At 37.2% G+C, this 71,182-nt stretch overlaps 5 protein-coding genes and 2 long non-coding RNA genes across 8 annotated transcripts in view; 4 read left to right on the top strand and 3 right to left on the bottom strand.

The window, feature by feature from the left end:
• LOC116204557 (tubulin-folding cofactor D) overlaps window positions 1-5,224 on the top strand; it is a 12,405-nt gene extending 7,181 nt beyond the window's left edge. Inside the window, exons 9-17 of the mRNA XM_031536703.1 lie at window positions 1-39; window positions 448-646; window positions 1,501-1,706; window positions 1,809-2,030; window positions 3,059-3,565; window positions 3,674-3,943; window positions 4,066-4,110; window positions 4,319-4,504; window positions 4,763-5,224. The exon at window positions 1-39 is cut by the window's left edge and continues 177 nt beyond it. Of these exons, the coding sequence (XP_031392563.1) occupies window positions 1-39; window positions 448-646; window positions 1,501-1,706; window positions 1,809-2,030; window positions 3,059-3,565; window positions 3,674-3,943; window positions 4,066-4,110; window positions 4,319-4,504; window positions 4,763-5,071 (1,983 nt within the window). The 3' untranslated portion in view covers window positions 5,072-5,224. The remainder of the gene's footprint in view (window positions 40-447; window positions 647-1,500; window positions 1,707-1,808; window positions 2,031-3,058; window positions 3,566-3,673; window positions 3,944-4,065; window positions 4,111-4,318; window positions 4,505-4,762) is intronic.
• Window positions 5,225-11,882: 6,658 nt separating this feature from the next.
• On the bottom strand, window positions 11,883-19,356 carry LOC116205207 (methionine aminopeptidase 1A). 2 transcript variants are annotated; one of them, XM_031537721.1, is made up of 17 exons: window positions 19,158-19,356; window positions 18,967-19,081; window positions 18,359-18,409; window positions 16,574-16,741; window positions 15,771-15,846; window positions 15,359-15,406; window positions 15,195-15,239; window positions 14,883-14,982; window positions 14,041-14,092; window positions 13,916-13,957; window positions 13,613-13,674; window positions 13,429-13,527; window positions 12,945-13,018; window positions 12,790-12,859; window positions 12,608-12,673; window positions 12,423-12,511; window positions 11,883-12,325 (listed from the first exon to the last, which is right to left on the bottom strand). In XM_031537721.1, exons 2-17 carry the CDS (start codon window positions 19,035-19,037, stop codon window positions 12,248-12,250), a joined length of 1,191 nt encoding a protein of 396 aa, XP_031393581.1. In that variant the 5' UTR covers window positions 19,038-19,081; window positions 19,158-19,356; the 3' UTR covers window positions 11,883-12,247. The 2 variants fall into 2 exon arrangements, with proteins under 2 accessions (XP_031393581.1, XP_031393582.1); XM_031537722.1 differs by having other exon boundaries at window positions 18,967-19,076.
• Window positions 19,357-21,471: 2,115 nt separating this feature from the next.
• Window positions 21,472-22,847, top strand: LOC116203265. The gene is made up of 2 exons (XR_004156238.1): window positions 21,472-21,718; window positions 22,439-22,847. It is a non-coding gene; the product is annotated as an uncharacterized LOC116203265 (long non-coding RNA).
• Window positions 22,848-29,368: 6,521 nt separating this feature from the next.
• LOC116205637 lies at window positions 29,369-30,512 on the bottom strand. Its single transcript, XR_004156547.1, has 2 exons — window positions 30,240-30,512; window positions 29,369-29,745 (listed from the first exon to the last, which is right to left on the bottom strand). It is a non-coding gene; the product is annotated as an uncharacterized LOC116205637 (long non-coding RNA).
• A 6,938-nt stretch (window positions 30,513-37,450) lies between these two features.
• LOC116202586 (pectinesterase 2-like) lies at window positions 37,451-39,517 on the top strand. Its single transcript, XM_031534182.1, has 2 exons — window positions 37,451-38,419; window positions 38,557-39,517. The coding sequence occupies exons 1-2, from the start codon at window positions 37,552-37,554 to the stop codon at window positions 39,243-39,245; spliced, it is 1,557 nt and encodes a 518-aa protein (XP_031390042.1). The 5' UTR covers window positions 37,451-37,551; the 3' UTR covers window positions 39,246-39,517.
• A 13,674-nt stretch (window positions 39,518-53,191) lies between these two features.
• On the top strand, window positions 53,192-56,431 carry LOC116202600 (pectinesterase 2-like). The gene is made up of 2 exons (XM_031534202.1): window positions 53,192-54,166; window positions 55,478-56,431. Exons 1-2 carry the CDS (start codon window positions 53,311-53,313, stop codon window positions 56,164-56,166), a joined length of 1,545 nt encoding a protein of 514 aa, XP_031390062.1. The 5' UTR covers window positions 53,192-53,310; the 3' UTR covers window positions 56,167-56,431.
• An 11,542-nt stretch (window positions 56,432-67,973) lies between these two features.
• LOC116206190 (auxin-responsive protein SAUR36-like) lies at window positions 67,974-69,393 on the bottom strand. Its single transcript, XM_031538992.1, has one exon. The coding sequence runs from the start codon at window positions 68,831-68,833 to the stop codon at window positions 68,318-68,320; it is 516 nt and encodes a 171-aa protein (XP_031394852.1). The 5' UTR covers window positions 68,834-69,393; the 3' UTR covers window positions 67,974-68,317.
• Window positions 69,394-71,182: the final 1,789 nt, after the last annotated feature.

Below are 71,182 nucleotides of genomic sequence, written 5' to 3'. Positions count from 1 at the left end.
TTTGCTGAGGAACTTCTATCCAGCAAGATATGTCATTGGGTACGGTTATGCTTATTTAATTTCATCTCCTCTTTGCACTCCATATCAAAATTATATATGTACACCCTTGTTCGTTCTATTGGTACACCACCTGTTTCTATTCTTGTTAGTAAGATCCACGCACTTCTAGTTCCTAATTAAAAACTTATTCAATATTAGTTATAGATGCCAAAAGTTTTTTAAATTTCTCTAGGTTTATACTGGTGAAAACTCTTCAATATTATTGTGAGGTTCTCACTTACTCATTCTTTCCACTGTGTTTCTCTTGTTTCTTTTATTTGGAGTTGAATTAAATTTTTCACACAAATCAGAGTTAAATTTGATTGGCTATTAATTTTCAAAATAGTCAGATTTCACTTCTTGTTTTCAAAGTCAATTTGACAACACTGTTTCTCTCAATCACTTCAGGATAAAAGCTTGAGAGAACTTGCTGGAGAAGCCCTTGCTGCTCTTGTGAAATACGATCCTGAGTATTTTGCAGGCTACGTCCTTCAAAAGTTAATTCCGTGTACTCTCTCGTCTGATTTGTGCATGCGCCATGGTGCAACCTTGGCAGTAGCTGAACTTGTCTTGGCACTCCATCAATATGGACACTCTCTCTCCAATGGTTTGTAGCCTATCTATGCTTAATATACTAATTTTGCTTCACTGCATTTAAATGGTGTATAAGGCCATCGGAGGGACTTCACTGTTTTGAACTTTTGCTGCATCATGTTGGTTAGCATGCTAAGGACACTTTTCTCTGTGCAAAGGCTATGACCTGTTTGACTGCTCAAGAGGATTCCTGGACTTGTTTGAATTTTCGATATTTCTTCGGCAGTCGAGCTTTATTTATTTATGTTTCAAAGAAGTTATTATTGAATGTGGGGATCAAGATTTGCCTTTAGAGAGTATCTGTGTTGGGAATTTTGGAGACATGGAGTATTATTAAATCTTATATCCTATTGCAGAAATTTTTTGGTTAAATTTACTTATACAATGATAGCTGGAAACTTGGAGATTGTTCTTTCTCTGAGCTTCAAATTCTTGTTGATTAAAACTTTGTTTTTCTTTGAGAAGTTTCATGGATACTTCGAGTCTACTGGCTAACCTTTCTGTAGGTTTTTAGATGTATCATTAAGCTTCTTAAAATATTCACTTTGAGAATGAGATGTGATGGTCTTGGTGACATTATTTTCTATTTGTTTCTCATATCAATTAGCCATTTCTGTGGATCGCATCCCAGCTCACACAGAGATTGCTATAAACAGGCAGACATTGATTGAAAGAAAGTATATAAAGTGCTTTAGTAAGACTAGATTTGAGCATGGATCTGATTCTCTAAGGAGTTTATTTAACATTGAATGAGGATTTGCCTCGTCCTATCCTGTGCATTCTGAATAAATTCATTGCTTTTGTTTGTGATTTATTTTGAACTACTGGATAAAGTACTAGGAAACTGAATGCAACTGTGACCAACAGATAAGCAGAAACAAGTTGCTGGTATAGTTCCTGCAATAGAGAAAGCACGTCTTTATCGTGGGAAAGGTGGAGAAATAATGCGGTCAGCTGTTTCCCGGTTCATCGAATGCATCTCCTTATCCCATTTGCTAGTCCCAGAAAAAATAAGACGAAGTTTGCTTGACACGATCAATGAGAACTTACGACATCCTAATTCCCAGATACAGGTGTGCTTCATATGCTGAAAGATTTTGCTGTTCTGGCTTCTACTTTACTATGGTTGGTTAATCTCAATTTTTTTTTCCTTCTCTCCTGTCATAAACTGGCAGACTGCTGCTTGTAAAGCTCTGAGACACTTCAGTCTTGTATACCTTGTTGCTCCTGGGAATCATTCGACCGATTTTACATCAAAGAACTTGGGTTTGCTGAGAGATCCAAACGTGGCGGTAAGAAGAGGATCTGCAATGGCACTGGGAGTATTACCCTATGAACTATTGGCTAATAGGTGGAGGGATGTCATAATGCAGCTCTGTACCGCCTGTGCAATTGAGGTGAGTCATCCAAGGGGACTTGATATTGCTACAGTTTATGTGATTGATCTGGTCTTTCACTTTGTAATCAACCTTCTTTATCTGACCTGAAATTACGAGTGACTAAAAATCTGGAACTTTATTGATAGCTTTGTACTAAATTACTATAGTATACATTACCCAATATCATTCCCTTGCTTTGGAACTTGCAACTTTTGTTTCTTTCTTTTTGTGCTTAAACCTCTTCTTAATTCATAGTAATAGGGTGGATGAGATATAATCTTTAGTTCATAGATGATATTATGCAAAATGCTTCTTGTTCTCTGTTTGATAAGACATTTCTCTGTTAAAACAGAAAAAGAAGATAAATTAGAGTTTGTGCCTTTATTATAGAGTCAGCCAGGGGTGGGTTGGGGGCTTAACTGGTTTAAGCAATGGAATCTCCAGTTTGTTGCCCCTTTTTCTTCATTTTTCAGTTTTCAAAGAGCATGTGGTGACTTTGTTAAGTTCCTTATTCTTTTCGTTCTTTTACAAAGTTTCCTTTTCCGAAGCAAGTTGCAGTCTCCAATTTAAAAATTTGGAAACACAAGATTAGTATAAATGGTGAAATTTTGCCTTTAAAAGTTGCTAGATTTTAATGGCAAGTCTAAGCAATTCTTAAATTATAGTATCCTACAACTTTCAGTTGCTTTTTGATGTTAGGACTGGCATCCTCTCAGCTCTCGCTGCTCTTTTTGTGACTGACGAAGTTTCTATCATTCCAAGGAAAAAGATACAGCTATTACTTGATCTTGAAATTCATAATCTGCTTGACTTTTTTATTACTGGTGAAGTGATGTTGGCTAAACCAATGAGACAGCTGTTTCTATGCATCCTTAGCGGTTTAATCCCTATTTGGTTAGTAATGCTTCCAAGAATGAGGAGGGCTGAAAGTACCCAGTTCAACTGTTTGTATTGGCTGCTCTAATCTGGTTTTCAAAAAGCTGGATGCAATCTCATTTTCTGTAGAACTAAGTGTTTGATAATCTTATGATGTGTCAAATTTGCAGGATAACCCTGAAGATCGAGATGCTGAAGCCCGAGTAAATGCTGTCAAAGGACTTGTATCAGTCTGTGAGACATTAACACTAGCAAGAGGGAGCTCAGATACCCTTACTGAGGAGGACTATGCGTCTCTGTACCTCTTGATGAAGGATGAAGTGATGAACAGTCTGTTTAGAGCTCTGAATGACTACTCTGTAGATAACAGGGGCGATGTTGGCTCTTGGGTTCGTGAGGCTGCTATGGATGGCCTTGAGAGATGTTCCTATATTCTTTGCAAAAGGGATTCAACAAGTTTGAGTGAACAACCTAAACCGCTTTTTGATGCCAGTCTTGCTACCACACTAGCTGGTGGCATCATTAAGCAAGCAGTAGAAAAAATGGATAAGCTAAGAGAAGTTGCTGCACGCATCCTTAGAAGGATTTTATACAACGAAGAAATTTGCGTTCCTTTTATTCCTTACCGTGAAAAGCTGGAAGAAATCGTTCCGAATGAAAAGGATTTAAAGTGGGCGGTATGTGTTTATTGGGACAATCATTTATTCAATGCAGCTGCAGAGACTTTCATTGCCGACTTATTTTCCCCCCTTATTTATTGAATCATCCAATGTATGTTCTTGTAGGTGCCCGCCTTTTCATTCCCTCGATTCTTGCAGTTGCTTCAGGTGAGTTGTTACAGTAGGTCTGTGCTGTCAGGGTTAGTTATCTCTGTTGGTGGCTTGCAAGATTCTTTAAGGAAGGCAGCCACCTCGTCATTGTTGGAGTATCTTCATAACGACGAAAGTGAAAATAGAGAAGAGCGGAAGCGTAGAGAACATATGCTGAGCAGTGATCTACTTTGGGTCCTCCAAGAATTCAGGAAATGTGACAGGGTGATCACTCCAACTCTCAAGGTACTGCTGCTCACTGTGTTAAAATCTATGCATTTTTTTTGCCAAAACATCATTCAAACGCAATTCTTCTTATCATTGATGAAATTTTATCAATCTGAAGGAAATTTTATTTTGTTTTCCAGACCATAGAGATTCTTTTCAGCAAGAGAATTTTCATCGACATGGAGGTGAGTTGATTACTCTATTTTTATTTTGATCCCAATATCCCATTGAGTGTAATTTCTGTATTGGAGTATCAGTGCAGAGAAAGTTTAGGGCTAGTCCTTGTTCATTTGCAGCTTCTTTTAAATGGTTCGCCTAATTATTTGATGCTCAAGCTTTCTTTATTTAATGTCCATTCGACTTATTTGGTTTCATATATGCTGCAAAATGCAGGCTGGTACTGCAACGTTTTGCAATGGACTGTTGGATTCTCTTGCAGTGGAGTTGAAGGCCTCGAAGGATTTCTCCAAGTTATATGCAGGGATTGCTATACTCGGATTTGTCGCCTCCCTCTTAGAGCCCGTGAATACTCGAGCCTTTGCCCATCTTCTGACTTTTCTTGCGCACCGGTACCCTAAGGTTGGGTTTTCTAGTCCCTCGTTTGAGGAAATCCTCACATCTTGTTTGCTTGAAAACCATAATAAATAATGCAGTGAACAAAAAATTGCACTTCAGATTGCTATCTCAATGAAAAGGATGAATATGAAGGCAACGAAATTAGACATGTTTTTCTCTTTAGAAAGAAACGAGTAGTTGAGGTACAACTTATGTGGGAAGGATAGTATATAAGAATATTATGGACATCATTCATGATTGTTATAACCTTCTCTCTTGCAGATCCGAAAAGCTTCTGCAGAGCAAGCATACCTTGTCCTCTTGCAGAATGGAGGCCTCGTTCCTGAGGATAAGATCGATAAAGCGCTCGAAATTGTTTCAGAGACTTGCTGGGAGGGTGACATGGAGGCAGCCAAACGACAAAGATCAGAGCTGTTTCAGATGGCCGGTATAGAGACGGGGTCACTTCTCAAGACTGATGTTGCTACTAGCAGTGGCACCTCTGACGGTAAAGGCCAGAAGAAGCTAACTGCAGCTGCCGCTGATGAAAATGCATCATATTCTTCCTTGGTGGGTTCGACTGGATTTTAATGGATTCTACCGATAGCTCTTTGATATTTAAACTACTTGTGTTTCCTTGAATTCGCATATAGCTGGGATTCTTGTATAAATTACTATGCTCCATTTGGTATACGGGAATGGAATGGAATGCATTTCATATGGTGAAATGTGATTATATTGAGAGAAAAATAGTAATTTCTAGGTCAAACTAGAGAATATGAAGGGATGTATTTAATTAGATGAATTTTATTTTAAAGATATCATTCTATATATTATACTTTTAGATATATATTAGATAAAAAGAAAATATATGATGTATATAAAACTTGGTAAAAATGATGGGGGCATTTCTTAAGTTTTCTGATGGAACGCTCATTTCATCGACGTTAAAGGGGAAATTGCATTTTAAAAGGAATGGCATTCTAATTTGGTGAATGCGTCACTATTCTATTCTGTTGAGTAGCCTGGATATTAAAGGTGAACGGCATTTTTCAAATCCTTATTCCGTATTTGGTGATGACATAAAATATTATAAAGGGGAGGATTTGATAGGATTATTCATTGAGGCCCAAATCATATTCAGGGGATGAGTTCGAGCCGATTTACGATATTATTTAGGTTGAAAAGACAGAAAATAGCCCTACTTTAAGATTGAATTTACCAAATATGTCATTGCCATGGGAGAGATCAGCGGACGGTTGGTAGGGCTCTATACAGGCTAGTCGCTTGCGGCATCTGGTATCCTCGGTGAACTCGATGGGGGGCCGGTGGCTGATATCGAGCCCGCCCGTTCGTGAATCAGCCCAATTACTGGATGTCGAGTTCTTGTATGGAGTCGTATCTTGTTGGAGAAGACTTGAGGATGTTGTGAGAGGTGATGACAATACCGCTCCGGAGGATGATACCGAGAAGTGGCATCCGGTGAATGTGAAGGTGAACATATGTTGCAAAGAGTTCTATATCTCCAAACTTGTTCTTTGCACATTTTCCAATGCATCTTGACTAGTTCGATATGGGAGTAGTCCCTTTCGGTTGTTCAATCAGGAAAATAAGGTCGATATGCAGTCGTATGAATTTCTGACAGTTGATTTCTTCGGTTTGGGAAAGTACATGGATTTTCAGGAAGAGGACAGAGAGAATGGGGATGTAGTCCTTCCTCAAGAAGAAATTGTTCAGATGGAATCAAAAGAGGGATAGCGGAGTACGCTCTCGCCTAGTAATTAGCACTGTATTAAATAAAACGAAGTTAAAATGTTTCATGTTTTATATTCAGTGAGACTACTCGTACTTTTTTATTAACTATTAGGATTTTTATTTTATTGTACTAGGCCACGGACCTCCACTGTAACCGGAAAAAAGTTGTCCAGACGAATATCGAAATCCGAGATTTGTCCTAGTTTTTCGAAAATGAAACTAGTGTTTTCGTAAATCTGATTGTTAAGTGTGGTGATTATGATGGGAACCATTTGTGTTTCCGATTCCGTGGAGGGCAATAAGCGGTATGCTCTTTTGGATGAGATTTCTTCCTTTTACGGCCCTGATGCGGTTTTAATTAAATGCAAGGAGATTAGTCACTTTAAAGACGGTTTGCCGCGACAAAGTATATCGAGATTTCGTCGTCCGACACTCCCACTTCATTGGCGGAAGAACAATATGCAAGGAGGAGCACGATTAATAATTTTTGGACATTGGATTGCCCTATTGATAATGGAAACTCATCGTGGTGTGATGAGGTTGGGGAGACTAATCTAATTGTGGCAAAGCCTAATGGTTTTCAGGACAATCAACTTTAAAGTGAAGTGTCGAGCATTAAAGTTGATTTTGGCGAAACTTAATTTTGGCATGTATTTCTTAAGTAGTTGTTGGATTTTTCTTTAATTATCCTTCACTGAAATGAGGGGCTGATATTGAATATCTTTATGCGTGTTATAATTTCCTTGGCTTTTTATGATTAGTATTTTCAAGCGAGGATCAATTGCATTCCATTTGAAACGGGTATGAAATGGAACGGAATGAAATGAATATCCTCTCTTTCCACTTCATTTGTTATATGGTGTTACTTTAAGAGTTAACTAGATCATTCCATTTGGAGGTAAATTTTCCCTTCAATTTCATAGAATGATCTTTCCTTAAAAAAAGAAAAAGAAGATGAAAACATATGCGTTGCGCGGGAAATATTTCTAATTTATTAATTAAAAATATAAAATAATTAGATATATTATGTAGAAAATTATTCATTGAATATGAAAAGAATTATGTTATAATATATAGTAATCATGTTGCATATTTTGTATTTGGGAGTACTGCACTTTGGTGTGCTTCGATTGGGAGTGCGTTTACAAACCCTCCCAAACGGTGTTTCTCTCATAGCTTTTAAAGCCCACCCGCTAAAATGACAATAAATAAATTAAATAGAGGCTGGTTGTCGCTCCGCCAATCTCGTACGGGATTTCACTATTTTGAGCCGGAATCACATAATTTGAAATAATATTTTAGGAAAGTAAAATAATTGAAAAGTATAAATTCAAACTGCAAAATGGAAACACAATTTAAGAAATTATTTTAGGAAATGAAATGTAATTATAATATTTAACTTATTTACCAATATATCATGTTACACATATTCTTAGATATATAAATTAAAAGAACATATATCTTCACAACTAATAGCATGAAATGAGAGAACGATCATTCCCTTTTCTTTTTTAAGGGAATGCTCTTTCCATCCAAATGAAGGAAAAATATAATAATGAGGGAATGTCTTTTCAACTAATACAAGTGATACCATATAAGAAAATGAAGTGAAATTAAGAAATGGCCATTCCATTCCATTCCAATCCATTCATACCTACCAAACGGGACCTAAGAATTCTCAATTCAACTCAGTTCATAATGATGAATAATAGTTGCCATCAATATAGATATCGATATAAGCAGAAAAGCAGTAATTCTATCGTTGAGCATCGGCTAGACCCGGAAAGCAAATACAAGAGGAGAGTGAGTTGGTTGCAAAATCATATAATCTGTCCAATATCTAGGCAGTTACTTTAATTGTTCTTAAATTATCTTAATTCTCATCTCCTATACTTTTATCCACATCTCTCTTGGTATCATTTATATATATACGAAAGTCGGTTTGATGATCAAGAAAGTCGGTTTGCGATCAGTCTATTCATGCAGTTCCAGACAGGTTGCAGTAATTTTTGCAATGATTTTTAGGATTTTGGTAGGTATAAATTTTTTTGCAAAGTTGAGGAATTTGTTATGAGAAAAGTTCAAATATATCAAAAAAGGTGTAGTGCATGGCACATGGCACATGCCTTCGCCTGATAATAAAGAGATTTTAGGCTCAATACTCGTTGGGACCACTCATGTTTTTTTTATTAGCAATTATAATTTATCTTTCATTGTACTAGACTCATGAACCTCCTTATGTAATAAAAAAAGTAAGTTGAAATAATAAGGAAGCTAAATATGATTGACTTATTTTGAGAGCTGGAGGCGGAAATCAACGAAAGTCGTAGGTAAAGTAGGAGTATGCTAACTAATTAAAGGATGTCTCCCACCTAAGTATAGAGTATATGGACAATATCTTCGGAAAGTACATACTGTTGGGATGGTTTCTCTCCTATATGGAGAATGGTTAGTGCGGATGTTGGAGGTAATCCCACATAAAAAAGTTGAGAGGAAATCTATAGGTTTATTAGAGATAATGGTCTAACAACCTCTTGGCTTAAGTTTTTGAGTTGTGGATAGACTCGAGTTCGAAGTAAGCTTGTGGATTTTTCCCAATAAGTGATATCAGAGCCCAATGTAACGATCTTGGGAAAGCGCACACACTATGCATGAAAACCCACACCACACCAAGCCTGATTGTGAAACTCGTGGTTAATGAAGGTCCTAACAATTGGTATCCGAGTTCGGAAGTGGAAGCCCGGCTCGAAGTTAGTTGTGCCTAGTGTGTTGCTTGCCGTCGTATCACGGGAATTACAACGAAGTCCTCCACATAATCAAGAAGGGGGAGAATTATTGGGATTGTCTCTCTCTTATATGGAGAATGGTGAATACGAGTGTTGGAGGTAATTCCACATGGAAAAGTTGAGAGGAAATCCATACATTTATTAGAGATAATGGTATAGTAACCTATTTGCTTAAGCTTTTGAGTTGCGGATAGACCCGAGTTCGAAGTAGGCCTATGGATTTTTCCTAACACATACATTATTTTGATTAAATCATTCACAATAAATACAAGTTAGGACGTATATTAGAATAACACCAATTATGTTGCCGGGTCCATATGACTTTAACTATTTTTTTCGGTAAGCTAACGGGACAGGAGCCCATACGATGTTCACTATTGCATTGAAGTTATTACTTCTGAGGGCAAGCATCACGGTGCAAATAAAGGAAATGCATGTCAAAATGAAACTGTTGAAAATGTACACAGAAAGGAATCGATATCCGAATCAAACGGAAAAAAAACCTCAGAAAATATAAAGTGAACTTTCTCACCAAAAAATCACATATTTTAATATACTTAAATGTGATGCATTATATATTTAACGGGTAAATTACACTGGTGGTCCAAAAAGTTATACTAATGTATCATGTTGGTCCAAAAAGTTTTTTTTTGCTACTTGATAGTACAAAATGTTTCAAAGTTGTATTAGTATGGTACAAACCATCATCTTCCCATTGACGCCGTCACTGAATCCAGTCAAATTGGGTCGGGCAAAAACAAAATCATTCGGGTCGGGTCCGGGTTTCATCTTCCTCACCCGAAATCTGCTACCCCTACCCAAAAACCCTAGTAGCCTCTCCCATCATGCCCGTTGATCACGGCCGCCTTCCAGAACGATGACGATCGCGCCGCCGCTGGCCACTGGCTGCGAGTCACCTAAATCGAAAAGTTGAAGGCAAGTTCTCTATCTCTCTCTTAATCTTAGCAGCAGCAGCAGCCCCCTCCTCTACGCTTGTTGCTCTGTTCTTCTCCCTCGCCTCTTTTGCTTCACAGGGGCCGTTCTCAGCAAGCGGCGGATCAAGTTGAATCCTCATCGGTACGAGCTAGCTCGGCGAGGAGAGCTTTGACCGGGGTGAAGGGCATCGAACACAGTTGTGGTGGAGTCAACAGCCCTCCTCTTGCCCACCAAGACCTTCTTCTCGCAATCCTCCCTAAAATCGAGGAACCCATCGATCGGGAGCAGCTCCCACTCAGCGGCAGCGCTAGGGTTTTCGGGGAGGGGTAGCAGATTTCGAGTGAGGAAGATGAAACCCGGACCCGACCCGGATCATTTTGTTTTCGCTCGACCCAATTCGACTCGATCCAATGATCCGAATGGCCACATCAGTTTACTGTTTCAGCCACGTCAGAAAAGAGCTGACACGTAGTGAGCCACGTCAGCGTCGCTTGACGGCGTTAATGGGAAGCTGATGGTTTGTATCATACTGATACAATTTTGAAATATTTTGTACCATCAAGTAGCAAAAAAAAGCTTTTTGGACCAACCCGATACATTAGTAAAATTTTTTGGATCACCAGTGTAATTTACCATATATTTAACTATAGGATGTGCACGGTGTCACGGGTCTCAAAAAAATTTTTAGTCAATAATAAAATTTTCACATGATCAAAATGTGAAAAAGGACGTTAGTAATATTTAAAAGAAAAATATTAACAAATTAATATAGTATGACATATTAAAATAGATTGAGCAGTCTTGTTTCGTAACTTCTTGATTTAATGATCATATAGATGTGGAGAAAAAAGAAATAAAAACTTAATCAAATGATATATATGATAAATAAGTATAAAAAACCAAAATTTAAAAATAGTAATTATATAACTTCTACGTTATATATATATATATATATATATGCGCAAGAAGTAACTAATTTTATAGAATTGAAAATATTAATTTTTGATATAAAGTTATATCACATCTATTTATATTACACATAAGATTGCTACTACTTACCTATAAATAACATATAATTTTAGCTAATTCCTCTTGAAAAGCATATATGGATATAGGAGAAAAGATCCAAATTTATTTTATTAGTAGATGGGACAAAGAAAAAATGACATAAATGTAGAAATAAATTAATATAAGTTTAGCAGAAAAAAATTAAATGGGATAGGTATAGTGGTCCATGGGTGTGACTTCTTTGGTAAAAATTTAAGTTTGAATCGGTCCAAAACCCATATATAATAATACTTCATATTGAGAATTATATACATATGTATATATATGTGTGTGTCTGTATTATATAAGGTACAAAAAATTTTGAAAGAGAATAAAAGGAAAAAGAGCTTGGCCAAAGAAGAAAGGGAAAAAGTGGGGGTGAAAATATTAGGAAAAAAAGTAGAAAGTGGATCCCAAAGATTGAACCCTGGATCGGAAAATTCAATCACGGATCCAAGAAATTGCTGCATTCATTAAAATGGGCACTGTGCTTACACCAATTCCAATCTATTGTCTTTCACTCTCCCTTGAAAACATTTAGAGAGAAAAAAAAGAAAAGAAAAAAGGATGTAAGATAGAACAATAAAAAAGCGAAATTTGAGGAAGCGATACGTGGATTCCTCGGGAAACGGAGGAACTAATTTTATATGTTTTATTAATAATATCTTTTGGTGTAAGACTTAAGAAATACTTCGAAATATGAGTTTTCAAAAGTTTAATTTTAATATATTTTGATAAGACAGTTACTATCAATGTATATTTTATCCTACCCATGAATTAGATTTGGTTACCATATCGCAAAGAGAAAACATCACTAACAAACTGTGACAAGTCTACCTATTAGGATGCATTGCTACCATAACACGTAAAAAAGTAAGTTCACTCGCACTTTCTTTTTCAGTATGTCACATAATATGTTGAGAAAAGTTACATCTAGTAAAGGATTATAGGCGCATCGAATTCTTTATTTCATACATCCATTTCAATTAAGATTTCGCTAACTCGATGCACCTTTGTCAATGTCCAATATGAGTTCAGCCTACAGCTCTGAAACATTCCAACGAAAGAAGAATTGAATACAGAACACATTGAAGATATCAAAATCCAGAACTTGTCAAAAAAAAAAAAAAGTTATCCTGATTTGCAGTCCTTGCTCAATTGTTCATCTCTTGAAAAATAATTCTACCATGAGATCCGGAACAAAACCATCTTTCCCAACCATTGCCAACATGGCTATGGATCATCACGGCTTTAGCCATGGAAACACGTCCGGAGATGAGGGCAACCTTGCGGTAAGAACCTCAACACCCTTCTCAGTCACCTAAAAAGCACAAAGATAAATATATATGGGACTACATCAGAAGGAAAAATAAATCTGAAGAATAGAATATATAGCAGAATAATAATAGAAGTAATACCAAGAGAGTATGCTCGAATTGTGCGCTATGTTTCCCATCAGTTGTAACTGCAGTCCATCCATCTGGCCACATCCGATCTCTCCAAACGCCTAAAATCATTGTTTATACAACCTCATCAATAAAAGTCAATTGATGGGTAACGAAGAAATTAATTGAAAAACGAAAACTTCACAAACTAGAAGTACCTGCATTAATCATTGGTTCGATGGTAAATGTTTGACCTGCTTTCATCACACCAACTGCTTTATTTCCTGCTCATATTTAAGGATCACAGGAGAAGAAAAGCATTCACCGTCCACTATTCTGACTAAAGTTTGAGTTGGATATGAAGATATATATGAGCCATAATCCTGCTTAGAAAGGATACTTCCGTAGTGCGGAATATTTGGTGCACAATGGAAGAGCTCTCCAATACCATGTCCACAATAAGATTTCACCTATAATTTCACAAACCAATGAATTCCCTGAGGAGCAAAAAAGGACGGGGGCAATATATGCATGGAAGCAGATTTTCCACATTACCACAGAAAACCCGGACATTGAGGCATGCCGATTTATAACTTCCCCAATTTCACGAAATCGAACACCAGGTTTTACTGAGATTCGGTAAACAAAATCATATATCAGGCTCCCATATATCTAATCATTAAAACAAGGAAACAGCATTCTAACCAAAAAAAAAAGAGAGAGAGAGCTATGGGTTCCAAAGAATGGAAAACTAACAGAGTGAAATAATAACACATGCAAAGAAGCTCTACGTAAGTAAACAAGTTACAAATTTCTATCTGAGACTGCTCCTCACAAATGAAGGAAAAAAGTGGAAAGTTTAAGGCAAGAAGCCACATCCAGTATAAGGAAAAAAAAAATTTCAGAGGAAGAGGAAGCAATTTGCAAACTAAAGAGCCAAATCAGGAATCAAGCAAGCACAAAATGAGACAAGTGATCATTTTTAGACCAAATGAGCAAAGGAATAAATCAATCGATAAGTTGCGGATAGAAAGCATACCTATGGCTATTGCTTTCTCTAGGCACTCATAAGTACACTGTACCAATTGCTTAGATGTTTCATCAACATTTCCCACAAAGTATGTTTCATTGAGATCACCTAACAAAAACCCAAACATTCTCAAATATGCTAATATCAATAGTAACTCTGCAGGATCCTCTGAAATGGTATAAAGCTTTCCTACCGTGAACACCATTGTAGTACACTGTGACATCAACATTCACAATATCACCATCTTCTAATTTCCTGAAGCCATAAAATATTGTTGTTTAATTTCTTTTCTTACAAGAAAAGATCAAATAAATGCAGTTGAAGGAACTATTTAAGGATATCAACTTCACAGCCTAAAAGGTAAAAAACTTTCGGATGGAATAAGTCAGGAATCTAACTCGTAGAGAAGCAGAAAATGTTTGTAGATATATCAATCAATTAGCCCCAAGAAATCCAAAGAAGCATAGAATAGAACATTAACCAAAACAGTACACACCTTGCATCAGGAATTCCATGGCAGATTACTTCATTTACTGACCTGAAGTGACAAAGTGATGGAAAAAAATTAACTAACCTGAGCTTAGACAAGGCACTGGAACAAAGCAAGAAACAAGTACCTACGTGCAGCAAGACTTTGGAAAAAAGTGATAATTAAGAGGAGATGGATATCCTCCTGCAATGAGACAAAACTAAACAATTAACACAATTCAAAGGGGGAAAGTACTGTGGTTCATCTGAAGATATCTTGGTTCTAGAATTTGGCATAAAAACATAAATAATGTAAAAAGATGCTTCGACTTTTGTGCTTTGTCCAGGAAGTAAATATTACACTTATTGCCCTGTATGCCATGCTTTCATGAATCTATCCCAATATCAGCACTGATATAAATACCACCACAGAAGTAGCCTAGTTACCGACCCCATTCCCTGCTTACAAAATCAATTTATTAAGATAAACCTATTTTCCTTTATCCCCTAGGTGGGTGGGGGTTGCATGAAATCGAATAGTTCTCCAATTCGTGTAAGAATAAAGCATATGATGAAAACCTATGGTATCAGTTACCACTATGGCAAAACTTATCAGGCACAGATTTTCTTGAGTTTCTTCATCTGCACCAGAACCATTTATGAGTATTACCTTCATTGAAGCAACAAACACTAGTGCCATTCCCAGTGTTCCTAAGATAATATACGCTGCACCCTCACTGTTTCTCCCCTTGATGGTCTAAATTTAGTGTGTGTGACTAGAGGAAGGGTCCAAGGGAAGACAATAGTTTTTAGCTCATTATTATCCATTCTCAAAGCAGAAACAAGCCAGTAAAAGCCCATATTTCACTAGATGTAATCTAGACATCTAATCCCCCGAAATCAATGGTTAACTTTGCACTTGAAGGTGGGTTGGGAACAGGAAACAATGAAAGGAAAAACTTTATATGGCAAAAGAAAATTCTGAATTTGCACACCTGCAGCTATAGTCGCCTCATGCACCGCTTTATCAATTTCATCAGTTGTCACACCGGGTCGAATCATTCGAGCAGCCACATCCAAAACCTCCCGTGCTATCTAATAGAATGATTTCCAAAATGAGGGCATTATATTTTGGTTAAAATTAAAGTATAGCAATTTAACAGGATAATAGGCAATGAAGCAACTTGCAGTAATTGAACTTAAAGTTCTAACTATGTGATGTTGTACATGTTGATGCTAAAGGAGAGAGGCCTAAAATCGCGTTACCCAACCTCGATGGATATAATGCACAATTAGAGTAGACTTACCCGACAACATTCTCTCATCTTCTCAATCTGTTGAGGGCTTTTGATCTGCAAAATATACGGGAACAAGAAATAGGACCAATGCAGCAAGCGATAGGCAGTATTTAAATGAACCTATTCCCATGTTCACCATTATTGCCTCTTACAAGTTTCTTGTAAAAGCTTACCTCGACAACATGCTGCAGATCACTGTTGGGTTCAATTTTTGGAATTCCCTACAAATAAAATGGTAACAGAAGAAAAAGAAAGCTACATCAACATTAGAAACATAAATACATCTGCAAAAGTTCAAGCTGTTTCCAAAGAGAAGAGTGTTCAGGGAAAGTAATTGACAGACACAGAAGAGACCATAGGAAATGGACACAACTATGTAGGTACTCCTCTTTTGTATATCCTACTTTCAAACATAGTCCAATACTGAGATCATAATCAACAGAACCACCTAATCTCTGCAGAAACTATGCCAAAATACTCAGATTGATTCCAACCTGACACCACCCCACTTCCACCCCAGGAAAGATGGTCAACATAAATGATAAACCACGACAGCTAAGAGACATCTTTATATATAAAACTTACATCAAGAGCCCAGTCAGGCTTATCAATATGCGCAGGGACTATGCTGTTAGGAGATATTGGATATGGCCTCAGACTTCTGCAAATAAGACAGAGCTATATTTTCAAGAACCAACAATAGTAACATTCCACTAGCAAATTGTGACAGCATCCAAATGAATTTAAGATATATGAATTCTATTTAGATCCTCAAGGAAGAAAGCAAAAGGAGACCCATGTTGGTCAAGTCAATCAATACTCCAAGGGCAAAGAACTTTGACATATATTGCAGGTTACAACATTGAAATTGATACCTGTCCTTAACATAAGTCTAGTTGACTGCACATATTCTAGCAAGTTGAAGTAGTACTTAAAATAATAATCCTAATTGTGACAGCATCCAAATGAATTTAAGATATATAAATTCTATTTAGATCCTCAAGGAAGAAAGCACAAAGAGACCCATGTTGGTCAAGTCAATCAATACTCCAAGGACAAGGAACTTTGACATATATTGCAGGTTACAGCATTGAAATTGATACCTGTCTTTAACATAAACTGCACATATTCAAGCAAGTTGAAGAAGTACTTAAAATAATAATCCTAATTGACTGAACAATGAATTCCCATGTAAGATCCAAGAATAAATAATTCCAAAAAGGACTAAAAGATTTTACTGCCAAAAAAAAAAGAAAGTAAAATGAACATGATGGAGATGTAATAAGATCTGTGAAGCATGTTCACATCTCCATCATAAGCAAGACAAATTTCTAGTAGAACATACACAAATGTAGATCATTTTGCAAAGGGAATCAATCAAAATATACCCAGTCCAGTCAAACTGAGGAAGTTTAGGCGTCCGCGCCTGTCCTTTCTTCAGGCAGTATTGCCAATCATCACTGACTGATTCAGAATTTTGCCCAAGTGAGGACAACTTTGCCTTCAAATGAACTGATTTATGCGAGCTCCATGATGCTTTGAAACAATCTTGAGTGCTATTACAAGATCATAAGTAAAAATCCTTCAGAAAGGTTGAGAGATTTGGCAAAGACAATTATTAATAGGAAAAATTCATAGCATATCATGTTTATAGATAATCGCACTAAAAATAGTAAATTTATTTATCTGCAATCATACTCATCGAAGTTTACTGTATTTATTGAATCATCAACTAAAAAAGAAAGAGATGCAGCATTATCAAAATGATAAGGCCTAAAGCATGTTAGAAACACCATGGCGTGCCATCTAGCGCAAAGACTCAATGTGCCCACCAAACGTCTCCATGCACTTGAGCATCGTAACCGAACCTCTGATATCACAAACATATTAACCAATTCGAGCACCTGTTTGGTTTGTGATTCACAATCGGAAAGGATTAGTATCGGAAAGACTATTTTCCAGTTGCTGGTTCACAACAGGACTGGAATTTGATCCATTTACTGTTTGGTTGCTTATATTGGTTGAGAATTCCCTTCTAAACTCACTTGCTTCTACCCATATTTGGTGCAGATAATTTTGATTGTTGGAACCAGTCCACATAACAATTGTTGCACCTAACACCATTATATATTCTAAACCATGCTGTTTTTTCCTTTTTGTGATAAGAGAAATATGCTGTCATAGAATTCTAAATATGTTTTCTCATATGAAGGGAATAGGCTCTGGTTTGCCTTGAAGCTAATAAAACAGCATAGAACCATATTGTTAACAAAATCCATCTAGAAATCAGGTGGATTCTAATCTGAAAATTAATCATCACTTCATTCCCTGGGTAAGGATGGGGAATGGCCATTGCCTGATTAGATTAATTTCATTTCCTGAATTAAGAAGGGATTACAGTTTCCCTACACCAGCAATAAGAAACGATAGGTAATTCCCATTCCTTCCCCTGGGACCTTTCTCCATGAACCAAAAAGGCCCTAAATATATATTTTTACTGCCTATCAGTTTTAAATGCTATATATCCAACATTACTCCCTGAAATGTACCATAGGCTCGCACATAAAGTTTTGCAATAAAACTTCAGGGGAAAATGGTTTACTAGAAGAGCAAGAAGACACTGATTTCTTGTTAACCTAAATACTACGATATTAATTAAAGAGCTGGTAAGGGGTCATCACTCTCAAAATTTCCCTTTTGTTTCGGCACTAGAGTGACAGGTGTCTCACGGGATATGACCGGAATCTTCAACCTGGCATATTACATGACAACTACAAGACACCTATTCCAGAAATTTGAGTAAGGATGCTAATATTGTTGAAGAGTGCAATAAATGCAAACTATCATTTCTTCGCGCTATCGTTGGTGCAAGAATCCTAAAAGTTCCCTCAAACACTTCACTGAAAGGGCACAAGGACAGAATCTAAAGCAGATAAACTTTATGGCAGCAGAATGTAACAATATACACACGCATATGCTTCAAACAAGCAGATGGAGCTGAAAAATCATCCCACAATGAGTTTCCTTCTAGACATAAATATCATCGTTATTCTGCAGACTAAAAACAAGATAAACAGATACAAACAAAACATTTTGCTTGTGTTAACTAATCCCAGGTAAAAAATAAGTGAAAATGAAGCACTAAGAATACATCTAGAGCAAAAGATACTCACCAAAAGGCAGCTCCTTCACGAGGAAGCTTTAGCTCCATGCACTTCGGGCACCTAATTAACAGGAAATCACACCAGAGCAGCTGAGGAGAGTATTTACATAAATCAAACCTCTGTAAACAACTAATATGATTCCGTGTTCTTTCTATGATTCTTTGAAATTTCTCCCAATTATTTGAAAAATCTCATATATCTAATCATAGCAAGCAGAGATATTAATCATTGCTGCATAATAGATTACAGTTGCCATTGCCGGAAACGGTACCTGCCCAACACAAAGTAATATACGAGGCAATGATGATTGAATTGCAATTCCATATCATTTCCCGAAGAGTTGCATAAACAACAAACAGAACACATTAGGACAAAATTTGTTACCATAAACCACGTATGACTTCTCCCAGCTGTGTCTTTTTTCTCCCGATCATTTAACCCAATATTTCAGACATTAAATTAAACGGCGAACCCAAACTCATCAAATTCATCGTTTTCTATGTTTTTCCTAAAGTGTTTCAAAGTTCAGCACTTAGCAGAGGCATCGGCCGATTAGAGTAGCTCCAGAAGAAAGAGAAACTAATCGCAAGAACACCGCAGGACCTGATTATACTTACTGAAGTTGTGCAGGTTTGCCGCATTTCACACACGAAAGGGTAGTCTCAGCCACTTCCGATCCACCTGCCATCGAAATCCAAGGTTCCTCTTCCTCTCTCCCTCTATCTCTCTGCACTGCAAGTTTCACAACCAAATGATCAGAACCAGTTAAACCCTAATCGGATAGCATTGACTATGAACAAGTAAGGACCTCAGTTGCAGGAATGGATAGCGAATCACTCCAAAGTTCGACTAGAATGAGCTGCTCGCTAGGGTTATTATGCCACTGACGAAGGAGAAATGAAGCAGCTAATAATCAACAAAAGCGGCAGCGGCGGCGGCGGCGGCGGGAGAATCAAGAGGAAGAAGAGGACTTTCCTCAAATATTAGCAAACTTTAGAATAAAATAATAGAGGAAGAAGAGAGCGTCGCTAAAATATGTAAATATTACTCAAAAAAATAAAATAAAAAACTTTGCTAAAACTTTAGAATACGCCTTTGGTTCTTGTTCTTTGGATTTTATATAATTTCGTCCTAGATAAATTTTTTTCTAATGTAGTCCTCAATATTGATACACTTACGTTGTGTTTGATTACTATTTAATTAAATAAGTACTTAAAACTTAGTTATAATTAGTTACATGAAAAAATGAATAGTAGAAAGTGAGAAAGATAAAAGATGATTGTTACATTTGCTTAATCATTAAGTAAAAAGTCATTAAGCAAAAAATTGACTTAATAAAATAAGTTATTTTTCATACATTAATACTCTTTTTCCCTCGCAAAATTTTTTTCATCCTTATCATCCATCTCCTCTTCTTATGCACACTATAAGAAAAGGAACTTGTGCCAACCCTTTTTTGCTAGTGCTAACCCTTCCGAAAGAGTCGCCAAAAGTAAAGTACAGGCTTACAGCGACCCAATAAAAAGAGACGGCAAGCTATTAGAGCGGGATCCACTTTTTGGGGAATATGAGTCGAAGCAATAACAAGAATATTTTTAGTGGAACATCTTTCACAATCCCTGGAGAGATAGTTCACAAAGGGGTATCTTTGGACCCTTATGAAATGGTCGAAAAAAGAGTTAGGTATAATTTTGGTCCTTAAAAGATATCAAAACCTTGGATTTGGTCCCTCAAAAATTTTTGCCAGTGTTTTCGTCCCTCAATCTCCATTCTGTCTGATATTTTAGTCCTGCCGTTAACTTGCGAGTGCCAACTATGACGGAAATCTTACGTGGCGGATGAGTTGAATCTAACTCCGTTAACCACCCCCAAATTATCAAAAACGACGTCGTTGTCTTTCTCGATCGAATCCAACGGTTAATATCACTTAAAGGAAATGACAAATGCATCCAACGATTGAATTCCATCCATCAAGTCTTGTTCATCATCTCCTTCCTTCTTCCATTTCCAGGGTTGTTCATCAATGGAGTCTGAAGACCACCGCCACTTTCCCAGGTCCCCTCGCACCCCAACCTCCGTTGACGACTGCACCTACACCGCACAAGGCTTCCCCGGTATCTCCCTGCCGCCGACCTACCACCCCATCAGTGCCCCGGCTATCAACCTCTCCCCGGAGTCACTCCAATGGACATCCTTGAGTCTGCTGCTCTCGTCTTGTCTGTGACTATGATTCTACTGAGTTGTTGGCCGGTGTAATCCGAGCCAATCCAAGACAAGGAGGCCCTCCTCGACTTCCTCAACCAGATCCCTCACTACCCTCGCCTCAACTGGACTGTTTCGTCCTCCACCTACAAATGGGTCGGCGTCGGATGCGATTCTAATCGGTCCTCCATCCTCATCCTCTGCCTCCCCGGAGCTGACCTCATGGGCCCCATCCCCCCACCCCCAACACCATCGGTCGACTCACACAGCTTCGGGTCCTCAGTCTTCGCTCTAACTGCCTATCTGGTCAAGTCCCCAACGACTTCTCCAACCTCACTCTGCTCTGCAATTAGGGCTTCGAAATTGGGGGTGCAAAATTGCAATTAGGGCTTGTAATTGGCAGACAACGACGCCGTTTTTGGCATTTTTGGGAGGTGATTAACGGCGTTACGTCCAGCTCATCCATCACGTGAGATTTCTATCGTAGTTGGCACGAGCAAGTTAACGGCATGACTAAAACATCAGACGGAAAGGAGATTGAGGGACGAAAATCATGGCAAAAATTTTTGAGGGACCAAACCCTTGGCACTGATATCTTTCAGGGACCAAAACCATACATGACTCTCGAAAAAATGGTTGGCATAGCCCGACCCTTTTCAAAACGAGTGCAATAGGTCGTGCTTTTGTCAACCCATTTTTTATGATCGGAAACAAGGGTCGGCATAGACCTTCTTCTCTCGACCCTTGAGAAAAAGGTCATCACAAGTTTTGCTTTGGGCAAGCATTTAGAAAAGCGTCGCCATAGGTTAGGTTTTTTGCAACCCAAAAATTAAGGTTGGTATAATTTTCCTAGACCGACTACAAAATGAAGGTCAACATTATAATGGGTCGGCTTAGGTTTACATTTGGCAACCCTTCTTGAACTTTCATTTTTCTGCCCACAGTTTTCAAATTTCAAATTTTTTACCTCTCATTCCCTCTTTTTTTTATCTTCATGCCCGGGCCATCCCTTCTTCTTCTTCTTCTTCTTCTTCTTGTTATGTCTCCACCTCCCTCTTCCTTCTGCACTGCAGACACAAAGATAGAGCCCATATCGAGGCTGAATTGAAGTTCACAATGTTTGGGACGGCATTCCTCGGAATCCTCTCCTTCCCTTTGCTTCGTTAGGTAATGTAACCTCTCCTCTCCTTCCCCTTTAGCTCTTCAAGCGATCAGAAGAGGTTTCGTCGCTTGGTTCATGATAAAAATTGCTGCTTCTCTTATCTGATTGTTGTCTCGTTGGCCATGAGAATTGGAGCTCTGAACGATCGGTCTGTTGTGGTGAATTGAAGCTTTGTTTCCGTGTCACGAGCTATGCTGTGTTCTAATTGCTTTAGTTAGGTCTGCTCTGAGGTCGACGGTGGCCAGATGTTGGCAATTTGGGAACCTAGGGGTTTGACTCGTACATTGCTTCATGTTCCTATGAATCTGCGGGCTTTTTACGAGTCAATTATCAACATTCCTCATTTTATGCCTTTTGATCCCATGGCTTGTCCAATAAATTAGGAGTTGTGATGGGAAAAAGACACTTTTAGCTTTCCTTAATAGATACATTTCTGGAATTTGAATGAAATGAGAAAACGTTTTAAACTCTTTATAGTGCATCTATCTGAAGACACCCATGCTACAAACTAAGCGTCGAATATCTTGGTTACAAGCATGGACTGGTCTTGTTAAATTTCCTTTCTTATTGTCACAATACTGTCGAAAATCCCAAAATCACAAACTTATTTAAAACCAAAAATTACAACTCATGCTTGTAATTCATATTTAAGCTCACTAAATATTATTATATATATATATATATATATATTTTATTTTTAATTTGGAGAATTCTGACTTCTGTAGGACTGAATTGATGATTACTTTGCTGTGATCAAGTGAAGGATCTCGATAGAGACCAAGAAGATGTTCATTATCGAGATTTCGTGGGACACGAATGAGGACCGACTTAGGGAGTGTAAGGAGAGTTTCGGGGAGGTCATCGAGGCTGTGATAATGAAAGATCGAGTCGCCGTCACGCCCGTGGGTTTGGGTTCTTGGTCTTTACCGATCCTTTTATTGCAGAGAGAGCTATCCTCAAGAAGCACATCATAGAGAAATTTGCCTCGGAGCAGTCGGGACTTGGGTAGTGGGTTCATGAACCTTAAGAGGCCATCGGCCTTTCCCGGGGTCGTGTAATATGAATGAATTCTTAAATAATTATGTAATATTACTTTGGGAATATGTAAAATATCGTTGTCGATTATTGATAGTATAACTATATTTATGCATTCGCAACTACTAAATATTGATTTGGCTTCTTGTGGTCTAATAACGAGCTAACAACTAGTTATCAGAAGGTGATAGAAAAAAAAAAAAAAGCGAGCTCCAATTTGCTGCCCTAGATATGTTTGTGCCGACTTCAACAAGGGTCGGGAATGACAGACTTACCCAGACTCTAAAAAAGGCTCGTTATAGGTTGATCTTGTCCCAATCCTTGTGAAGGTCAGCGAACAAATGACTTTTACCGATCCTTTTGTAAGGGTCGAGAAGATTAGGCAATGCCGACTCTCATAAGGGTCGTAATAGGTTATGCTGGGCAGATCCACATGTGGGTCAGCGCAAACCTTCTGTGGCAACCCCTTTTTTTGGGTCACCACAGAGGGGTTTTGGGCCGCCCCACATGTCGGTCAGCACATACAGGCCTTTCCTGACTTCTTTTTTTCGACCCGTAAAATGAGTCAACATAGGTGGGACCTATGGCAACCCTTTTGAAAATGGGTCGTCGGGCCTATCTTGACCCGGTCAGTACCTACCCTTCTAAACGGTTAGGAAATGGGTCGAGAACCTTTCTCGACTACAAAAAAGGGTTGGCACAGGTCTGAAAAGGGTTGGCAAAGGTCCATTTTCTTATAATGACATTTTTTTATCTTAATTAATTAAGTGCTTAATTTTAAAATACTTTCATCATGTTCGTGATGGAATCAAAAAAACCATATCTACAAGAAGTAAGAGCATTGGAGGAGGATCTACAGTCGTCTACTGTTGGTAAGATATGTACATGTATGTGTGTATATATATATAGAACTCATGTGGTGCGGATGTGCATGATGTTTAATAATTTAACCGGTAATTCAATTTTTTAATTTCTAATGCTTCAATGACTGTTAGAGGCAAGTCTTATGCTACAAACGAGAATGACATAAAATCGATAATAGAAAAATAATAATTTTTGAATATTATTCAGATATCGACTTAGTAAATTTGAAAAATTTTCAGGTCATTATTTCTTTCTGAAAGTTTATTATATATAAAAGCAAAAAAAAGTGAAAAAGTACGGATTGAGTTGGAAGTTGGGAGTTGGAAGAAGATAAGAGAAGTGGGGAAGAAGAAAACAAAGGGAGGTTGTAAGTTTTTTGGGTAAAGATGGAGAGGAATAAGGGGAAAAAAGAGAGTAAGAGAGTGGTGTTGTTAATGGTTACTTTCAAATCTATTATTTTATCCTTAATTTAGTAGCTCTTGTAATTTGAAAAATAAATATTAAGCAGTGTTATCAGAACCGGACCGGATGTTGAACCGGTCGAGATATGAGTTCACAGGTTCGATGGGTCTAATCGAGATTTGATGGGTCGGATCGAATATTTAATTAAAAATTATATAATACATAAGTATTGTAAAAAGCATGTTGAATAAAATAAATACACAACAATTTAACTATTCTTAATTAATAAAAGAATATTTTCATCTGAGCCACTCTCTTCTTTGTTACTGCGTAAATCAAATTTATGTTACTCGCTGAGTGTCAAAAAGAAAAATTTTGAACAAAAACAAACAAAAGTGGGTCTAGCATAAATGTTTATGGCGCAAGCATTAAAGGAAGAGGAATCATAGGTCTTGTGTTCGAGTCTCTTCCTACACATTTCATTTTTCTTAATAAAAAAGAACCCATAGAGCTGGTCCGGTTCGTTTGAGTTCGGTGGATTCACGTTAAAACTAGTTGGTTCTGTGGGTTGGCCGGTCCAAATATGCAAATTGGGTCCTCGAGCATTAAAGGAAGAGGAATCATAGGTCTTGTGTTCGAGTCTCTTCCTACACATTTCATTTTTCTTAATAAAAAAGAACCCATAGAGCTGGTCCGGTTCGTTTGAGTTCGGTGGATTCACGTTAAAACTAGTTGGTTCTGTGGGTTGGCCGGTCCAAATATGCAAATTGGGTCCTCAAGCAGAACCGGACAGGTGAAGGTGTCGATTCCCGGTCGAATCGGTGTGATCGGTCGATACGGTCTGATTCTGATAACACTGATATCAAGAGTATTGTCTAAAGAGGAAAGTGAGAGAAAAGATGAGATCTTTGTCTTATAATAGGACATATGTCTTTATATAATCTATCTATAAGACATAATTTAAAGTAGAATTGGTACATTAAATGTGCATTAAGTATAATAATATAAATTATTAGTTTTATTTTTTTTATGAAAACTTAACCAATTCTATTTTTGTTCTCTAGAAAATGATTCATCATAAAGTTTTTTTAAAATTTTTATAAACCGAGTAAATATAATTATTGTTATAGGAGTTCATACTCTAAAACATTTTAAGGAGATCTACCAAAACTAAAATATTTTAAGGAGATGTTTAGTATTGGTTTTTTTGCCCTTCTTAATATTACGATAATTTAAGTATATATATAATTTTTAAATCAATAATGTAATAATGAATAAATTCGTATGTATTACAATAGATTTGAATTCATAAATTATTGCTGAAAATTTAAGATGTTAATAATTTTTAGTATCTAATGCTGCGTTTGGTTTCAAAGTTGGAATTTAAAATCAGATTTTGATTTTGAAAAAGAGTGGTCTAAATGGTTATATATGGGGTCCACCCTTTGACTTTTTATGAGTTATTTTATTTTGTTGTGAGTATAATTAAGTTAAAGTATGATTTTAAAATCACACTATGAAACCAAATAAGTCATAAATTATGGATATGAAAGATTATTTGAATATCGATCGTTATTTTCATTATAATTTTTATTATCCAATGCTCTTATTTGAATATTAACCGTAATTTTCATTATTTTTATTAGGCCTATGGAACTTTAAGGAAATAATGCACAATTAATGCCCTTGGCTTTTCAAATGATGTCGAAATAGTCAGACAGGCGGAGGAAAAGGGGTTTCCACACGTTCACAAACGTGAAGGAGACAAACTCTATATTCTGAAAAATGTCCCACGCAATTGGTTACAAGACTTTAGTAAATTTGAGAAATTTTCAGGTCGTATTATTTCTTTTTGAAAGTTTATTATATATAAAATTTAAAAAGAAAGAAAAAGTGGAAAAAAATGTGAAAAAAGTACTGATTGAGTCGGGAGTCGGAAGTGGGAGAGGAGAGGAGAAGTGGGGAAGAGGAAAACAAAGAGAGGTTGTAAGTTGATTTGGAAAGAGATGGAGAGGAATAAGTTGTTGGTTGCCGGGGGGGGGGGGGGATGGGGGCGGAGGCGGGGCGACGGCGCGGGGGGAGAAGTAAGAGACTGGCGTTGTTAATGGTTACTTTCAAATCTACTATTTTATCCTTAATTTAATAGCTCTTGTAATTTGAAAAATAAATATTAAGAGTTTTTTCGAAAGAGGAAAGTGAAAGGAAAGATGAGATGTCTGTCTATTATGATTATGTCTTTATATAATCTATCTCTAATATATAATGTAAAGTAGAATTAGTACATTAAATGTGCATTAAGTATATTAATATAAATTATTAGTTTTATTTTTTTATGAAAACTTAACCATTTCTATTTGTGCTCTCTAGAAAATGATTCAACATAATTTTTTTTAATTTTTTATAAACCAAATAAATATAATTATTGTTATAGGAGTTTGCACTCTAAAACATTTTAAGGATATCTACCCAAACTAAATATTTAGTATTGTTTTTTTGCCCTTCTTAATATTACTATAATTTAAGTATATGTCTAATTTTTAAATCGATAATGTAATAATAAATAAATTCGTATGTATTATAATAGATTTGATTTCATAAATTATTGCTGAAAATTTAAGATGTTAATAACTTTTAGCATCCAATTTATACATATAAAAGATTATTTGAATATAGACTGTAATTTTCATTATAATATCTATCTATCTATATTTATTTATTTATCATCATGATGATTATTTAAAAACTAGCTTGAATAATTTATATAATATCTAATTTAATTATGTAAATTATCTAATCTTCACTTGAAAATACTATGTGTTTATTAGAAAAACCACTTCATAAAGGAATAAAAAGTATTTTTTCATCACCATATCTTTTTCATTTGTTAATTTCATGATTTTAAGTTCTTACACATATATTTTTCAACTGGAGTATGAACTTATGAAAAAGAAAATATTTCAATTATAATATTCAACTTTTAGAGTGAATTAGTACAAATTTGAATTATAGAAATAGGCCAACAGCCCGTGTATTGCACGGGCAGTAGAGTAGTAGTATAGGTAATCGTATAGATACATTCTTTTTTTCGCTGAATAATGCATAGATTCATAATCAAAACGAGGGAGAAGTTACATAGTTACCAAGGTTCGGATATCCCTGGAAAATACAGAGAGCGTTACAGTTTGACTCGGATATCGTATAGATACATTCATTTTATCCACGACTGGGCTGTCATTTGGTTGGGCTGATCAGGCAAACATTGTAGGGCCCAGGTCTCGACCCATTTGTGAAGTCACTGGCCCTTGTTACTCAGATAGTTCACTACTATTTGTTATAATGGTAATATATATTTATATAAAATATTTTTTTCGGTGAGATTGCAGAGGTAATATTTACGTCATGCGGTGTGACTGATAAACGAAGACTTACATATCTCGCTGAGATGGAATGGTTATCGTGGATACGGTTTTATATTTTTATTTACAACATAGGTCCATGAGGGTGTAGTGATGATATTTATACTCGTCATGAATCAAGAGATTCTAAATTTAATTTATGTCCTTTCGGATTTTTTGCGCATTTGATATATTTTAGTATTATCGATTCCAAATCGATAGGGCTGCCATTTAGTTGTCCATCTTTTCGAGGAGAAGAAAGAACAAAAAGGTCAATCTCGCAAGAAGCAGCTTAATTAGGACGCCTACCCGAACATCAAGTTTTCACCTTGTTGTTTGGATTTGAATTACATGTACTTATATGATCTATCTTAATGAAACCAAACATGTAGTCGTAGACACAGTTCTCATGGAAAAATTATTGATGGTCCCGGTCAAATTCATCATAGATAGACTAATACACATTATTCACATCTTTTACATTCGGTGCAATGCGTGAACCTTGCAAGATTTATGTATTATTCTTGCTCCATTTCCGTTGCATTAGTATATGCAATAAGTTTTTTTCTTTTCTTTTTTCTTTTCCTAGTTAGAAGAGAGGTCCATGCAGGGGCAGCACAAGAGATTTTGGGGCCCAAGGCAATATTTTAATAAAAGGCCTTTTATTTGTATAATAAAATTACCATATACTTCTTTGTAACATTTATTTTTCTGTTTTTTGAGAAGCAAAATTATAAATGAAAATTTTATAATCAATTTCTTCTAAAATTTATTCTTCAGTTTGTACCAATTAAGTATAAATTGAATTTTAAAATTAATATAAATTAAGATAATAAGATCATAGAGCAATAGAACCTGCGTCTTGAAGTCGGTGCGCTTCGCCTGATCAAAAGTGATCGCGTCACGAACTTGTCAGCTTAAGGTGTTTTAAGGTACATTGTTATTTCTGCAATGTCTCTCAACAAAAAGTAGAATAATCTAGAAAGTGAATGTTGTCGCGCTCTCTTAATTTGGTCAAAGAGATTGACGAGGTTGCAAGAAATCATAAGAGAATGTAGTGCAATGACGCACGTTCTTGTTAATTGACATAGATGTCGCATGTTCGATACTTAATGAGACTACATGTGCTTCTTTATTAATTATTTAAAATTTATATTTTGTTGTACTAGGCTTTTGACATTCTTTGTAACCGAAAAAAATTAATTTTGAAATATTAGGAAATTAATTAGACATAGTGGGGAAACGTGATAAATAAATTAGATATGGAAAAGAAAAAAATTATATTATAGCAATAGTATGCTTACCCATGCATTGCGCGGGCCTTTACATTAATATTTTATAATTAAATTTCGATAAATAAATTTCAAACCTACAATCAAATAATTGCTTTCATGATTTTAGTTTTTTTTTCCTTGCACATTACTTGTAACATGCATAGATAACATGTTTGGGTAAGCATTGAGTATAAGGTATGCTTAATAAGTTATGCAGTAAAAAAAGATGCTTAATAAGATATAGAAACCATTAATAACTACTCTGAACTATTGTTTGGAAATATATACATATATATTAGCCCAAGCGGCATTTCCCTCTACTTCAAGTATTCCGAAGTATCTTCCTCCTTTCGTGGTTCTTCAGGTGCATTATTAACCGAGCTCGAGGGCAATGCATCTTCCCCATTGATCACCATGACTTGTCCTATCGCTTCGGAGATTTTTAGATAAGCCCCTCAACGTTGCTTTTTCTTCAACGTGTTTTTCAAACCTTCTGGTGTGGATACTTCGACATTATATGAGGACTTGATATCCTCTTAATTGTATTTTACTCAAGCTTTGTTAATGATGATTTATCCTTGCCCTATTTCCGGTGGATGGCTCCGATAGAATGTCTTCATTTTTCTGATTCTCCAAAATTTGATTGGGCGTGTACTTTGATGTTATGTACATATGGAAGATTCCATCAGAAAAAAACACCCACTTTATTGGAGATTAACCCATAAGGCATAAGCAGAGTTTACTACAAGTTTACGAATTCCTCATGACCAACAATCAGTAGGCTGCTAGTTATTTTTCACTGCATTAACACAAGCCTCGCATCCCATATTTCTTAATTATGTATGAATTGAGCAAATAGAAGGGAAAAGAAGACTATTTCAGAGTTGATCAATGCTTGATTTAAGCTGAATCTCACAATTACGTAAGAATGCATTATAAGGAACTTATCTAAAGTAATATATATATATATATATATATCATTTTCTATCAGGATCACCTCATGAATCTTTCTCCTTCCATTTCCTTTTTTTCCTTCTTCCTCATTGACCAACCTTATTATTCCTGCAAATATAAGACCAAAGTTCCCTTATCTGAATAACATATATGTGTTCACATGTCGCAGTTATACACACTTCACTTTGGTAACCCTGTCCTTTCAAGCGAAGGCAGATTCATTTTATAAGCAACACTCCTTTCCCTAATGAAATTGGCATTAACAGAGCTGATTATGCCTGAGTAAATTCTGATGTCACAAAAGGTATCACTTCTTGGAAGCCTAGCAATTCTGTACCTAGCAGGGCCGCCATTGGCATGGATGTCGGTGAGGAATTTAAATGAAATAAATAAATAAATCAACTAAACTCTGATACCATCTAAAGAAACGAATGAGCTCAGAAAGCAAATTTCATTAATGTATCAAAGGTATATAAATAGACGTGTACGAGATCTCTCTAGAATCGGGAAATAAGGAAAAGATCTCTACGCTAGGATTTATCTATAACTACCCAAAATAAAAGAATCTATACAGCCATGATACATTTGATATACCCTAATACCTTGCTAATCGCCAACGCCCCACCAAGCGAGGTTGCTGAGGGAGCCTGGAACACCAAAATTTTCCAAAGCAAAGAGAGAAGAGAGAGTCGCACATAGTACCCGGAAGGAACGAAGAGCCAAAGATCCCCAACATCAAATGCTCGGGGAAAGGAGGGAGGGACAAAACTCGCCATTGGCAATTATGGTGGACAATCTGATTCTCGGGAAACCTCCTAGGAGAGACAAACAGACAAAGGAAGCAAAGAAGCATTGAAATTGGGAAATTAAGGGGAAAGCGGACAGTGCATCCGTTTCAATTTTTTATTTTTTATTTTTGCCTTTTGTCAGCATTCCGTTTTGGCCTACCGATCCCAGAAGGGCATAATCGTCATTTTGTCATCTATACGAGGGAAGTATTTCCGGTTAATTGCTCGCGTATTCATGACTTCTAAAAATGGGACATTTTCTTAATTTAACACCAATTTTATGATTTTTCAAAAATAATACTATTTGGGACGTCTTTGGATTTCGAGTACATCGATGTCAATTTTCAAAATCCGAGACGAAAACTCGAGGCTGAAAAATATTTCATTGCACGATATTGATTTATAAATTTTTCTGAATACAATGTCGGTCTCGGATCGTTTTTCTGGCATCTAATTGAGAAAACAAGGATTCTACGGTTTACGCGCGTCAATTTCAATTATCAATTCTCGAAAAAAAAAGAGGTCAAAAAGGTCAAATCATCGTCAGACCGGACTGACGCCGATCAGAGTCGTCAGACCGGACTGACGCCGGTCAGATTTTCTGACCGTTTCATTTCGCCCCTGTTCTTTCTTCCTTTCCACTTTCCTCCCCTTTTCTGTTCTTCTTTTTCCTTTTCGCGCCCCCCCGCCTTCTTTTCTTCTCTTCTCTTCTCCCCCTCTTCTTCTCGTCTTCTTTCACCGGCGTCCCTCTGCCACCTCCGACACGCCACGGTTGCCCACCCACCGCGATCGCTTGCCACCGCTGACACGCTCTTCTGTCACGGCATTGCTCGCTTCCCCTTCACGCTCCCTCGCTCGCTTTCCCCCTCTGGCTCTCTCTCTCGGGTTTACTTTGGCCGGGGTGCTCTGTTTTTCTTGAGGAGGAGCCCGACGATTCCAAGCTCGAATCGACGCCCAATCTCTCCCGCTCACTCTCGTTTTTTCTCCTCAATCGACCCGCGACACTCCCCCGCACAAAACCCCTCCATTTTCTCCTCTTCATTCCCCCAATTTCTGGCAATTAAACTCGAGAATCCCTCGCCGGAAAACTCGAAACCTCGCCCTGGAAAAGAAACTCGAAATTCCCCTTGATCCCGACTGTCCCGAGCTTAGTGACGCCCATCCCGAGCACAACGTAACCCATGCGGTGCTCGCCGCCGTCTCCCGCGCCCTTTCAAGCAGTCGCCGCGGCGCCCAGAAGCGGGAACCGCCTTCTGCAGAGTTGGAGTCCTCTCCTCCGCCCATCTTCGTCGTCTCCGTTCGTCCTCTCTCTCACGGGCTTGGCCCATTTTCCTTCGATTTGCGCAGGTCCAGCCCAGCCGATTCAGTCTAGCCCGTTCGGCCCGATCCAGTAGAGCAGAGATGACCCAACCCATCCAGTGTCACCCGGAACTCGACCTGGAACGCGCGGATCCAGACGCGTGGCCCAGTCCGGCCCAGCAGTTCCCTTCCGTGGCCCAGCGCCTTCCCTGCGGCCCAACACCAGCACACCCGGCCCAGTTCGCTGCCCCAGTGCCGTCCAGCCGGTCTGCACTGTTCAGACCGCCTCCAGCCCGGTTCGACCGCCCTATTTCTGGTTTAAACCGAGACTAGGTATATTATTCCAACTTAGTGGCATGCTTAGGACTCAATTTGTGAATAAATTCGATAATTGCAATGATAATTTGTGTTGTGTCAAAAAAAAATTGAATTGAAAAAAAATGATGAAAAGAGGAACCAAAAAAATAATAAATAATTGTTGTTTAAATTAAACCGATAAAAACACGAATTGGAATATTTTTAATTACTCGACATTAAAATCTTTCATTTAAAGCGAGAACGAACCCACATGAATCAATTTCATGTTCACTCGGCTTTAAAGGAACTAAATCGACTAAATACATCAAAACTGGTTTAATTAACTACTCGGACTTAAAAATTGACAAATTAAATTCCATTGTGATTAATTTTGCTTATTCGCGTGCGCATGTGAACAATTGAATATGTTTTGATCGAAACCCCGCACGAACCGGATAAATCACGTAAACTCGGCACTTAATACACAATATGCATGTAGTCCTCTATTTTTATCCGCTTTTATCCGTTTGTGCCAGTTTTGTTCGTTTTGGTCTTTTTTTTTTTGTCTGTTTTTGTCTTTTTTAACGCGGTTCGAGCCCTAGCCCATAAGATGCGATGCACATGGGGTCCAATGCCCCTCATTGTCTATCATGGGTCCAACGCCCATTCACATCGAGTGCGGAATCGGGTCTTACCTCGACTTACCGTTCCGCTCCTAGTAGTGTCTATGTTGAAGACGACTCGGATCGGGGAGGTGAGTCGTGGCTGGACATGACCCGGGAGCTCAACCGGTCCCATGGCTATCACGAGAGTCGAATGACTCTTCTGTTATCCGTTGGTTCGGTTGGACTCGACCTCCGGCTTTTTTGAGCCCGCGTTGCCTTAATTTCGATTTCGATTATTCAAAATCACGCGGTGAGTACGAGTGAAGTATTTGGCTTAATGCAAACTGATCGGGTCCATGTACAATATCGTGTCTGTATTTTGTATTTATTTGAGAGTACATTGTAAGGATACCTGCTGTATTTTCATTCAGACGTTGTAAGGACCCTGGTCGGTGAGCAGACGGTCTGAGTGCTTCATCGAAGTTACGGTGTCAAAACGAGCGAGATGAATGAAACTTAAATCAAGCGGCAAATAAGTAAAAATGGCAAACCCTAGACAAACTAGAGTACCAATAGGGCGTGCGGGATATAGGCCCGCACGTAGCAGAACCCATGAATTCGGAACTTAGGGTTCCGCAAGATCATATGCCTTAGCAATTAGGTGTACTTCGTACCCCTAGACCCAGACAACTCACCGGCCCTCGACTTTCGGGTCGTGAACAAGTAGTGGCGACTCTTTCTCACGTGTGTCCGTCACACGTCCCCACGGGAAGGTGGACACTCCTAATCTGTGCGATGGCGCACGCATGCGGGCCCCGACGAGACGAAATTCGGGTCCGCACACCTTTAATTATTGTTTTCTTTATAAACACACTGTAGACAGGCTGAGATTGTAGACATATGAGGTTGCAACTAATAGCTCGCTAAAGTGATATCAAATGGATTAGGAGAAGCTTGAACCATAGCCATCAACGGTAACCAACACCAGACGATGCTAATCACTGGAGGGTCGGATATTCTGAGTCGCAGTAAAAGAGATACACATAGCGAGAGAGAGTGCGGGGGATCGGTACGCATACATATAGCAAACCTCCCAATCTTTTGAGAAATCCCCTGAATCCCTAGGCAGATCGGATGGGGCTAATGCCGTCGGATCCTGTTGAAATTGGCAAATTATTATTGAGTGAACGAAGGACTCTCATTGCTTGAACCCGAGAAATTAACTTTAATATAATATAAATAAATTGTTGACTACTAATGTAAAGAAGATAGATTGAAATTTACTAGTAATAAGAGGCTTTGATTTTTATGGACAAACATAATTATTCTATAAATAAGATATACGGTTTTCTCTTCTAAATGGTCCTAATATTGTGGGGCATAAGCTGACCACATGTGCAAGAGCCGGCCTAGGTCCATGAATCTAATAAAAGGAAATGAAAACTAATTAAGTGAAAGCATGTTAGAAGTTACATTGATTAGAATCGAAATTCAAAACCTTTTGATCTCTGAACGAAAATGTTTACCACCGCACTATACTTCTTTCTAATAATTTTTTCCTTTTTATTTATTTTTATTAGGCCTATGGAATAATGCACAATTAATGCCCTTGGCTTCTCCAAATGATGTCGAAATAGTCATACAGGCGGATGAAAAGGGGTTTCCACACATTCACAAACGTGAAGGAGACAAACTCTATATCCTGATAAATGTCCCACATAATTGGTTAAAAAGACTTTTTTCTTTCTGGTCAAAGCCCCAAAATAGAAAAAGAAAAGGTCGTGTCATTGGACACGTTTTCAGTGTTGGTGATCCATTGAAACTCCTCCTTCCGCGAGTTTGTTAGAACATTATCGAGGGCCGGAATCGATGTGTCCTTTTGAATTATCGTCGAGGGCTAAGAATAACTGCGTGTTGTTAGAGAAATTAATTAATAATTTCTTGGTGCCGGTGAAAAGCTAGAGATTTAATGATTTCTTTTAGAAAAGGAAACGACATATGGTGATATTATCGTTGCTAGCCTTTTATGTACGTACCCATCCTTTTCTTTTCTCTAGTCAAAAGGCAAGATTATTATGAATTGCACTAATTACATGCAGGTACGTAGCACGGTCCACTGCCTACTTATGCAAAATTATTTAGGATACATTAGAGTGGATTATAAGAGAGAAACCATCCATACCGGAAGATATAGATAAGTAATTACGTGATGTTCAACGTCTTATAATTAGCTGAAGTTATGAGCTAGATATGGTGCACATATATATATATATATTGCTATTTTTAGAAAAGTTAGTAAAATTCATTTTTCTAAATAACCCAGTATAAAACTTATAATCAATCTTTACCTAAAATAAAGTATGTCTCCCACAATTTTAAAACATTTTAAAATTTTACTGCTAGCAAGAAAAAGAAAAGGTATGTTATAGCTATTTTATTAAGCTTTAAATCCTAAATAATTAATAAAGGGACACGGATAGTCGAGTTAAATAACTTGCAACTTCTAGGTCAACAAGCGAGAATGTGACCGTTGCACTACACTTTCTTTTCAAACTTTAAATTTAGGTAGCAACACCATTTAGTTTTGCACTTTTATGTAATAAATCATTGATAGAAGTATAAAAAAAAGAGAGTGTGATCGTTGCGCTACACTTTCTTTTTAAACTTTAAATTTAGGTAGCAACACCATTTAGTTTTGTACTTTTATGTAATAAATCATTGATAGAAGTATCAAAAAAAAACATGAATAGAAATCTTTCACACGAATATACAGTATATACTACTTCGGAAATACTTCTAATGGCTTGCCCCATGCACATGTTATCCAATTAATTTTTTTATTCTTTTCCCTTGATCGATATGTAATCAAACTAGTTATTTATAAGAACTTGAGCATAATTCATAGAGGAATACTGCCTCCCAAATTAATGAATATATATATATATATATATATATATATGGCGCGTACAATACAAATAGTTATGGTCAAGAGTCTTACATAATTTAAGCGGTTTGGTGATTATAATCCAGCTAGCATGCATTATCTAATTTGTTGAATGCATGGTATATAGCATGGACTTGGCTTCTCTTTAAGGTTCCATTGGAGAGACCATAGGCATTTTTCGGTTACATAGGTTTTGAATATCGAGAAGTTCAATTTCTGTAGTATTAGAAAATATTTCCCATATATATATATATGTGTCTATTTATATGTCTTGCAGATGTTGGGCAGAAAAATAAAACGAAAATATACCGAAAAAATAACATATGTAATTTTGCCCCAAAATAGATATTTTATACAACATAACGTTGTCGGAAATTCTGAGATCGTCGCTGGGACACTTTAATGTAAAAAATTAGAATGGAGAAACACCAAAAAAAAAGGAGATTCACCAAAAAAAAATTAGAAAGGAAATTTCATGCATAAGCGCTAGATTCTAGAGTCTGAGAGAGAGGGCACATCATAAATAAATAAATAATATATATATATATATATTCCGTGAAAAATAATAAATTAACATTTTGGATGATAACATATATATATGTATATATTTGTCTGAGACTAATATTTCATATTCCTTTGGACGAACCATGACGTGAAACATGCCTGCAAAGACTTAAGTTTTGAGATATTTTTATATTGAAATTTATAGACAACTTAATCGTTTTCAAAACACGCAATTAGTTTGCCAATGGTTCTCGCGCATTTGATTAATTTCCCGGGCTCATTTTATATATATTGGTCGACTTCAATTCGGAACTATCTATATATTTTTTGGCAAAATGTGAAAATATTTTTGAAACATTATAAATAAATAAACCTTGAAGCAGATTCATCGTCCTTTTTGGGGCGACGAAACAAATTAAATGAAAAATCGCCTCTTTTGTGATCTCCTTGTAAGAAAAAATTACACTCGACTCTTTTTTTTTTCTCCTCAGGATGCACTATTTCGTATCTTAAAATTCGGTGAATCCCGTTCAATCCAGGTTTGAATCGAATTGGCCCACTAAGATGTAAAACTCTTCAAATCGTATAAATTTTTCCTGTTCAAAATACTCGAGATAGAGAACTTATTAAAAAAAAAGGATCGAATTACCTGAAGTAATTTACATTTCTCTAGTCCACTTGATTTTTCATTGGGTTTCTGGGCGCCGGTATACGACCGGCAGGCTTTAAAGATTACCCTTATGGGATAGGGCGAAAACAGTTGACCAATCATAAGCTGCGTCTCCTCTCAACAGCTACAACATAACGCCGTCGTTTTGAGCTGGTTTCCGGTTTTTCCTTTACAATGGACTGTTCGAACTATGCCCAGAACTCGCTTTACCCAGCCAAAGTTTTACTGTAAATAATAATTCAAAATCTCAATAACGCGTTGTTTTTTCCTCTACTACCCCTTTAATTGCCATTCAGTATATAACTTCAAAGTCATATACCACTCATTCACACATTCTTATTCAATTTTACCACAAATTTTTTTCTTAGAACATATTACGATTTCAGTCAAAATGTCGTTAATTCAATTTCATCTTAATTACGAGATACCTCCAGTGAATTCGGACTCCCACTCGCTGAAAATAATTTATCGTTCAATTATATTCTTGTACTTTAACTTAATTATTAGATCCTTTTACCATTTGACAAGTATATGATTAGTTAAGTCTTTGCCCTCGCTAACAATCCGATACTAAAGTAATTGAATTCAATTCCTATCTCATCCCCAAGAAGCTAAGAGGAAAGGGGCCGTAGTCTTTCTATTTCGATGGCTACCTTTGGGCTTTGATCAGTACCTATATAAAGCAACCAATGGAAGTCACATTCCCACATATCAACTCTCATTGAAAATCTCTTCTATTCTCGTGTGTCTCCATTTCCGTTTGTTAAAACATACACAAACAAATCCGTCGTCCTTTGTCAGGCAATCATGGGACTCCAAGCGTTCATGATTTTGCTATCTGTGCCCCTTTTGCTCTCGGTGTCGACTATTCTCGGTTACGATAAGGGGGAGATCACGTCATGGTGTACTCAAACACCCCACCCTAAACCCTGCGAGTACTTCTTGAGCCATAACCCCAAGGGTGCACCTATCAAGGGAAAGCCCGACTTCCTTAAGTTGTCCTTAAAGCTAGCACTTGACAGGGCCGAGCATGGTCGGACCAACACCCACTCGCTAGGCCCCAAGTGCCGTAATGAGATGGAAAAGGCTGCTTGGGCCGACTGCCTTGAGTTGTACGAGTACACTGTAAGCCGTCTAAACCACACCGCCAACCCCAACACTAACTGTAGCCGGGAGGATGCTCAAACCTGGCTTAGCACTGCCTTGACCAACTTGGAGACCTGCAGGGCCGGTTTCATTGAATTGGGTGTCTCCAACAACGTTCTTCCTCTCCTATCAAACAATGTCTCGGAGTTGATCAGCAATACCCTGGCTTTGAACGACGTGCCATACAATCCTCCGAGCACGACCAGTGGGTTTCCAACCTGGGTTAAGCCCGGGGATAGGAAGCTCTTGCAGTCATCCTCATCTCCGTCATCCAAGGCAAACATTGTAGTGGCTCAGGATGGTTCTGGAAACTACAAGACGATCAATGAAGCCATAACTGCTGCCTCTAAACGGTCAGGGACGAGCAGGTACATCATTTACATTAAGGCCGGAACATACAAGGAGAATGTCGAAGTTGGGACGAAATTGAAGAACATCATGTTCGTTGGCGATGGAATTGGAAAGACAATAGTTACTGGAAGTAAGAGCGTTGGAGGAGGATCTACCACATTCAAATCGGCTACCGTTGGTAAGACGTGCATCTATATATTCATATGGAACTTTTGTGTTGTCCCTGCCATTCTGAGATATATCTCTAATTTCAGGAACAAATTTTATTCGATGTTAAGATTCCTTAATTCTCTTTTATTTTTGTGATGTCTCCAGCGGTTGTTGGAGATGGGTTCATCGCCCGCGACATGACGTTTCGTAACACAGCCGGTGCAGCAAACCACCAGGCTGTGGCTCTCCGTTCAGGCTCCGACCTCTCGGTGTTTTATAAATGCAGCTTTGAGGGTTACCAGGATACGCTCTATGTGCACTCAGAGAGGCAGTTCTACAGAGAATGCAACATCTACGGGACTGTAGACTTCATCTTTGGAAACGCGGCCGTTGTCTTCCAGAACTGCAACATCTATGCTCGCAACCCTCCCAACAAGACCAACACCATCACAGCTCAGGGCAGGACAGATCCTAACCAGAACACCGGCATCTCCATCCACAACTGCCGAGTCACGGCAGCTTCCGACCTTAAGGCAGTGCAGAGCTCCGTCAAGACCTACCTTGGGAGGCCGTGGAAGCAGTACTCAAGGACGGTATTCATGAAGACTTATCTCGATAGTCTAATAAACCCTGCAGGGTGGCTGGAGTGGAGTGGGAACTTTGCCCTCAAGACATTGTATTACGGCGAGTACATGAACACCGGTCCTGGATCTTCCACTGCCAAAAGAGTGACCTGGGCTGGGTACCGCGTCATCACCAGCTCAACTGAGGCTTCAAAGTTCACTGCCGGGAACTTCATTGCAGGCGGTTCCTGGTTGCCTGCCACAGGCGTGCCTTACACCTCGGTTCTCTAAATTCTGGCAACCATTCCACAACATTATAGTCAAGTTCTTGATGCTCAAAAGTTGGATAAGCAACATTTGATTCTTTTATTTCTTTAAAGTGTCTTCACAAGTACGAGTTGCATTCTTTTTGTATAGTAGTAAGATGGTCCACATACTTTATTCCATTTCAAATAATTTGTATCTCCCTGAACGTCAATTTGTAATCTTGTCTTGGATATACATCGTGTGTACGAATAAGAGGAAACTTGTTCAGTAATATAGTACAGTTTCCCTTCGCAATATTGACGTATCAATTTACATTCTATAATTATATTGGCTCTTTGAAAATGAAAATCATGCTGGAATTGAAATATATGGATGAAAAGCAAAAGCATTAGAGGGACAAACTGGATATGGCGGATGCGGTTGCAGGGTGCGTAACCTCTTAGTAAACTGGATGTTTTGAATTTGAAATATTGAAAGGAAGAATAATACAACTAATTTTTTTTCGGTGCGTAGTGTACGGCCAACTAAGGGGTAAAACTCTTCTAATCAAGAATTTTCTCTATTAACAAAATTCGAACCGAGACATTAATTAAGAAAAATAAGTGCCGAACTACTTGAATCAATCATTGTTGGTGAATAATACTACTATTTGCATGCATACTTATGCGCTAATTAAGTAGAGTATGACATAATGAGGACTAGCTGATCAGAAAGAGAGTTCAATGTGTTGTCACCCGCTCTCAAACTTGAAGCCAAATTATTACGAGGCTCGATTCTCATCATCAAAGCTTCCCATGTTCTTTTCTTTCTCCATCTCTCTTCCAATCGAATAAGAACAAAGAGGCTTGGATTTGCAGTCTCATTCCACGTAATTTTTTTTTCGTTATAAAAGAGGACAATGACTTAATATAATGAAAGAAAAATTCTAAATAATTAATAGAGGGGTACGGATAGTCTCACTAGGTATTGAACTTGCGAGTTTTAGGTTAACAGGCGATGGCGTATGCCAATATGCTACACTATCTTTTGATCATCTCATTCCACGTAATTCTGCTTTCAGATTATCTTGGTGTCAATTTAACTTACCATCCTGCAGTCGTAAGTGGCAGGATTCCATACATATTATTCATGCGGGGTGATCTCCTAACTGTGTGCCATCTTTTCAGGCTTTTGCTCTTCTTCCACGGAGCTCTTGCGTGATCTTTAATGGACTACATAATTAAAATAGAAGCTTAAATATAAAGGAAGAGATCATAATCGTGAAATGGAGAGCGGTTCTTCTTCTAGTTGTTGCGGGTACACATCGCATATGTCATGGTATTGGCATATGTCCCAACTTGAAGCAGCTGCGATTTGATTAGCAAACGATTTAAATAATTATATGTAGTTATTGTCTTTTTTATGTAGGTTCGCTATCAAGGGTTACGTTGCCATCTTCGTACTTCAATGTTATATTACAATTTAACTTCCTTGAAATATTTTAGACCACAATGTGTTCTCGAATTATAGCTCAAGACTAATTCTCAGTACTTGCAATTCAGTTAGTCTTGTTCACAAAGTATTTTCATTGACGTCAAAGTCTTACACTGCAAATGAAGTTTGCATAAATGAAAAGTAGTTTGTCAACTGATACCATATTCCTCCTTGTGCATGAAAATAACGCTTGACCAAATGTTCAAAGACAAACTACATACCAGTGACTTGCATAGATTGAAGTATCCTGCAAGCAAAAGTTTTGAAAAAAATGAATTATGCTCAATTGATTTTTCAATTGATTAATACTAGATCTTATTGACAAGATTTAACGGTTTCGCGTCATACTTTATGTATGCAGCTGTATTATCTTGGGCGGGTCCAAATGGAGATAAGTGGGGTCAAATGGATCCCACTTGTATTAGGAAAACATTATGATGAAAAACTAAAATTGATTGTGAGTTTATTTTGAAAACCTAGAATTAATATGATATCTAAAACTTGATGTTCAATTTATTTTCTTATTTTCTCTCAATATAAAATTAAGTAAAAATAAATGATCAAATACATATGATCATACCTCTTAATTCTCTTTCAAAAAGGTCAACAATAAAATGTTTTAATATATTTATTATATAATCCATACGGAAAGAGTTTTACCTCTTAATAGACGATTCGGCTCGATCTGGATTGTCGGGATCCATTGAACTTATGGATATCAAGGTGCACACTGAAAAAAAGGCTAAAACTTCCTTCTTGCATATGTGCTCCTCAGGAAGCACACGCTAGAATAAGAGGTAAAAATTGATTGGTAGTATACTCGATCAAGTGAGTAATTTTCTCGCTTATTACGAATCTCATACTAGCCCTGATAGACTGAAATTAAAATATATATGTTATAGAATATTGTAATATATTTAAATTTTGCTAATGTGTAAAGTTTTATGATGACTTTATCATAAAATTATATATTATTTTAATGACATGCATGTCTCTAAAGATGGAAGAGATCATCGTTTCGATCCGCCCTAATTGCACGTAGAAAATGGTGGGGCTGCTAATTAATGTCAACCGTCAGGCTTTTCAAGGTAACCAACCCTCGTCTAGCTGAAGGATCGATTAATTTGTAATCATCTCACCTAATTAATTAGACTGCGTACCCAAATATCAAACTCCACCTAACTCGTTTGATTTCAGCCCATTAATCTCTATCATTATCGATTTCTGAAATAGCTAGCTAGCTAGAGAAAGCAGCATAGACAATTCTAATCGAAAAGTCTATTCATGTACCTATATAGTACAGTACAGATGACAGGCCGTTAACAAATTCTTAAGATATATTCGCAATAATGATAATAGCTTAAATCTTTGTTATATATATATATATATATATCTATATATATATTTTCTGTGAGCTAGACGGAGCCGAGGCTCGAAAGAAGCTAACAGCAACGAAAAGAAAAGAAAAGAAAAGATTACAATAAGCAAAAACAGGGTATCTTGGTCATATAGTTTCACTAGATGAACTGAAATAATGCCGTACGTGTCATATAATGTACTTCTTTCCGTTATGTGTGTTTTTTTAATTTGACTATAGAGATAATGCCTGATTAACGTGCTGGGTTTTACGTATTTGCAATATTCAAATTTCTGGAACATTAATAATCAAAGTCAAACGGAGGGCAGTCCATATTTATATGGCAAGAGAGTTGCGTAGAAGATCAATGGATAACGCAATATTTCTTCTTCAAAATAGCTGAAAACGTGAAGTGAACAAACTCTTCGGATAAGGGGTGAGGGACGTCAAACAAAGCCCCCGGAGCAAAAGTGAACTGAATCAATGTTGGTGATCTACCCAGAAGTAAAACAATCAAACGACTCGTCCTCGACTTTAAATTCTTCAGAGATGTCGTTGGGTCATTTGTCAAGAAATGCACACGGAAAATTTCGTCCATGGATGCATTGACACATTGGTGTTAATGGGACTTCGGAAAATAAACCAAATGGACATGCTGGGCTTATAATATGATTAGGCGCTTCCTTCCTTTGAATGATCATGTCAGGGCGACGAATGTTTCGAGGGGGCGATACGAATTCTGAAGGATTTGAGAAAGTGATGAGAAGTGATGCTCTTGTATTGTCAGCTTTCTCTGCTCAGAGCCATCAATTTTCTGGTCAAAGACAGATTATTTTACGACTTCATGATAGCTAGTTACTGGCATGCATGCACGTGGCATGGCGTGTTTAGCCAATTCAGACCATGATAAATGTCGGATAATATCGTTTAGCCGCATCAGACACATCATCCGTACTTACACACCAAATCAGCTCGCATGACTATATGCATCCGTACTGACCATGTGCTAGGCGAATATCTCGTAATTAATATTACTAAAATTGGGCCTATACATTAATTGTCCAAATAGTCTCTCCCATAATTTTTTAAATTCAATTTTACGGATATAAGCCTTGATTTTACGCTAATTTAACGCATACATACGCACTATTATTCATGATCAAGATGTCCCTAAGTTTTTTTTACCCTAAACTATATGTATAATTTCTCTTTGGACCCGTCAAAGCAGATCATCATGCATTCAAGTCTCCAAGGAGACTTAAACCCCTGCTTTATTGGGACAACAGGTATTACTAACCAAGTTACACCTTATTAGGAGCAAATAAGAGATTAAAGTCCTCCTATTTATTGTCAAACCCATTTGCGGAAGTAATATTCAAACTATAGACTTGCGGATGAGCAGTGTTCCTTTGATACTTTATTGGGATTGCAATGATGAGCCCAGACTCTTGGGTATCGGTGTAGTTATGGCTCAAATCAGATAGCCCGCTGCGGGATTTGGATTCATATGGTTACGTAATGTGGATTTGCTACACTGGTCGTCCCATCATCCCTTTTGCTATAAAAAAAAAAAAGAAAGAAAGAAAGCATCTGATATGGAAACCTGCTTTGTATCTTGTCTACCTGGATTGAAATTAGAGACCATAAGGATGGAAAAAAACGACTCAAACCTCATAATACACGAGCATATTTTATTTTATGCGAGACTATGAGTATCCTCAATCTATCGAATGAAATTATTATACATGAGTGTCGACATGGCCTTGAGCATGAAATAATAAATAAGCATTTTGGATATAGAACTCATTCGATTTTGCAACGAGTGTAATAAAAGGTAATGTCACATGTTGTATAGCAGGGTGCCGCTCTCAATGACATCATGAATTTATATTCTTGTTGGCGTGAGATGGAGAAAGAAACATAAAGAATGTATTGGGAAGAATGTTATTTCAGTTCGGGATATGTTAAAAAAGAAACTATTTTGGGATAATAACCTTATTTTTTCGATTATAGCTAAAACTTATAAACTCGACATTAAGGGTCCTAAATTTTTCATTCAATTTTAGAAGAAAGAAAAACCACCTATTACCGGGATCATGATCAACACAACTATAACTATGTTGGTGACATGGGAGATAAAAATTGTACACGTGTTATATACATAACCCCGGTGCTATCTACACGTATTTGACATTTCCTCTCTAATAGCTTGTATGTTTTTTTTGTTAATTAATAGCTTGTTTGTTTGAATATAAAGAAAGGGAGGGAAGGAAAAGAAATATTAGAATTTGAAAAAAGAAATGTCATATAATTTTCTTTTTTCTCTTCGTTTTTATTAATCAAAATAGAGGGTAAAAGGCACACCTCAAAGTGAGTTCCTTTGTTTCCTATCTCTTCTTTTGGATAATTATCAATGCCATGAGCTTGCCTCTGTTCCATAAATCTGGGTGGGGACCAGCTCTTTTACTATGAATTAGTTTCAGCATATGTGTAATTGAGACTCAGCATAATGATAATTTAATTAATGATTATCTCAATACCTTAAGGTCTAGTGCTAATTTTATTTTAAAGTTTTGGACATCCTCTTCTTCAACACTCTTACCATTTCTGATGAAATAGGATAACGATGTAGAAGAAGTCACGTGATTTCACATTTTCTTTCCATATCTAACATGTAAATTAACTCAATAGAAACACAGCATTATGATTGTAGTGCCAATCTATTACGGCGTAAATGTTTTGTTACTTTATTCATTAACTTCCGCAAAAAAAAATTTTGGTAGATACTTCCGCAAAAACTTTATGTTTTTACTTTTTTATGCCATGTCTAATATGGCGTTAAAGTTGTCAATTCTTCAATTAACTTTGGCAAAGGCTTCCATATCAACAATTCATCAGGACAATGCTTTTTAAATAAAACGAGAACAGTAAAGGCAATAAAATGCGCCTTCGCTTGGAATCATGCAACAATGGAACTTCTCATGCTCTTTGTTTAGTTTTGTCTTTCCCTTTATTTGGCCAATAAATCTCCTTTTTAATCGAATCAAAATAAACACAAAATAAAATGAAATATTATTTATAACAGAAATAAAAGCCAGTACCTTAGGAGTGGGTAAGAAAACCAAAAAAAGTAAACCGAAATGTTGAACCGAAACAAAGTTGAACTAAAATAATCGAACCTCTCTTGTATTGGTTCTAATTCAACATTATTATTTTTTTAACAAAAAGGCGGTCCGGGTAGTTACTTTACTATCTTCAGTTTGGTTAACTGAATTGAAGTACCGAAGAAAATCAAATATAATATGAGAGAAAAGAGAGGTGATATCAAAACGTGGTGGCCAAAGGCTAAAGTCACGGAAGTTTATTATTTAGACCGATTCACTGACTCATCGAATATATAGAATTACTAGCCTATTTATAGGTTCAAGAAGTAGTCAGACTAGGATAGAAATAATATCAAAATATTATCATAAAATCTAAATGCGATACTAGTAAATCCTAATGATATCTGTTAACATAATTGATTGTTACAATCTTAATCAAATATTATATTTCCTAATATGATAAACTAATATCTCCAATACTCCCCCTCAAGATGAACATGGAGTGCAACAGAATATTCATCTTGCACATGATTTTAATCTCCCACAATTTCACGATCTGTAATTGAACAATAACTTTCATCTACAACCAAATTTTGTGGCGATGATGAAAAGGAGTCTCTTTGACTCCAACAAAAGCTCTCCATCCTTTCTTTAGATGAAGGTGATATGCGTGATCAATGCACGCTCTTCAAATGCTGACTTCAATTGGTGGTTGCATTGGGCTTGTCCTGATCGACCTGTTCTGATACCATCTCGCCACGAAAAGCTAGTTGTTCATGTGAGAGCACAGATTCATCAAGTACTCATCCTGTGCCCATCACACTTCGCGCTAGGTGAACTACAGTGGACAATCCCCACATTTAAAATTAAATTTATTAAAATTACTATATTATCCATTAAAATAATTAAAACAATTATTTAAAAAAAGAATTTAAAAAATTAGAACAACAATGAATTAACATCCACTAAAATCCGCTTTAATTTACTCTCAACTTGTAAGAATTGTGTCTAACTGAACCGAGATTATTAATTTTTCTAGATATCAATTCTTTTTTTTTTAAATAAAAGGAATTCATTAACGAGTTAACCAAATCAGAAAAATCAATTATATTTGCTCCGACTTTTTTCTCTCATAGATGTTACAATTCGGGCTTCTACCCCCAAGTTGAATCGAACTGCTCTTTTAGGTTCTTTTGGCTCAACACGGTTTTCCAAACTGAATCGAATCATGCCCACCGGTGTCTTGGAAGGAGGGAGATGGAGGAACCTCGTCCTTAACTTCGCTCCCTCCCAAGCATAGGAAGTGCTCAGTTGGCTGGCCAACCATCCGCGAGCCACCCACATCGGCCTCAACTATCCATTGGATATATGGCAGATCCATGGCCATCTCGGGGCGAGCAGGATATGAAAGTTGTGACCGGTCCGAACTGGATTAGTCGGAACGCCACACACATCGGCCTCAACTATCCATTCTTATGAATGGTGAAAATACTTTATTGGGAAAGTTTTATCTATTAATGAGCCGACGAGGCTTGAACCAGAGTACATGTCGGGAAAAAAAAAATTTGTGACCCGCACTAGATCTCCGCCTATCATATATATATATATATATAATATGTAAAATATTAATGTAATTCGAGGAATTAAGTATGCTGTGTCTATCAATCATATATACAATAATTTTGGATCCTTATCCTTTAAGGGGTTATTTTGATCTTCAGCAAATCAAACTATCTAATTAGTTTACTGCGCCAATATTCGATCTAATCTATGTATAGTGTGGCCAACTAATTTAGCTAGCTAGCCCGAATATTATATTAACTCGATCTTATATGAGATTTCTCAAGTCATCAAATTCCTAATTATAGATGGATATATCGATACACATATCATCATCAAAGTCCCATCACCAACTTATTCCTCTTAATGACTTGCGTTAGAGGCCAACAAAACCTGAAACCTCAACCAATCTAGAGAATGACTGGAGAATGTTTCGATTTTATCGTATAATATAGTTTTTCTTCTTGATCAGTTTTGGGATTTCTCAAGACTTTTTATATTGTTCTAACTTCAGATATAGCGTGGAAGCGTAGTGCCTGCAATAAAGAATGCATATAGATCGTATAGGAAGTCGTTAACTTACTTACCAAGCAAAAACAAACATCAAAGCATCATTAAGTAATCAAATGAATAATCAATCAATTCGGCGGTGTTGTTGTCAAGAGCAGTCAATTTTCCGTTAAAAGGAAATAGTTGCATATTTGACAAATTTGATGAATACCCAGGTTGCGTGCATTACTTGATCAACGTACATGGCCTCTCATAAATTCCATTAAAAGAACATGGATTTTGAATATCCAGAAACTTCACTAACTTAGAGAAAAAGCATATTGAAAGGGCAACATAATTAATATAAGATTACGTTTGGCACATATTAATGCAATGTAATTAAATAAATTTTTATCATTTCATTTCATATCTTTATTTAGTGTCTTTTTTTTTTCGGTAAATCATGGGGCCGAAGGCCGTTATATAGTGTCGTTTTAGTATATTGAAAGAGCACTTTCATGATATATTTTCACCAAATTTGATGGAATAGAAATTCCTTCAAAATAGTTAAGTAAGCACATTCATCCATTCAGATAATCTTTATACAAGTATCATATTTTTGCTTTTAATTTTTTTTATATCAAACAATATATGGGTGACATATTGGTAAACAATCCTAATGTTTTAGACTATACTCATTCGTATAGTCAAGTTTAACAAAAAAATTACTATTTTGCTACCAATATCATTGTTTTTCTTTCTATAGAAATAATCTAATTCCGGTATAACAAACATGACTTAAGGAATTTGAAGGGGTGGAACAATGCATTTATTTCACGGTAAAAAGGTATTTTGTTATATGATGAGCATATTATTGAGTTTACTATTCAATTGGTCCTTGAAAAGAGCCAATGCATTCGTCCCTCAATGAATTTTACCAACGATTCGATCTTTGAAGGATGATTTTTTCTACCGATTTGTTCCAGCTATTAAATGAGATAATGGAAGTTCATGTTGACGTTCATGTGGCTAACACTGCCACTAAATAATATAAAATAATCACAAACGATGTTATTTTGATTATTCCTATACTAGAAAATAAAAAAGAAAATAACCAAAAAGGAAAAAATATTGTTCATCTTCTTCAACGAAGAAGATGAACAGTAGCTCGAGTCTGGCTTGGGGGTTCCCCTGTGGACGACTTCCCCCATTGGTGATGTCGTCGAAGGCCATTGAAGGTTTCAGTGACTTCACCGATGGGGAAGCGCCCAAGCCAGATCTAGCTAGATGGGTTGCCAAGCCTGGGATGGTTTAGCCACAACCCATCAACATGCTCGTGAGCCCACGAGCCCACGAGCCCGGTAGTTGGATTCGCGAACCCAATTTGGGGGCCTTGCTAGCCCTTGTTCTTGATGAACCCAAGCTCGGAAGTCCAAGCCTTTGGAGCCTGCGTTCGTCGAGAATGAGGGCTTGCGACCCTCAAGATGGGTTTGTGAGCCTAGCGCAAACCCAAACATGGGGCTCGCCTTGGTGGTTTGGGAGCCATTGGCTCCCTGTGGCTATGGATTTCATAGCTACTGTTCATCTTCTTCAACGATGAACAATAATAGTCTATGTGCACGTCCATGTCAACTTTCCATTACCTCATTTAACAGTTGGACTACATTAGTAGACGGAATCATTTTTGGGGACCAAATCTTTGGCAAAAATCTTTCAAGGACCAATGTGTTGGCTAGCCAATCTTTCATGGACCAAAGTGATAGTATTATTCTCCTTGATTTATGAACTTCTCTCGTAAATTACTGTTTTGAGCATATATGTATATATATATATATGGGTGGCCTCACCATAGGAGCCATGCATGCAAGAGAAGAAAAATTTTCACTTGCATATTAGCTAGCTAGTTAGACGTTGGTCATAAAGTCTTTTCAGTGATTTCGAACTACTGACATTGCAGATAATGAAGTCCCGCATAAATGAAGAGAATTTGCCAACTGATACTGCTTCTTTCCTTGCATGAAAATAATTCTTGACCAAATGTTTAAAGACAAATTAATTACCCGGGACTTGCATAGATTTTAGTAGACTGCAAGCAAAAGTTTTGAAAAATGAATTAATCAATTGAGTTTTCAATTGATTAATACTAGATCCTGACAAGATTTAACGACCTTGCACCATACTTTACATATGCTACCGTATTATCTAGGGCGGATCCAAATTGAGGGACGAAGTGGGGTCAAACTTTAGTATGTTGACCCCACTTATTTTTGGAAAACATTATACAAGGAAAAACTAAAATGATTGTGAGTTTATTTTGAAAACCTAGAAAGGGATATGATATAAACTCAATGTGAATTCCTTTTTTCATTACTTCTTTTAGTTTCTCTCAATATAAAAAAGAAGTAAAAATATTAAAAGAGAATATAGCGCAATGGCCTACATCTCGCTCGTTGACCTAGAAGTCGCAGGTTAGATACCTATTAGGACTACCTAAAAATGTCGGCATATGGTTAACAAAAGCCGACGTTTTTGAAAATGTCGGCTAAAAGATGGTCAATCCCGACGTTTTTCAAAATGTCGAGATAGACCCTTTATGGCCACTTTTTCCCGACGTTTTGCTTTGTGTCAGTTTAAAAATGCCGGGTTAGGCCCTTTTTTCTGTAGTGAGTCCTTGGAGGCCACGCAAACGTGACCATTCGTCCATGGATGCATTGGCAGTATTGTTAATGGGACTTCAGAAATAAACCGGTTGTCTTGCTGGTGGCTTATCATAAGATGATTAGGCGCTTCCTTGCTTTGAATGATCACATAAGGGTGACGAATCGAATCTACGCGGAGTCTTGTACATTTTTTAAGTCGGGACATGAATTCTAAAGAAATTAGGAAAGTGATAAGAAGTGATACCCTTGCATTGTCAGCTAATTTCTCTGCTCAGAGCCATCAATTTTCTGGTCAAACACAGAGATTATTCAGGACTAGTTGCAATCACGTAGCATGGCATTTTTCGGCCAAATGATACCATGAGAAATGTTATTACATATCTCGTTCGACCGCATTAGGCACATCATGTTCCGTACTTATACACAACTCAGCTCACATGATTAAGTCCTTTATACATTTGCATTGAATTGATGATCATCTGATCATGTGCTAGGCGCATATCTCATGATTAATAATGAACTATTAAAATTATAAAATATTTAAAATTTTCCCAAGATAACATAATATAAAAATTAAAATATATGAATAAAATTGTATTGACGACTTTCAATTAATTTTATTTGATTCACATTCGTATTTTATACACAAATTAATTTTGACGATCATGTTAAAATATTGACTGAAATAATGACATAAAAAACTAATATTATGTTTTAGCATGATAAATGGGTAAATACAATACGAAATAAAAGAATGAAACGAAACCAAGCAATTCACGGGTTGTAGATTAGTTGATGTTAATCATCTACGTGTATCATTTATTAAATAAAGTCAATAAATTTAATCCTACACTCTTATGGGGCTCTAGTACCGCAATAAACAATGACATATCAATTTAATGACTTATATATACTAGCCTACTACCATGCAATGCACGGATTTTTAATATATTTGTTTTATTAAAAGTTGTACTAAAATACTTTTTGAAAACAAATATCATATTTGATACACTCGTATTCTAGTAAGATTAATAAAAAATTAACAATTTTATACATAATTTATTATCATAAAATTAACATGCGGAAAGATCATTTTAAATTCTTTTAGCAAGTGATTTTTCTGACGAACACATAATATTTTCAATTAGAAATCATACATGTTGATAACTAAACTGATTAACATATAAATATTTTATTTAACTTAATTTTTAAATAAATAATAAATATGTATATGACTAATACATTTTTCTAAAATTAACTTCTTTTATGTAATGTTTAAATTACAATGATTTTTAAAGATATGTAAATTTTACAAATTTTGAGATATCTACAAAAATTTATAATCAAAATCGCAGTCAATATCTATATAAGCAAATGTGAATTTACTTCTATAAAACTGTTAATATTTAAATTTTTTATAATGAACTATAAAGACAATATTAAATAAATTTTGATATATATGAATTTCTACATTTTATGTGATTGATGTAAAAGTTATACATTACATATACTTAAATTTTTTCAATGTTAACAAGAGCAAAATACCTACATACAACAATCTCTTTTAATTATTTTAGAGCATCATCTTCTATAAAAAAAATCTAATATTCATTCGGTGTATAAAAATTTTAAAATTCATTTTTTTATGAATCATTTCCCGGATAACAAATTTAAAATTGATTTTTATAGAAAACAAAATTAATTGATTTCAATATCATGAAGCTTCGTTTTGGCGATTGTATTGGGATTAGGAGTTTTTATCTAAAACGACCCATGGTTTACCCGTTTGTCAAATCTATCATATGCTTTTTTTTGTCTGTCAAATCTATCCCATGGTTTACTTTTTGTATCAAATCTATCCAGGCGTTATCTTTTTCATCAACATCTAATGGCCGTGCTGACGTGACACATGAAGAGATAGTGGGCCACACTTGCCACGTGGGCGCCACGTTAGCACGGCCGTTAGATGTCAACCGAAAAAATAACGTCGGGATAGATTTGATGCAAAAATAAACCATGTGATAGATTTGATAAAAAAAAACATATGATAGATTTGACAAAACGGGTAAACTATGAGTCATTTTAGGTAAATACTCCTTGGGATTATCATGCCGCCCCGCTATTGTATTTGCTAGTCTTCTCAGGCTTTAGCCTCCATCTGTCGCGGAAAATAAAAATTGCATAAGTGCTAAAAAGTTCTTTAAGCACTTATTTTAGATTATCAAATACATGCTTAGTGTATGGTAGATTTTAAATTTACATGAAGCATCATGATTCTCTGATTAGCTAAAGTGTTTTTTTCTCTTTTTGGAAAACGATTTTCAGAAGAATGATGGGGTCCTCAATTCCAAAACGACATCCTCATGTGCATATGATAGATGGCTTTCATAGGTCCTCTTTCAAATGTCGGGAACACAAAAAAGACCAACCAAAAGTTATCTGAACCTTCTATCACCATACTGCCGTGGGTCAGTTGCTGGCTGGGTCCCGGTTTTGGCTTTACAATGGATTATTAATCGAATTGGCCACAGAACACAGCCTAGTATTTCAATAACAATACGTTTTTTCTACTTTCCCCTTTGATTTTATTAAGTCAGCAAGTGGACTTTCAATTAAAAAAAAAGGTCAACATATGACCAATCAGAGAAGCCAAACACTATCCGTTAGCGATAAAATATTCAATGAGTATTACTCATCCATTTTGGATTAGTAAGAACCAAACAAAATGTTTGTAAATGAGAATCTGTGAGCTCATTGTGATGTCAGTTTCTCACTTTCGGGCATTTTAATTGGCGTTACACATCCAAGTGAATGAGTAATACTCACACAATACATGCTCATCCATTAGCATATTAAGTTTGAGAATATTTTTATTTTCAATTTTTGGTAGATAGTCTGACATTTTATTTTATTAAACTTGAATAAGGGTTTCAGTAAATTTATTTTGCTCTGCTTAAATTGTTATTAAAAAAGTTTACGTATGGTTATCATCAGTGAGATATTGTAAGTTTCTTATTTCTTATCAAGCTCCCTTATATTAGGTTTATGGATTTCTCTTAAAACAAATAAATGTATAATATAATATAATATATACATATGTAGAACTTATTTAAAAAGAACTTTCAAACTAAAAATTGGAACATTATGCCATTGACAAGTATGAATTTGGTCTTCTTGTCCATTCAAACAACTTCGTATGACTATATCAATTTTATTGCAGCGTGAGAAAAATCAAGAAACTAATTGAGGGGAAGGAAAAGGCCCACAAATGTCCTCCTATTCCAATGACGACCCTCCCCAGTCACTTCTATATAAAGCAACCAATTGAACCGCCAGATATCCCCACAAAAACCTTGTATCAACTATACCAAACTCATCGTGGATCTCTTTCTAATCTATATCAAATCCATTTCAGTTCGTTAAGCACGTACCCTCATTTTCCCATCATGGCAATCGAAAAGTTCGCAATATTGCTAATCTTTCTCGTTTTGATCCCTCTCTCCGTTTTCGGTTATAGCCAAAGCGAGATCAAGTCATGGTGCGCTCAGACGCCGCATCCTAAGCCATGTGAATACTACCTTAGCCATAACCCTAAGGGCACCCCCATCACGGGGAAGTCTGACTTCCTAAAGCTATCATTGCATCTGGCGCTAGAGCGGGCTGAAAATGCCCGCTCCAATACTTACTCGCTGGGTCCCAAATGCCAGAATGAGAAGGAGAAGGTGGCCTGGGGCGACTGCCTCAAGCTGTATGAGTACACTGTCAGCCGCCTAAACCACACTGCCAACCCTGACACGAAGTGCACCCGAGAGGATGCTCAGACTTGGCTCAGCACTGCCCTGACCAACCTAGAGACCTGCCGGGCAGGGTTTGTTGAGCTGGGTGTACCTGGCAACGTCCTCCCCCTCATGTCGAACAACGTTTCCGACCTGATCAGCAACACGTTGGCCATAAATGATGTGCCCTATAGTCCTCCTAGCACCAGCAAAGGTTTCCCGACGTGGGTTAAGCCTGGAGATAGGAAGCTCTTGCAATCCTCCTCTCCAGCCTCCCAGGCAAACATAGTGGTGGCTCAGGATGGCTCCGGGGACTACAAGACAATCAATGAGGCTGTAACCGCTGCATCAAAGCGGTCGGGGACAAGCAGGTACATCATTTACATTAAGGCAGGTACATACGAGGAGAACGTCGAGGTCAGCTTGACGAACATCATGTTTGTTGGCGACGGCATTGGGAAGACAATAGTTACCGGAAGCAAGAGCGTCGGAAGAGGCTCTACCACCTTCAATTCAGCTACTGTCGGTAAGAAATATGCATCTACACTCCCAGCTACGTAGGCAGCTCTATACAAATAATAACATCATTTATATAATTTACTATGAATATCAGTTATTCCTGTTGTCAAAACCAATCTACCAAAAGTGTTGCAAAACGTTAATTGGCACAGGCTCTACCTTAAGAATTACGACGTATTCCATGTTCAATTCTCACCGGCAAAACTATATTTATTCTCTTTTTTAATTTTTTATATTTTTATACTTATTCCATGGATTCTTTTGTAATAGAAAAAAAATTAGTAAACAGAGACAAAATGAAGAGAAGAGAATGATGAAAGTACTTTTTTAATTTCACTTAGTAATAATAAAAGAAGAAGTTCGCTTGACCAAGTTAAATCATGAGGTAAGCCAAAAATAAAGTAATTATTTTGACTTTCAAAATTATAGCAAATGACTTGAATAAATGGACAAATATTAACTGAAACAAAATTATATAGGTCCATTGGTTAAATCGTAAATTTGTTTTTATAACTTATAAGAAATATCATTATTTGATGTTTAAATCTTAATTTATTTAAGAGCTGGGCAAGAAATAGAGGTATTGGTTACAAGAAAGTCAAAATTAATTAAAGGTATAGTTGTCACGATCAAGCTTAAAGGGGGGGACATTCATGGTCAAAGTACAGAATCTACCGATAATTATTTGTGGCTGTGTGCTCATCATCAGATAAAACGACATATAAGATTTATTGAATAAATCATTATTTGGTAATTTCTCGACAAGGACAGATGTTTTATTGGGTGAAACATTGAACCTTAGAAATAGCAAACATCCAGATGAAAGACTTTTTCATGGGCATGCATCTAACATAATGAAGCATGAATTAGATACGGCCAGTCTGCCTCTAGATGGCAGTCAGTATAGGGTTATTATTCCTTTCTACGAATTTCCAAGAGACAGTTGAAGTGTTCTATATATGAATAAGGTCAAGGACGTCAAATGAGAATTAGTCTCAATTAATAAATGGAGTACGATTTCTGATCTCACCAAAGGACAAACAATATTCTCTTCCCTTTCTACTTTTGCTTCTGGACATGTTATATTTATAAAACGATTTGATTAAATTATACTAATATTGCTTATGGATTATAGCTGGCCTAGAAAGGAAGTCTAATAAAGAGAATGTGAATAATAATTGAATGCGATGGTTCCCTTAACAATTTTTTTTTTGGTATATACGGGGCCGAAGCCCATGGTCGACTACGTTGGGAGATATGTCTCTCCAACGTATATTATCAACAGAAATTAAAACCTTTTTCTTGTTAACCTGACCAGCTGTCGTTGGAGATGGATTCATCGCCCGTGATATGACGTTCCGTAATACCGCTGGGGCAGCAAACCACCAAGCTGTCGCTCTCCGATCTGGTTCCGATCTCTCTGTTTTTTACAGATGCAGCTTCGAGGGTTACCAAGACACACTCTACGTGCATTCTGAGAGGCAGTTCTACAGAGAATGCGACATCTACGGGACCGTAGACTTCATCTTTGGAAATGCAGCGGTCGTCTTCCAAAACTGCAACATCTATGCCCGCAATCCTCCAAACAAGACCAACACTATCACTGCTCAAGGCAGGACTGACCCCAACCAGAACACCGGCATCTCAATCCACAACTGCAGAGTCACGGCAGCTTCAGACCTCAAGTCGGTGCAGAGCTCCGTCAAGACCTACCTTGGGAGGCCGTGGCAGGAGTATTCAAGGACAGTGTTCATGAAGACTAATCTCGATAGTCTGATCAATCCTGCTGGGTGGCTGGAGTGGGATGGGGACTTCGCCCTCACGACGCTATACTACGGTGAGTACATGAACACTGGTCCTGGATCATCAACGGCCAATAGAGTCAACTGGGCCGGTTTCCACGTTATCACCAGCTCGACAGAGGCTTCAAAGTTCACAGTAGGAAATTTCATCGCTGGCGGTTCTTGGCTGCCTGCCACCGGGGTGCCATACACTTCTGGCCTCTAAATTCGGGCAGACATCCCTATTCTTTTTTGGTTCTTATTCATTCATAAATGTCATTTCATAAGTTTGGGCTAAAGAAGAATAACGAGTATCCGAAGGTCATTTGCCTAGCACATAAATAAGTGCCACGTGTACATGATCGAGGGAAGAAACAAAGTACCATGTGTACATAAGTCATAAAACGCTTCTCTTCTCTGCAAGTAGAGTTGCTATTCTTTGTGTATTTGCATCAAATAAAAGGATTTCAGTCTTTGTCAGTTCCATGTTATCTCCAGTGGTATTCCTAGCTAGTACCCGCTCGCCTTGTCAACACAATATTGATTGAGTGATAAGAAACTTTAACTCCTTTACACAGAAAAATGTAAATTCGAGTACTAAAAATCATACTTATATCAGGAAGGAGAATAACCTTTAATGTTCGATCTCCCGAGATTATGAAAATAATATCCCTCACAATTTTACCAACGTGGATAGTTCAAAATATTTGGCACTTATTTCCATAAAATAAGGTCTCAAGTTTGACTCTTGTGAATGAGAAAAATTCACGTTGAAAGAGTTCTACCTATTAGTGAGCTAATCCAATTCAAACTGGATTAATCAGAGTCATTGAACTTTCAGATACCTAGATACACACCGATAAAAAGAAAAAAGAAATACAAATCAAGTCCAAAATCATGAATGGCACGACAAGACATGAATAGATAGTACAGTACGGAAAATATCCTTATTGAGACAAAAAAAAAGAGAGGCAATTATAATATTTGTTTCTAAAATTCTTATTTTGATACAAATATAACATATACCTTTTATTTGGATTTTATCTTTCTCTAAAACACCCTGGAATTAATACCTTAATAAATAATAAATTTATATCACAATTACTAGCAGCAAATAAGTATTTTGCCTCTAAAAAATAACTTTTAGAAACATATAAGCAAAGTCATATAAAATATTTTCCTCTAAATGCTTTTTTTAGAATGTAAAAAATTTAATTACTTCAAAATCCAATCGTATTTGCTCTTATATATATTTTTTAGAGGTAAAATACAATTTTCTTTAAATCTAATTCTCATTTACCTTCAACTTAATAAACTTTATTTGCAAAAAGAAGTAGATATAATGTTAAAAGTTTGAAGGATTATTAATTTATTTTATATGAATTAAAGGATATTCAAATTATTCTCTACATAGTAAGAGATGTCTTTTCATTATTTATAATTGTTAACTACGTTATGCAAATAATACTTTCTACTTAATACATACTTTTTTTTCTATTTATATTTATTCGCATTATAATTATTAATTATAAACATATTGTTGTAAAAAAGTTCATGAAATTACCACTCTATCCAATAATGTATTTGATGTGACGGGAAAAGTTCCTCAATGAAGGAGGAGCAAAATCTTACGTGGCAAATTTGACAGTGCGCTTCTTCTTCCATAAAATTTCATTTGAGGTAAATCCTGGATACGACTTGGATCAATTCTAAAGAAAATAATAATTAGTTAATTGATACAGTTAATTGAAATTTAATTATTCACCGAAAAGGAAATAAAAATTTATAAATCGATATCTTTCCAAGGAGAACTCAGAAATTGGACATTGTTAAATTCCATGGACTCCTTATATATCGTGAACTTTTACATATCATTTAATTTAACTTCATAATCATGATCAGATATTTAAAAAGATGGTGTAGCGTAGTGGTATATGCTCTCTCATGTTGATTTAGAGGTCACATATTCAATATTTAATGAGATTACCTGTGCCATTTATTAGTTATTTATGATTTATCTTTGATTGTACTTAGAATTGACCTCCTTTGTGGAAAAAAGAAGAAGAAGATCCTACTAACGTTATAGAACTTAGATCGAACAGTAGAATATTCACATGTCAAATGCATGATAAATGTACAATTTGCGTATATTGAGGGTCCTATAAGATTAACATCACAATTTGCCATTTGGAGGTGTCTCTGAAAGATATTGAATTTAAGATTTTGACTAATTGTGTCTGAAAAACTTCTTTTTTTTTCGCATTTACTGTTTTCCAATTCATAACATGTCGTGAGAGCTTTAAAACAACTATAAAATCAACTAAAAGGTTTGCTCTATTAAAGAGGGGGAGAGCGAGAGAGAGAGAGAGAGAAGAGAACAAAGAAACGAGCCTGCGAAGTTAGCCTGACGAATGTTAAATATGAGCAACTTCAAATTATGGTATGGTAGATCTGACGTGATGCCTCCTCTTTATTTGATAGACAAATGCACTGAATACTAGCAGCATTGTATATTCGGCGACAAAACCAAATCATATCGTTATGGTATAAGAAATTTGTGTACAGTTGATTTGACGCTTACATGAAACGTCATGACTTTCGTATTAGCAAAATTGATAACTTTGATTTATTAGAGTTCAATCAATACTTAGAAACATGATAGACTAGTCAAGGCACCCTCAAGTTTGTTTGCTGTGAGCCTGTGACAAATTTGACAGTCGAGGCACCCTCAAATTTGTTTGGGCCTTCCAATCAAACTCCACCAATCCTCTCAGAGGGGAAGCAGAAGCAGCACATAATGCTATTCGTTGTGCTCTTTCACTCCAGCTCTGCAATATGCTTCTTTCTGGAGATTGCAAGGACATCCTCGATTGTCTATCGTCTCGGGGCTCTCCCTCACCCCACTCTCTCCACTCTATCATAGATGGCATGCCAGTAGATCTTTCTGCTTTTGATTCATGGGATGTACTATTTATTCCTCGGGACGAAAACTTTGTTGCCCACAACATTGCCCGATGGGCTGCATTTTATAATCTTAGTGGACCTATTCCCATGTCTTCAATCCCCCCCACTGTTCTCACAAGGGATGAAGAGATGTGATAGGACCATTAAGCTTTTCTCTACATATTACCTTCAATGAATTACCCTTCCAAGCAAGCAAAAAAAAAATAAAAAAAATAGACTAGTCAAATCCAGAATAAGACATCCCCATGGCATATGATCGGATGGCCTTAAATAGACCATAAAGAAGCTGAATCATTTATCCCACCGACACCGTCTTTCAATTGCCGGGCTAGCACCCGGTGATCATTCGGAGATTGGCCCCAAAATTGAGAACCCGGCCTGCCAATTTTTCTTTTTTGTGACCAAATAATTCCAATTTCGATAGAGCCCTTTTTTTTTGGGTTTCCTTTATACCCTTTTGATTTTTTTTTTTTGGTAGATCCCTTTGATTTTAAGTTAGCTTATCGACCAATCAGAGAAGCAATGCATTACCCATTGACAAGATTGAGTTTGAAAAATTATTTTATTTTAAATTTTGTTGATATTTATTTAACTTGAGAAAATGAGAATAGCATCAACTATAATAATCCAGAGCTGTAAGAGAAAGCTCAACGTATCCAAATTACAAAGTTCTCAGCTTCACATAAAATTGACCTATTAATTTCAATTCAATTAATTTTATTTATGTCATATTCGATGTATTTTAATTATTCATTCATATTATTTCTATATGGTAATATATATTTCTTTCAAAAAATTAATGCTTTGTTTGAAATGATTGATTAGATACAAGCCCAAGAAGAATAAAGCATACTGTTGGGGTTAGGGATGTACTCAACCAAACAATAACGCAGCGATTAATCTTCCTCTCCTTCTAGTGTAATCGAGATAGGAACTAATCAAATCAACCAACAAGCAGTAAAGTAAAACAACACCAAGAATTTTACGTGGAAAACCCCAATGTGGGGAAAAACCACGGGACCAACTCCGAATCAACGATCCACTATGAAGGTTATACAATGTCTTTCATCAAGGGTAAACCCTTGGATCACCAAACTCAAGAGAAACACTCTCTTGGATCACCCAAATACTAAATTCGTCACCCACACCGGGTGGTTCACAAAATCAGCTGAAACAGCACCTACAGAGCTCGAATAGAAATTCTGACCGTTCAGAAGTTAGCCCCACGTGTTGTGAAGCTGCTGTCAAAATTTCGTCCCAATCGGAGTTCGTTTGACATCCCGATCGAGGTTTGATCTCCAGCTGCGCGCTGCCCCTGCTCTTCGAATTCTGCTGTCTGCTCTTCCCTGGTTTTGTGCTGCTATGCTGCTGCACTTCTGCCGCTCTACTCTAATCTGCAGCTGTTCTGCTGCTATTTATACCTCAGCTGATTTGCTGAAACAAAAACCCTAACAAAAATGGGTTCTTGGGCCTATTAAAGCCCGATAAAAGCCCAATACAATTTGAGCCCAACTTCCTCCAAATCGAGGGATACCCAACACATACATCAGTTTCTGGATTCGAATCCTCAGAACCATCCTCACCTGTGATCACTTCTGAGTTCTCGAGCTTTGGTTCTTTCTCTGCTAGAGCAGCAGTTTGCGGCTGCTCTATAACAAACTCAAAAACCTCTGATCTGAGGAGGAGGAAAAACCACATTAAAACCAGAATTTATTCCAAAAATATGTTTCCACTTATCGAAATCAACCTCTTGTCAAGAAATTAAACAAATGGATATTTCACCTTTTGCACGACTTCCCCATACTTCAAAAAGACTCATCCGGTTTTGCCGTTCTTCCTTTTAAAACTTTCGATTCACTTGGCGATAAGTCAGGTCTCGAAAGAGTATTTTGATCATTGAAAGATCCGTACCAAACTGCCTCATCACCTGGAGCCCATTTAAAAGCCTTTTCTTAGCGGAAACCATTGAATAAAATTTATGAACTATTCTAACAGTATCGATCACTCTGCCCCAGACATACCCCGTAAAACAACTCAGTATCTGTTTCGACCACCTGGTGCTTGGAGTCCTCTCCATAAAAGATTGGTGATTGAATAAAATGACACTCAGTTCAGTGCTCTCAGATGGTTGAGCTGAGGAGCTTCTACCTTCTTCAGCGGGCAAGCTTCCTTCTTTTTTTAGGATAAATGGTAGAGACTTTCATTAATCAAAATGTATGTACATCAAGAGGCCATTTACCCAATACACATCAACAAAACTACCAAAACCGATTAGCTATGGAAACTATCATGAGGGTTAAACATGTGACCGACTATGATAGCATTTACAATTTTGTGGGAGAGTCGAGGGTAAACGCAGAGCTTCGCCTTCACATCTGCAAAAATCTTCCGAACTATAGCCACTGGAGATAAACTTTGCCTTTGATAAAACCGCGCGTTCCTCTCACGCCATATACAGTATATGTAGTGAGTCCACAGAAGTTTCAAACAAATAACATCGAGCTTCCTGCCTCGAAGAGAAGAAATCCAACAGAATTCCGTATTCCAATTCACCATAGGACGGTGCAAGCCAACTCAAGCCAACAAACTCCTCCAAATTCCTTAGGTGATTTGACATTCGAAAAAGAGGTGTTCGCGAGTCTCCCACTGTGTATTGCAGGACTCACATTCAACTGACTGAAGTTGAATACCCCATGTTGAAAGTCGGTCTTTTGTAGCTAATCTATTATGTACACATAGCCAGCTAATGAAAGAAGAGCGCGGAAGCTGTCCATCAAACCAGATTGCGTTACTCCATTCCAGTGTTGGGCCTTTGACTCTTAAACACTTCCAGGCATTTGCAATGGAGAACTGCCCGGATTTATGAGGGGGTCCATAAGACTCTATCTTGATTGGAGAGTTCGAGTGCTATAGCCTGGTCCCGGATCAAAGCAGCTTGTGGGTCCGAGCTTCGTGGCCAATGCCATTGTCCTTGCAGCAGGACTGCGCTAACTTTTGCGTGTTCACTTAGTGAGGGAAAACATTGCAGTCCTCGGCAACAATAGTTAATCAACGAGCCAACTGGTATTCAGGTATCATACCAAAAAGATACGGTAATACCTGAACCAACTCTGCAGGTAGTATAAGGGGATATCAGTGCTCTCAGCTGCATTAGTTTCCTCCAGTTTCAAGAATAGTCTCCTGGGATTCGTAAAAACCAAATGCTGCGGCCCTTTGAAAGGTATCTTGTAGTCCAAGCCACCTAGAGAGGCCCCAAACTCAGTAGAAGGGACCATAAGTTCTTCAGCACACATACCTTGTTCCACAAAGTTAGATCCTTGATGCCAAGACCTCCTTCACCTTTTAGAAGGCAAACGGTTTCCCAACTAACCTTGCCTCCACCTGTGTGTTGGTCTAGACCTTTTAAGAGAAAAGATCGACATTTCTGTTGCACTAGTTTTATAACTTTTTTGGGGAGAATGAAATGGCAATACCAGTAGTTGGCCATACTGAAGAGGGCGAAATTGATCAACTGCACCCTACCTGCATAAGACAAGTACTTCACAGACCAACTCTTAATTCGTTTTACAATTCTCTCAGATGGAGCCTCACAGTTCTTTGAAGAGAGTTTCCCAGAGACAAGAGGAAGGCCCACGTAACGCACAGGGAGTGGGTTTCGAACGAGATTGGATGGGATTTGCGGTCGATTGCGAGGCTAGTTCCGCCATATCCCCGACTGAATCGGCCGTCCCGCAGGCCATACAGCGCCAGAACCCTACCAAAGAGATGGGAAGAGCATTGATCCAACGGTTGAGTAGAGAGGAAGAGAGTCACGTGCACAATTTCCGGCCTCACGTGCACGCTAGTGTCATGGGCTCACTGTTTGATGCCCGTGCGGGCGTCCAGAGATACGAGCACCGAGGCTCCCCGGACCAGCCCTCCCCATGATTAACTGGCTAACACAGATAACCAACCGATATGAAGTACAACACCCGAAGTACGTACCTGTGATAGAGCAACTCATATTAGCCCACGTACAATGAAGGCAATCAGTATACAGTCATAGGAACTCCATTATCGCACTTGGGGAGGGACTAGGAAGCTGGCCCGTGACATTTTCCCCTACCCAATCCGCAAACGTCCTCGTTGCGGGCTTGTCAATGTAGCAGTCCCAACGCCTTACGCCGCCTTCACCCCACACCACAACCCTCGTGGTGTCAGTACCTCAGCAACAACACTACCTTCACCCCACACCACGTCATAGTGGTGTCAGTTCCTGAGCAGTTCGGCTCCCACTACACAAACTCCCCCACGAACAAGGACATAAGGACACATTAGGCTCCATGACTGTTTACGCCTTCGCTGGTTGTTGTATTATGTGTCTTCCCTAGCCAGGTAACCATTGGATCGTCCCAGTGAGACACCATGACCAGCTTACCTGCTGAACGAGGACCGGCGACTCTCGACACCCAAGCTTGGAGTCTCCACACTTTCCTCTTGTAGGAAAGCACTCCCCTGCCTGAGCCGAAGCGTCACGACGCTTGTCGCTGGATCCTTGTCGACCCTGCGTCATCATGGCTTACTCCCACCAAGACTAGCTCTGATACCACTTGTCACGGGCTTGCTGTTTGATGCCCGTGCGGGCGTCCAGAGATACGAGCACCGAGGCTCCCCGGACCAGCCCTCCCCAGGATTAACTGGCTAACACAGATAACCGACCGATATGAAGTACAACACCCGAAGTACGTACCTGTGATAGAGCAACTCATATTAGCCCACGTACAATGAAAGCAATCAGTATACAGTCATAGGAACTCCATTATCGCACTTGGGGAATGACTAGGAAGCTGGCCCGTGACACTAGCCTACTAGCAAGCTTGAGAGCGAAATCCGTACAAGAACTCGCGAATTGTTCCTTTGTCCGGGAACAGTTATATTTTTAGCTTCCTTCTTTATTACCACAGTTATCCCCATCTGATGCTCTTTCAACACTGCAATGAGAGGCAACAGGAAGTAAGAATCAAGAACTACAAAGTACTGGGGAGTCGTAACAGAAGCTCAATATGAAGACATAATTCAACAAGAATAATTCTACACCTCTCTCTCATCCTCACCAAATTAACCCAAGTGATCAGCCTTAGACTGTCTTTTCGCGATTTTCTCCCATGGGAGAGTTTAAATCTCTGAACGGTTTTGTCAGTGATTAATCTCATCTGATAACTCATCCTTTTCTGGAAATTTTGGTTCGATGAATATTCTATTCTTATATAAGTTCCAGGATATACTAAATAACACGGATTATTTAGCAAAACACAGATATGAAGAGGCTACTGTCATCAACTGAATGCGGTCAACTTATTTGAAACGGGATCAGAAGTGATCACGTAATGCAGATACCTTTGACCACTTGGAGGCTTCTTTGAGGCTTTTGCACTTTTCTTCTGCAGAAGACGAATAGAAGAAGATTTGTGAATTTACACCACTGATGAACTATTTATGAAATATTGCTAAAGTAAACTCAATACTTCTGACTATATTTCTGATCCAACAGAACATCATATTTCTTGTTTGCAGGGTTTGGATGAAGCAGCAAAACCTGAGAAAGATGTGGAAAGAGGAAATAGAGATACCGAAGGCAATAATGGCGAACTTCAGAGTTCACTCAAGTCCGACGAAAAGGGAGAGGGGTTGAGGTGGAGGAGGGGGATGATGACTTTTTCAGTTCATACAAGAGCGAGCTTTAGTTGGAGAGGCTCCAAGTAGTTAGCTAGCGCATCCATTTCTTTACCCATTGCATTGCGCGGGTACCTCAGTTTTGCCTAAGATGTAAAGTAGGTTTCATCTCGTAACGAATGGCTTGGGGCGTTGACGTCCTCGCAATGCAGTTTCAGCAGTTTTATTGGATTGGAGATCCCACAATTCGATTTTAACTCAAATATGAGTTCCTAGGTTAATTAGCTCACTTGCTCTCCGCAACATAATTGGAATTCATTTCATATATTACATATATATTGATAATGATGATGGGGGTTTGTCCAAGATTCATTTGAGTAATCTATGACCCACATGAATACTCTATAAGTCCATGAAATAGATCAATTCGGTCACATAGATCATATAGGTAGCCCAATCAGAAGTATTCCGTTATTGGGCATCTCATATATTCATTAACACATGAAACGTCTAAGAAATTTAGTCAATGTAAATATATTTAATTATAGATTTACTAGACTTTACAAGACAAAATAGACTTAGGATGTCTTTGTTTCAACTTATTTTTAGTGTTGAATTTTAAGCATTTAATAGAATAAGTACTTAAATGATTTGATTATTTATGAAATCATTTAGAGATACACTGGGCCGTTTGGATTTAGAGTTAAAATTACTTTGATTTTGATTTTGATTTTGATTGTGGAAAAGGACAAATGAGATGTAGTTATAAATTTGACTTGGGAAACGTGTATTTTTGTTGTGTAGTGTGTTGAGTTAAAGTTAAAGTTAAAGTTAAAATCAAATTCTTTGAAAACAAATGGGGCAAGAAATAAGTTACTTATTTTGGTGAGATACGAGGCAGAATGTTTTTTTTTACTATAGAAAAATTAATACCCTTTTACATGAATGTCAAATGATAAATGAATTTCCTTATTTCCCTACAATTACTCATTTATCAAAGAAAAATTAAGCTCATGTAGCAGTATTCTCAACAAAGAAATTTGAAGAGATAAAATAGGGAAATTCATTTATCACTTTACATTCATGTAAAAGGGTATTAGTTTATTCCACCGAAAAAAAGGGTATTAGTCTATATTAAAAGAATCTGCCAAGTATCTCACTAAAATAAATAAGTAAATAAGTAAAAGACAATCCACAGTGAAACATATGAATAACATTTCAGGGCAATGGCAATGTACTCTTAAATGTGGGTTTTAATCCCTTGGTAGTTGATAAATGAAAATTGTGGGAGAAATGGAATGCGAAGAAAGAGGTATTTAACCCATGAAATTATAAATATATTTTGGTATTATATATTAATTGATTGACATAAAATATATAAATATATTTAAATGAGAATAAGAAGGAGAGGATGGATTGATGTGATACATAATTTTTTTTATAATCGAATTAAAAAATATACATTAATGAGTTGATGTACTATATAATATATTGCTCTTTTTTTTCATATCGATCGGAACTCTCCTTTAACCAAATTGTATAGATTTTATAAAAGCAATGAAGTAACAGGAAATGATGCAGACATGGACAAGTAATCAGTGTTTACTAGTCAATAGCTTGCACTTCGTTGCGGGTTGAAATAGGTGTACATTATTCTACCGCCAGCAAACCCCGGGCCTTGCCTAGGGTGACAGTGGCTATTGTGAAGCCCTATCACCCCTACAATCGGCCCTCCCTTACCTTTTATTTTTGGGAAAGAAAGAGAGATCAAGATTGCCAGCCACTCCGAGGTTCATCAACGACCTTGCTGGTGGCCTTGGTGGTCAGCGCCAGGCCATCACTACTCCTCTTCCTTCTTCAATCGACTGTTTGGTTCATTCTAAGATTGAGATTGGAATATCGGATGGAAACGATCAATATATTGCAAGTTTAATATTTTAAAATATTTTAAAATAAAAATCAATTTTGAAAATTAGTTTTAAATTATAAAAAATATAAGGGAAAAAAAACAGAGGTGGGCGTGGTTGCCCAATTCATCCCCCTCCCCTCGCAAAGTCGTCGATCAACCCAGAGGTCGTTTGCAATCTCGCCTAGGGTGGCCGCCCCACAGTGGCCTATCTTTCTTCATGTGAAGATAGAAAGGAAGTAGATTGGGACTATGGTGGCTCGATTTTAGCTACCACAACCCTAATTGAGGTCGCCAGTGGTCATAGAGATCACCGGCAACATCTACTAGTGCTGTAATGATCGGAATCGCGCCACCACAGCTCCGATTTCCCTGCCCTCTCTATCTATTCGAAAGAAGAGGGGGAGGGATGAATCGGGGGCAATGGGAATCAATGTCGGCTACCACCACCCCTCTTTTGACTAGCCCGCTTCACAAACCCTCCATGACATGTTTTGAAATTTTGATAAAAGATAGGGACATTTTTGTCTTTTCGCTCAAATTTTAAATCCAATCCCCTTTAACCTATCCCTAAATGGGATTAGCTCCTTGATATTTATATCTTGACGAATTCAAAACCCAATCATTATCTTATTGTCACCAAACATTTTAGAAATCCTGTCTTACTCTATATTCAGACGTCCAAACATGCCTGGTGAATCTCTAACCAAGAGATATTTTTTGGTCCCTTGACTGAATATTCAGTTGGGATCCATACTAAACAACGAAATGATATTTTTCAAGTACGAAAACATTTCGTATAAAACGTCTGTCGATTGATTGTTTTTGTACGAAATGTTTTCATATTTAGAAAATAACGTTTCGCATATGAAGGAAAAAAAGTAAAAAATACCTGAATATTTAGCTAAATAACCCAAGAGACGCCCCTCTTTCCCATTGTCATCAAACATGGGTTTAGAATTTTAAAAATCCTATCTCACTTTTTATCCGGCCTCCCAAATATGACGGAGGTGTAACACTGGCTTGGTGTACAAGGATTGTATTAGTCCAAAAGGGAAAGTGAAGGGATCACACTGAGTTTTCTACTATACTACAAGAAAAATCAGTTTTATCCCAAGAACTTTAAACGTGGTTTCGACATCATACGTGTGCGTGACAATCAATTTCTAGGTTGATTTAGTATTATTGATGCTTCTCAAACTATTTCAAAGTCGAGTGATAATTAGTTCACTGAACATTTTTCAAACTACAACACCTATCATATTTGTATTAGTCCTGGTTGAAAAATCAACTCAAAACACTTCAACTAACTAAAACGCGAGACGTCATTGTTTATAACTTTCATATCGCATTCACATATTAAATATTAAAATTAACAAATTTCGATACCACATATTATATGCCGAAAATCACAATTTTTTGGGTGAACCATATTTTTCGAATTATATGCGAACAATAGAAAACAAGGGGGAAAAATTGCCTAAATCGACATCAACATCACATTCATATTATCATGGAAAAAGCATATATAATTATTTTATATAACAGAAAAAATCTCTATACAATTTTACCAATCTACTACTCTATCTAATTTCTATATCATAATATGAAAAGGCCAAAAAAAAAAGAAAGCAAAAGGATAAATAATAATAATAATAATAATAATAATAATACTAGTGATAATGATATAATAATAATAATAATAATAGTAAAAGAAAGAAAGGGCAATAGAAAAGTGAATTTTTTTTTTTAAAAAAAAGGTAAGAAAACAAAAATTCTACCTATCCCTATCATCAATAATTAATCAAAGCCCGCGTAATTTTCGTCATCATCATCGTCGTCGTCGGTCCTCCGATCACACGCGCCGCTTCCATGACAGCTTGTGGCTACCGCACCCGGCCGCGGCGATCCGGGTCTGGACGCGCTCGAACTCGGATACGCCGCAGGGGATAGTGAGCCCGCCCTGCTGATTGAACCCGTACTCTTCCTCCACCTCCCTCAGCAGCTCCCCGAACAGCGGATGGTTGAAGTAGATCACCGGCACCAGGACCCGCCGAAAGTCGCCGTCCTTCTGGCCTACGTACACCGCGAGGTGCCCCTTGGGGACGGGGACGGGCTTGTTCCTCTCCGGCTCCACGCCCAGGGGGAGGTAACCCGACGACCCATGACGCCTGGAGGCGGCGGAGCAGAGGGAGCGGGTCTTGCTGGTGAGGCAGCGGCCCCAGGTGATGAGCCTGGAGAACGCCCTCGACGAAGGTGCCGGCTCGCCCAAACGGCGGTAGGCGGGGCGGGCTCTTCGGGGACGGTGGAAGACCCAGCGGGTGAACCCGGCGAGGTGTTTCTTGATCCTGAAGCCCCTGAACTTCCCCATGACGGCTCAAATCGGATGCGATTCAACAGAAAGAAGAGGAGAGCTGATTGATTGAGAGAACGGATTTGCAGAAACCAGGGGGTGTTTATTAGGAGAAGGGCCAAGGGTCGGCGGTGGACATGGTGAGGCGGGACAGAGTGAGGCAGATTTCAGAGAGCGAGGTGGGTATGTTGGACATTCTCTGAAACCCAAGAACGGAATTTCATCAGAGGCTCAGACTCACAAGGTAGGAGATGATCTGCCCGAAGGAATAAGTATCAGATTCTGGTCATCCCAGACTGGTAAGGAGGGTGAGAAGCAGAGCGGAGCAGAGCGGAGCAGAGCAGAAACAGAGCAGATGAGGAAGATGAAGATGCTGTTGATGGCGATGATGAGAATGCCGGGATGGTTTGATTCCTTGAGAGGGTAGTAGTGGTTGGCACGCGATTTCGGGAGGAATATCGGAGCTTTGAGCTAAAGCTTAAATAGCTGAACACAGCTTCTTCACACACAGCGAGAGATGCAGAGAGAGAGAGAGATTAAGTCAAGGGTCAGCGGAAAGAACGGTCAGATGAAGGGGGAATGTGGTACGGAAGCGTCGCGTTTGGGGCTTTTGATGTTCCGTGGGATTCTGTCCTTTCACATGTTTTTTTTTTTTTTTTCGGTCCGATTTTTGTTCCGCTTACAAATATCTGCGGTTTTGAATATTCACTCCATTATCCATTTTGAATACATGCGGAGTGTTTTGTTCGTACTTATCCGATCCTAAATAATAGTCTAGATTTACTCCGCCGGTTCTTTGGCTGGGACTGGAACAGCAACATGTAATTGCAGGTTTTCATGCTCGTTACCATAACAGGATAAGATTCACAGCATTTTCAATTTCTTATTTTGATGAATATAGTGGAGCATTTACCAAAACATAATATTGATATATGTTACTTTCCATATTGGGATTCTAAGGCAACAGTGAAACAAACCAAATTTGAGCGCATTTATAATATACCTCGTTGAGTCGAGATACATTTTGTCTTTTACATACAAATTAATGATAGGACCTTATATAAATTGTATCATGATACCACTTATGACATTGAGCCAAAAAAAAAATATATATATATATATACAACTGTGATGTTCAATCTCCTTACATAGTATTTCACCTATACATTATCGCATTCGTAAAAATAGAGGGGCAAAAAGGGACATTGCGCATGGACACTCATTTTCAATTTCAATTTGGAATCAAGAGATTTTGTATGTGATTGAAAAGTTAAGATATTAGCATGGACATGAAGCAATACACATAGGCAGATGCATAGTCTGAGCTCGAAAAAGAATCTGCATAAATGAAATGTTAAATTGGTTCAGGGAGGAAAATGATTGTCCCGAACTTACTGTAGACGCAGTCATGTCATTCTGTTTCTTTTTTATTTATTGGTTGAAATACGGAGCTAAAGTCCGAAAATATCATACCCTTCATGTTGCTAGATTTTTCTGGTTATGTTTTTCCAACGGTGCATGCATGGATCCTTAACGGCACTCATAGGGGAGGAGAAAGTTTTATATATAAAGGGTGATCTTATAGCATATGTGACAAATTAATAAGGGTTTCCTAATTTAGTATAAATTTTTAGAAAATAAAAAAAATCATTATTCAATAAAAATAAAATTTTCGTGTATCTTGTGACATAATTTCACATAACATACCCATTATATACAGTATCTTCTCGAAGAGAAGGGAGAGGAAAAATTCTACAATTGGTACATAATCTTTTTGAGATATAACACTTTCATACAAAATGTTTATATTATGTTTCAATGTTGAACAATCCATCAATTTTTGCTGACGTGACTCTATGGTGGCAGCTGACGTGTCAAACAATGCTAACTTTGAGTGTCACATCATTAATATATTAAAAAATTTGGGAAAATACAATAAAATTTCAAAAAAATGATAAAATTTTGAAACATACAATAAAATTTCAGAAAAATAACAAAATTACATCAAAAATATTATTTTTCAGGAATTTTTTTTAAAAAACCACTAAATAAAAATTCAAGAAAACTTCACGAGAAAATAAAAAAATCCCAAAAATACTAAATGAAAAACTTTTAAAGAAAAATTAAAATCACCACTATATCCATAAAATACAATTTTTTAAAAAAAAATAACAAAGAAATTGGAAAATTTTCAGTAAAATAACATAATTATTTCGAAAAATACCAAAATTAAAGAAAATTTTCTATAAAATTTTTAACAAAACCACATAATCTTAAAAATACAATGAAATTTTTAGAAAAATAACAAAAAAATGAAAAGATACAATGAAATTTTAGAAAATAACAAAAAACTCTTGAAAAATATAA

This window comes from Punica granatum, chromosome 4 (assembly GCF_007655135.1).
Source record: "Punica granatum isolate Tunisia-2019 chromosome 4, ASM765513v2, whole genome shotgun sequence".
Lineage (NCBI taxonomy): Eukaryota > Viridiplantae > Streptophyta > Magnoliopsida > Myrtales > Lythraceae > Punica > Punica granatum.
This window is presented reverse-complemented; position numbering and strand designations above follow the sequence as displayed.

Coding starts and splice junctions, on each gene's coding strand:
- LOC116205207 (XM_031537721.1), bottom strand. CDS start 19,037: ATGGCAGGTGGATCGGAAGTGGCTGAGACTACCCTTTCGTGTGTGAAA. Junction 15,407..15,770: donor AGCCTGACTGGGCTCTTGAT/GTAAGTTTTATA, acceptor TTTTATTTGTAG/GGAATTCCAAAAATTGAACC. Junction 12,512..12,607: donor CGAACCAATGATTAATGCAG/GTACTTCTAGTT, acceptor CAATGATTTTAG/GCGTTTGGAGAGATCGGATG.
- LOC116202586 (XM_031534182.1), top strand. CDS start 37,552: ATGGGACTCCAAGCGTTCATGATTTTGCTATCTGTGCCCCTTTTGCTC. Junction 38,420..38,556: donor ATTCAAATCGGCTACCGTTG/GTAAGACGTGCA, acceptor TGATGTCTCCAG/CGGTTGTTGGAGATGGGTTC.
- LOC116202600 (XM_031534202.1), top strand. CDS start 53,311: ATGGCAATCGAAAAGTTCGCAATATTGCTAATCTTTCTCGTTTTGATC. Junction 54,167..55,477: donor CTTCAATTCAGCTACTGTCG/GTAAGAAATATG, acceptor TAACCTGACCAG/CTGTCGTTGGAGATGGATTC.
- LOC116206190 (XM_031538992.1), bottom strand. CDS start 68,833: ATGGGGAAGTTCAGGGGCTTCAGGATCAAGAAACACCTCGCCGGGTTC.